The sequence below is a fragment of the Cajanus cajan genome, chromosome 6, assembly GCF_000230855.2.
Source record: "Cajanus cajan strain Asha chromosome 6, NIPB_CcT2T_4, whole genome shotgun sequence".
Taxonomy (NCBI): domain Eukaryota; kingdom Viridiplantae; phylum Streptophyta; class Magnoliopsida; order Fabales; family Fabaceae; genus Cajanus; species Cajanus cajan.
The window spans coordinates 36,105,558-36,177,646 of record NC_138522.1 but is presented as its reverse complement, the minus strand read 5'-3'; the positions used below and the strand labels follow the sequence as shown (position 1 = coordinate 36,177,646).

At 30.2% G+C, this 72,089-nt stretch overlaps 6 protein-coding genes across 7 annotated transcripts in view; 4 read left to right on the top strand and 2 right to left on the bottom strand.

Annotated features, from left to right (window-relative positions):
* Nucleotides 1–1,635, top strand: part of LOC109797122 (2-oxoglutarate-dependent dioxygenase 19) — a 1,756-nt gene extending 121 nt beyond the window's left edge. Inside the window, exons 1-4 of the mRNA XM_020357042.3 lie at nucleotides 1–216; nucleotides 300–535; nucleotides 788–1,115; nucleotides 1,202–1,635. The exon at nucleotides 1–216 is cut by the window's left edge and continues 121 nt beyond it. Of these exons, the coding sequence (XP_020212631.1) occupies nucleotides 1–216; nucleotides 300–535; nucleotides 788–1,115; nucleotides 1,202–1,453 (1,032 nt within the window). The 3' untranslated portion in view covers nucleotides 1,454–1,635. The remainder of the gene's footprint in view (nucleotides 217–299; nucleotides 536–787; nucleotides 1,116–1,201) is intronic.
* Nucleotides 1,636–3,776: 2,141 nt separating this feature from the next.
* Nucleotides 3,777–8,203, top strand: LOC145959041 (protein FAR1-RELATED SEQUENCE 5-like). 2 transcript variants are annotated; one of them, XM_083076973.1, is made up of 4 exons: nucleotides 3,777–4,384; nucleotides 4,830–7,085; nucleotides 7,172–7,246; nucleotides 7,346–8,203. In XM_083076973.1, the coding sequence occupies exons 2-4, from the start codon at nucleotides 4,830–4,832 to the stop codon at nucleotides 7,403–7,405; spliced, it is 2,391 nt and encodes a 796-aa protein (XP_082933099.1). In that variant the 5' UTR covers nucleotides 3,777–4,384; the 3' UTR covers nucleotides 7,406–8,203. The 2 variants fall into 2 exon arrangements, with proteins under 2 accessions (XP_082933099.1, XP_082933098.1); XM_083076972.1 differs by having other exon boundaries at nucleotides 3,779–7,085; nucleotides 7,346–8,202.
* An 8,388-nt stretch (nucleotides 8,204–16,591) lies between these two features.
* On the top strand, nucleotides 16,592–17,424 carry LOC145958675 (ribonuclease H-like). The gene is made up of 2 exons (XM_083076184.1): nucleotides 16,592–16,856; nucleotides 16,979–17,424. The coding sequence occupies exons 1-2, from the start codon at nucleotides 16,592–16,594 to the stop codon at nucleotides 17,422–17,424; spliced, it is 711 nt and encodes a 236-aa protein (XP_082932310.1).
* A 32,279-nt stretch (nucleotides 17,425–49,703) lies between these two features.
* LOC145958674 (serine/threonine-protein phosphatase 7 long form homolog) lies at nucleotides 49,704–51,580 on the top strand. The gene is made up of 5 exons (XM_083076183.1): nucleotides 49,704–50,112; nucleotides 50,211–50,637; nucleotides 50,721–50,805; nucleotides 50,895–51,293; nucleotides 51,383–51,580. Exons 1-5 carry the CDS (start codon nucleotides 49,704–49,706, stop codon nucleotides 51,578–51,580), a joined length of 1,518 nt encoding a protein of 505 aa, XP_082932309.1.
* Nucleotides 51,581–52,344: 764 nt separating this feature from the next.
* On the bottom strand, nucleotides 52,345–56,210 carry LOC145958673 (uncharacterized). The gene is made up of 8 exons (XM_083076182.1): nucleotides 56,159–56,210; nucleotides 55,027–55,117; nucleotides 54,794–54,927; nucleotides 54,545–54,646; nucleotides 54,034–54,375; nucleotides 53,728–53,961; nucleotides 53,288–53,524; nucleotides 52,345–53,195 (listed from the first exon to the last, which is right to left on the bottom strand). The coding sequence occupies exons 1-8, from the start codon at nucleotides 56,208–56,210 to the stop codon at nucleotides 52,345–52,347; spliced, it is 2,043 nt and encodes a 680-aa protein (XP_082932308.1).
* A 4,379-nt stretch (nucleotides 56,211–60,589) lies between these two features.
* Nucleotides 60,590–61,182, bottom strand: LOC114916911 (uncharacterized). Its single transcript, XM_083076181.1, has 2 exons — nucleotides 61,122–61,182; nucleotides 60,590–61,044 (listed from the first exon to the last, which is right to left on the bottom strand). Exons 1-2 carry the CDS (start codon nucleotides 61,180–61,182, stop codon nucleotides 60,590–60,592), a joined length of 516 nt encoding a protein of 171 aa, XP_082932307.1.
* Between the last annotated feature and the right edge of the window lie 10,907 nt (nucleotides 61,183–72,089).

The window sequence follows — 72,089 nt, the reverse complement described above, 5'->3', positions numbered from 1 at the left end:
CAAGTTTCAAGCATCAAAGTTTTTGCAGAATCCAACGGCGCTTCTCTCATCCCTTCCACCTACCACTCTATCACAGACCTCCATCATGATGACGCCACACACGACCTTGCGCCTTCCATCCCAGTCATCGACTTCTCTCTCCTCACTTCACACCACCACCACGTCAAAGCCTTGCACCAACTTGGCATGGCATGTGCAAACTGGGGTTTCTTCATGGTAACTCACTTTCTCTTTCTTCACTTCTTCCATAACTACCAACCAACTTCACTTTCAACTGTCGCTACTCACTTGCTTCTCAGCTCACAAATCATGGAATTCCCGAGAACCTGATGGAAGAGTTGATGAACAAGTCTCACGAGTTTCATGATTTGCCGATGGAGGAAAAGAAGGAGTTTGCTGACAATGATCCTTTATCCCCCATCAGGCATGGCACCAGCTTTTGTCCTCAAGCAGAAAATGTTCATTATTGGAGAGATTATCTCAAGACCCTCACATTTCCTCAATTCAACTTCCCCCACAAACCACCAGGTTATAGGTTAGTAAGTAACTTCAATCAATAATCAACTAACTCAACATTTATTCACATTTTCGGACAAAACTTACATTCAGTATTTGTATTGTTTTTCTATCAGAATTAAAGTTTCACTTTAGTACTATACATTTCCATTTAATGCAACCCTTAATATAAGGTAAAATTACAATTCTGAAAGAAAAATAATACTAATAGCTAACTTACTGTATTTAAGTTTTGTCGTTGCTTCTTGGCCTTACTCAGTCGCTACTGCAGGGAGGTTGCATATGATTATAGCCATAAAATCAGGGCTGTGGCAAGGAAGTTGCTTGAAGGAATATCTGAGAGTTTGGGATTAGAATCCAATTCCATAATTGAGTCCACTGGTTTTGACTCTGGCCTTCAGCTCTTCGTTGTGAACCTGTATCCACCGTGTCCACAGCCACACCTTGCTCTGGGGATGCCTTCACATTCTGATCTAGGCTTATTGACCCTCTTGATGCAGAATGGAATTGGAGGGCTTCAGGTTAAGCATGATGGAAAATGGGTCAACATCAATCCCCTTCCCAACTGCCTAATTGTCTTGCTTGGAGATCAGCTTGAGGTCACTCTCACTTTCGCTCTTTGAATCGTTGCATTGTATTTGGACTTTGGAATTTCAGGTGTAATTAACCTTGGCTTTTGATGTAGGTTTTGAGTAATGGGAAGTACCCGAGTGTGTTGCACCGAGCAATCCTCAACAATGCAGACACTAGGATTAGTGTTGTGTTGTCGAATGGACCTGCGCTAGATAAGGAAATTGGACCTGTGGTGGAGCTTTTGGATAAAGAAAAACCATTGTTCAAAAGTATGAAATACCGGGACTATTTTCAAGTTAAGCAGAAGACACGATTATCTGATAAATGTAGCTTGGACGAGATTCGCCTTCATGCTCAACAATGAAACTCGTATCTATCCGGGTTTGGTTTGCTCCTTTGAACTACACGGGATGGAAACTACCGCAGTTTAATGATATGAATATGGTTTATGTTAATTAATGGTATGCATGTGTTGTGTGATGATAATGTTCATGGATTTGGTTTGTGTTCTTTAATATGAGGTACGATTACATTACGTGCTGCTAATTGATAGTGTTACTTAATTGAAAGTGGAAAAAGATAAGCGATTCAAAAAATTTCTTAGCATATTAATTTAAGAACTGGCATGTAAGGGATTTAGCTAAGTGGAAATAAATTACTACACAAGAAAATTTCTTGCATTACTGTTGTTGTTTCGATGGCATTGAGCGGTATAATGCTTTGGGTGAAAATTGTTAATTAAAACAAACTTCATAATTATAGACATGACCTTTATTTGTTAATCTGTCACAACCATATTTATTTTTATTAAATCTATCTGGAAACAGCTTTATTTCCCTTTTTTCCCTCTCTTGTTTTTCTCTCGAGTGTTATGACATTTTATACAAGATGCAATAGAATGTAAAACAAAAGTGATGAATAAAACGTACTGACTATAACTGTTTCATTTAACGTGAATTGATCGAAAACAAAGTTTTTATTTTTTATTTTTTAAACACGTCTAAGAAAACTCGGTTTAGCTTGATATACTTACACATACGAACAGGTGCGAGGTCTTATTAGTGTTTACTCAGAGCGCGGAGGAATATGGCAGAGAAGGCAATGATACTATTAAGAATTCTAACACTTAAGTGAATTAAAATTCAAAGTTACAGTATAATGGAATTATTATTTCCTTTTTTTTGTTTTTCAAACTAGAAGTCTATCCTTAATTGAATTCTTTGGGGCTGCTTCTCTTTTTTCTAAAAATTGAAAGGCTACCAAATAAAGATTGAAATTAGGATTTTTAGGATGCTACATGGTCTAGGTGGTTAAGGTGGCTGAAGAAAATTTTAGATTTAGTGTCAAAGTTCTGAAATCATAAAAGAAGAAACTAAGTATATATAGGAATTTAGTCAATGAAGGCTTACTATAAAATAGTCAAGTTCAAAAAGGCTCATGTTGTAAATGGTATCAAGACCAGGGTTTTTTTGGCACTTTAATCTAACATGTACTATTTGGTACCTAAACCTGACACGTTGTTGGCTTCAAGGATAACCACTATCCACATGGTGGTTGCTGACAATAATGTATGATTAAATGAGTATGTACTTGATTTTATTAGGTTGTGTGGTGGTTGGTCCTTTTGCGATCTACCATATCATCGATACATGCACGGTAGTTGGTCCTTTTGCGATCTACCATATCATTGATACATGTACTTTTGTTTGACAAAATATTGAATTATGTATACATGTACTCCTGATCATTGGCTTTTACGCTAAATTATCACGAACACTTTTAAAGGAGACTTGATATGATTGACTACAACATTCGAAAGGAAGGAGTGTTGACTGTAGACATCTCTTTTGTCTTAAGTATCATGTCTGCTACAACTATTTCAGAGGCTGTGGCCTTTAGGCAAATGTGACTGCAAGAAATGGAATGAACGATCTCACGATGGATTTTCACTTGAATTTTCTACCATGAAAATCTCTACCTTCAAAACTTAATACCTATTTTATTATTTAAAATTTTCTCTCTCGTTTTTAATTAAAAACTAAGATTTCATTGGACAAAAATGTCACTCAGAGAGTCAAAGCTCGCCAGAAATGCATCACGTGCTATGCAATTTAATGGTTGGATGCAAAGGTTGGTATATTGGTCGTGGAATATTCTTCATACAAGGAATGCATTACATGCTGCTGCTATGCAACCTAATGATGGAATGTAAATGACTGAATGCTTACGCTACACAGGCTCCGAGATGTCATTAACAAAGCTTAGCAAATTGTTTTCCTATGTGACACTGACATCAAGGAGCATTTGCTTTCTACAACACCTTACTACACAAAAGGTTGAATTCTCCTCGTAGTGTTTTAACTACTGACTCTCCACTCTCATCTAAAGTCTTCAAACCTTATTTCGTTCATAATTGTTTCCATGTATAGCCAACTACTTAATACTGGAAACGAATAAAGACGTTCGTGTCATTAAGCATGAGGATTCCAATGTTGCTAATGTCGTAAAGTCATTTTTTCATGGTCTTTCCCTAACAAATAATAATGTTTATAAAAGCAAAATTTTGCATTCAGAAAGTAAAATGTGGTCAAATTATCAAGGTGGCTTATTTAATTCAGAAGGTGCTTTTCTTTCAAGACCACTTTATTATACGGAGATTACTTGTGTGCCCTTTCGGAATAGAGGGTTTTGGTGCCCTCTGTACGGACAGCCAATCAGGTAATGCCACGTGGCCACTTACTCCATGTCACCCAGGGTGTTGAAACTTTGACCTGAAATCGGGTAATTGGATCTGATCCGCCCCTGCACCATGATCCAACAAACCAACCCGAATAGAGGGTCCCTCTTTTGTCCAATTTGTAAATGCATGCCCCCTCATTTTGTTTGCATTGAATCGTGGCTCCATCTACTTCTCTTTAATCGAAGCTTGTCTCCTTTCGTGTTTCGTTGCCTCCATCTTCTTCTCTTAAGGCAAGGTTGTTTCCCTTCCTATCGTCGTGTTTGGTTGGATCAGGTGTTGTATCTCCGTTTCCATGTTGTTTTCCTTTCGTGTTTCCTTGGATCCGCTCTTGTATGTTCATTTCCATCTTCTTCTCCTCATGCATGTTGTTCTCTATTGTGTGTTTTTCTTTGTGTTTGTTTCCATTTGAAAACCTTGTAGGTTGTTGTTGTGATGAAAGGTTGTGTCGATTTCCATTTGAAATCGATTTGAGTTCAAAAAAATCACAGCTGATTTTCCAGTTTTGTGTGTGGTTCCGGAGGATACGCACCCGTAATCTGAAGTGAACAGTTAGTGGTAAGTTAAATTTTGCTCGATTAAGTCGTAATAAGTTTGCAATTGTGGTCGGATTGTATTTAATTCGCTAGTCATCTACTGTTGGTTTGACGAATGACAACGATTCGCCAATAATATAATGTGGTAAGTTATATTTTCATTATTTTGGCGTATTATAACCTTCTTTAGGTTCTGTTACTACTTGTAACCTTCATGCAGTGTAGGATTTTCAGTATTCAATGTTGAGAAATTTAAGTTTGAAAAGAAAAATCGAGTTGAACTAAATAGTTTGTGTTGCATTGAATTTGGACTATTATTGACTGTGTTTTTGGATAATGTGTATTTTGGTGAAATATATGATCAGATATGGATAATTTATATAATATAAGTGTTAGTGAAACAAATATGTTACGTGAATAATGTTTAATTTTTTTCCATTAGTTGATTAAGTAATTTTGTAATGCAGATGTCTAACCTTAATGACGAAGGGTTTGTTAATTTAGATGATCAGAAGGAAATGAATGTTTCTAATAACAATGCATCAGATGAAGAAAGTAGTCGAAGTGATGTCGGTTTTGGTAATGAGGAAGATGATGCGCATATTGATAGTAATCATAATGAATACAAAAGTTTTATGGATTTGACTGTAGACGACATATTGGGTTTGGAATTTGGTAGTGAACATGATGCATATAAATTTTACTTTGCATATGGTAAATTTCATGGTTTTGGGATTAGGAAGGATGACATTGGTCATGATGCAAATGGCAAAATAGTAATGCGTCAATTTTTATGCAATAAAGGGGGCTTAAGAGACAAAAAACATCTTATGAGAGATGATAGAAAAAAGGGGCATAGGCCTCTTAGTCGTACTAATTGTAAAGCCAAACTTCGTGTACGGCTTGATCCAAATACAAGTAAATGGAAAGTTGTGTCATTTGAGGAAGTTCACAACCATGAGATGTGCCACTCAAATTATGTGCCATTCATTAGGACTTATCGCGGATTGTCAAGTAGTGATAAGGGTCAAGTTAATTGTTTGCATGAACATGGGGTTAGAGCATGCCATATAATGGGATACATGATGGACCAAAAGGGAGGTCATTTAGGCATTGGGTTTAATAAGAAAGACCTTTTTAACCACATTGAGCGATATAGACATTCTAAAATCCAAGATGGGGATGTTTTGGCTGCCTTAAGTTATCTTCAAGGCAAGGCTGATAATGATCCAATGTTTTATGCTAAATATATGTTAGGAGACAATGGAAAAATGGAACATTTGTTTTGGGCTGATGGTACTAGTAGGTGTGATTATCAATGTTTTGGCGATGTTGTTGCATTTGATAGTACCTATAAGAAGAACAAATACAACAAGCCTTTGGTAATATTTTCTGGAAAAAATCATCATGGGCAAACTGTTATTTTTGGTGCTAGTTTGATTTCTGATGAAACCACCGATACTTATAAGTGGGTGTTAGAAGCTTTTTTGGAAGCTATGTCTCTTCAGCAGCCTAAGGGGGTAGTGACAGATGGTGATGGGGCTATGAGGGAGGCAATTAGGCAAGTATTTCCTATGGCAACACATAGACTTTGTGCATGGCATCTACAAAAGAATGCTTGTCAGAATGTGAAGAATTGCAAATTTTTAGCTGATTTTAAAAAGGCAATGTATGGAAAGTTTACCCCTGAAAAGTTTGAAACATTTTGGAAGGAAATGGTTAGCAAAAACCAGCTTGAAGGCAACAACTGGATTTTGCAAACGTATGAAAAAAGGTGTATGTGGGCAAATGCTTATCTACGAGATAAATTTTTTGCTGGTATTAAAACGACGTCTTTGTGTGAAGGAGTAAATAATTGTATTAAAACTTATGTGAGGAGGAAAAACAGCATGGTTGAGTTGTTGCATAATTTGGAACAATCTCTAAGAGATTACAGGTACAATGAATTGATTGCTGACTTTAATTCATTTTATACAGAACCTGTTTTGACAACTTCGTTTCAAAAAATTGAGAAACAGGCTGCAAAGTTATACACACAACATGTTTTCAAGTTGGTAAAAGCTGAGATACTTGATGCTGGGGCAATGAATGTAGTTGAGAGGACTGAAAATGGTAACAAGGTAGTATTTAAGGTGGAGAAATACTCTGAACAACATCGTATACATGAAGTTGTGTTTGATACTGAAGAATGTAAATTTTTTTGTGATTGTATGTTATTTGAATCTTGTGGAATTCCTTGTGGGCATATTATATGCTCAATGCGGCTAGATCATATCACCTTGTTTCCTACAACATTAATATGCAAGCGTTGGATGAAGGATGCGAAGAGTTCAATTATTTCGTCATATGATGCAGGGAATAATGATAGTGAGATGAGTAATGTGGCACGTCTTAGTGTTTTGGCTTCATCTTGTAATAGACTTTGTGAAATGGCAGCCAAAAAACATGAAACTTTCAATTTCATCAGGGAAGAGATTTTGAAGTTACTTGGAAAAATAGAAAAGAAGGGTGTTATTGGATTGGATAATGAAACATGTGATCCTAATGTTGTGAAGACTAAAGGAGCCCCACAGAAAAAGAAGTTGACCAAGAAAAGGAAATGCTCAAATTGCCATAAATGTGGGCATATAAAATCTAAATGTCCTTTGCTTGATTGTATAGAAGATAATTTGATTAGTATTGACGAATGGTTTGATTCAGGGGATGATGGGGTGCAAGACAATGTAATTTTTATAATTCAATATTTGCGTAAATTATTTGTAGTTGAATAATTTTTTATATAATTATTTTTAATACATGTTAATTGCAGGTGCAAGAAGACATTCGTCGTAATGAGTTTGACATGAATGATAGTACAGATGCAGAACAAAGTTCCCAAAATTATGTAATAAGAAACATGATGTGTCTATGGGTTTGGTTTAAGTTTTAGTTGATATTTTTTGAAGTAGAGATTTTGACTTTATTTTAATTAAATGATTTACAGATACGTAGAAGACAAATTAGAGTTGGGGGAGGTGATAAGGGTCAGCAACAAAGATCCTGAAAAATGGAGATAGTAAAGGATATTGTCCCGATGGTTGTGTATGTTACAATTATTAAATAGAATAAATTAAATTTTGGTATCAACATTATTGTTATTTATGATTTTATTTATTTTGTTTATTTTTTAAATGTGATGAGACAGGGAATTGGCGTTGGGAAGTGGCTGGTAAAGTGTGCAATGGATGAAAAGTAAAAAAAATTAAGAACTATGTTAGGGTTATTCTTTTTAGAGTAAGTTTTATTTGTTTGTGTTGGGGAAAAATATCATGAATACAAAAAAAAAAAAAAATTGAATGACATTTGTGATTGAAGGAAAAGGCAAGTGGGAATATTGGTACAACTTCTATGGATGATTTTAATGAAGTTGGAGTAACGGCAACTGGTCTTCCTTTCAGTTCTAGTCATGTAGGTGGTAGGCATGATTTGGTTTTTCGTGTGATACATAGGGATTGTGGTCCTAGTGATATGGGTGAAGGTCCCCAGTTAGATTTGAAAATATGTTGTACTCATATTATGTGTGTGGAAGATTGTTTAGTTGTATGAATTAACATTATTTTAGTAAATATTATCAAATATTTTATTGGAAACATTGATGTGAATGTGAACAGTTCTATCAATTACAAACAGTGATTAATTGTTAACAAAGTTATTAGCAAAATAACTTTGTTAACTAAAAATAGAAGTAAATGACATATTTAATGTATAAAACTTATTTATGTAATTTTATAGTTTAAATGTTGAAGCGAATAAGATGATGACTAGGGCTAAATTTAAAGTAAGTTACAAGTGGATAGAATAAATATTTGTTAACATAATTCTTATACCTTTATAGTAGATGCATAATTTTGAAGATAAAGATTTTTGTAACATTAGAAAATTATAATAAGACTGAAAATGTTATTGGAATGTCAAGTTATTAAATTACACAAAAATGATATATTTAAATGTTTTAACTATATTTGTATGATAACAATGTATAGAAAATATAAATGGTATATAATTTTGTTAGACAAAAAATATATATATAACATGATAATAAATAACGTAACCGTGAAAGTAAATTAATGTAAATTTAGTATAGGTTAAAATATAAATGACAAAGGAAATACGAATAAAAATGGTATTTTATAATAAAAAAATTTAGTGAAAAAAATTGTATTTTAAAATAAGTAAAATAAAATATAAATGAAGATAATAAATACGGTACTTTGGGAAAAAGAATTTTATTATATTGCCGTTAAAAAAAATATTTCACAGTATAATAAAAAAATTCATTTATTTGTTAATAATGAGCCATGTTTACTTAAAAAGTTAGGGTTTCAATACCTTACGAAGTTAAAAAATATTTAACAAAAACATTGATGATAAATAAAAGTTGGGAACTGCCATGGTACCCACGATAATTGAAGGATTTTGGTACCTCAAATTATGTGAACAAATAAATTTAAAAGAAATAAATTCAAAATAACATAAATTTTGGATTAAAAATTTATACAAGATGAATCAATCAAAAAGATTAATTCAAAAAAAATAATAAAAGGTCATTTTTTATAACAAATTAAATTTAAAAGTAATACAATTAAAAAATTAAAATAAATACTATAATAATATTTTAAAAATATTAAAATAAGAAAGACAAATAATAAATAATACAATTGAAAAATTAATTTATACCATAAATTCAAAAAGTTAACACTAAAGAAAAACTAAAATGTATTAACAAAATATTAATATTAAACTATTTAATTATAATATATGCCATATTAAAATAAAAATTTAAAAATATAAAAATAATATAAACATATAAAAAAATTTATAAGGATAAATTATTATAAATATTAAATAAAAATAAAAATAAAATAAGTAATTACAATAAAAAAATTTAAAAGGCTGTATCATTACTCCACAATGTAGAATTTTCCATAAAAGTTTACGGTTTAGGTAAACATAAGGCATAAAATTAATAGGTAAAAGTATAAAATATGAAGAGGAATTTTGTACGTGAAATATATATGTGGTCTATATTGTGTTAAACCCTAAAGTATAAAATTAATATAAAAAAATATTGAATTCAGATAATATAAGATATAGTCCATTATGAAATTGTACGACATTCGACCTAGGTATGGAGTACATGGTACTCCACAAATGATTAAAACATACAGATAAGATAATGACACATACTTGAATCCTAGGTATGGAGTACATGGTAATCCACAAATGATAAAAACATACAGATAAGATAATGACACATACTTGAATCGCATGCATTGCGTTGATTGAGCCTGCAAGCCAATATCACATTCTACAACATTCTACCTAGGTATGGATTACATGGTAATCCAGTAAACATAAAATCATATGCATACAGATAGCATACAGATAACATATTGGCATCATATAGATGAATGAATAAGCAAAAAAAAACCAAATTATATATATTTATAAACAAATATTAACAAACCAGTGATTGTTCGAAAAATAAAACAAAGAACAACATTAAAAAGTTCGATAAAATACAGAAATGGAAGGGACGCAGATCAAGCCCGAGTGACAGAAACCTCCAAAACGCCTCCCCCTTCCTTCGTCCAAAAGTGAACCTTATCATTCACATTAAATTTGCAAACACGCTGGAAGTCATACCATCCTTTTGAAAAGAGGCCTTGGTATGGATACCATAGTATATGCCATATAGCCTGAGTCCCGTTTGGGAGAAATACATTCACCCATTGTGGACGATTTCTGAAATATTTGAATACCATGTTAGCCGGTATTGCCTACAAAAATAAACGAAAACAAATATGTCAAACCTATACGAGATACAAAAAATAATTCCGGACAAAACAAGAGCAAAGGAAAACAAAAATATGTTAAAGAACAACCAATATTACCAGTGGCTTCCCGGGGGACCTCCTTGCAGCCGTAATAGTAGATGACCATAACAACTGCCTGTCATTCTGTTCCATTTGTTGACCAGCAACCAACATTGTTGACCGATGAGGGGGCAAATTTGGGGGTGTAATTGGAGTAAAACATGCGCAAACAGTAAAAACAAAGTTGCTATCACCCAAATACTGAAAAAAAATCAACTTGGCTTTGTCTAGGGCGTAGCTTTGGACGATTGTTTTTATCCCCTCACCAAATAAAGCAACTTCCTTGTTTCCCTGAAGGCAGACGTTAACCTTAATTTGATACGTATTGCCGAATTGGTCTTCGGCAGTGACGTGGCTAGACAATTCATTTCCCCATTTCTTGAAAAAGAAATTAGGAATTTTCAATGTTTCCTGAAAAAATAAGCCATGAAAACCCTAAATTAGTGGAACTGTTTCGTCGTCTAGTAATGAATAAGACAAATAAAGAAGAAGGAAATTTTTTACCGAATCAGTGCATAGTGCGAGCTGGAAGTTTGCGTCTTGATAGCCTTGCTTTAGTGGGACTCTGAGAGTCAGATTAGGATTTTAGGGTTGGGGTTGCGCATATAGCACAAGAGCAAAACAAAAGAGACTGGATTAGGGTTTTGAATATGTAAAAACAACAGTTGTGTAAATTAGGAAAAGAAAAAGTAAATAAAAAAATTAGCCAAATAAACAAACGAAGCGAGAATGATAATACCTACGAACGTTCGTTGTCCATGTTCGAACATGGAACAACAGCATGGTTGCAGCACAGGATAAGAGAGTTAGATTAGGATTTTAGGGTTGGGGTTGCGCATATAGCAGAAGAGAAGAGCAAAAGAAACTAGGTTAGGGTTTTGAATATGTACGAAGAACAGTTATCAAAATTAGGAAAACAAAAAGTAAAAAAAAAATAGCCAAATAAAGAAACTAACTGAGAATCATACCTACGAACGTTGGTTGGGCATGTGCGAACATGGAACAACTCCATGGTTGCAGCACCGCAGAAGAGAGTCAGATTAGGAATTTTGGGTTGGGGATGCGCAAATAGCAGAAGAGAATTCCAAAAGACACGGTTAGGGTTAGGGTTATCAATATGTAGGAAGAAGAGTTATGTAAATTACAAAAACAAAAAGTTAAAAAAATTATGCATCTGAATTTTGAAGCGACGCCATGTATTCACAAGGATGGGAAGAGAGAGTGGGTTCAAAGTTGTCATTATTGCGCATTGGAAAAGAAAGTCGGACCAACTCCCCCCATTATGACTGATCATGTCATCCGTGCAGATGTCATTATACTATTGATGTGTTTAGGGTTTTGCGTCCAGATTTTACGTGTGCAACGTTATCATTGTTGCTTGGGAGTTGGGATTCTTGGGAGTCACTTTTGGTACTATAAGGATACATTGAACACACCTCTTTTGACTGTTTACATACGTTTAAGTTTAATTTTGTTAACTACACCAACTTCAAATTGAATAATTAATAAATTACTATTCATAAGTACACCATATTGAATATGTATAATTTTGAATATAAAATTAATATATTGATTATTAAGTTACATTAATAAATTTAGAATGAAATAAAGTTTATTTAAATATAATTTAACATTTTTTTTACATATAAGTATAATATTGAATTATGAAATTTAATATAAATTTGTAAAAATAGAAATATTAATTCCATATTATTGTTTGATAAAATTTAATTTAATAATAAAACATACACATACATTATGGGCTTTTTGACCAAAGTGGGGTCGTTGATCAAGTTATTTACGTAAATGAGGCTGTTTTGAATTTATTTACGCCTTTGGGGCTGTTTACAACGGTGTCGCTATGGCCTATAGCGACACCCATGCCACGTGGTTTTTTTTTTTTGGCGTAGGGATGGCTGGAATGAGCCACAACAGTGTCGCTATGGGCAGGACCAACACAGTTTGTGAGCCAACAAAGATGGTGTAGCCCATAGCGACACCATTTAAGAAAAAAAATGAAAAAAACTAAAATAATTTAAATGTAACCTTAAAATAATCAACTGAGTATACTTATTATATATTTATAAAAATATAAAATATTTATTTAAAAACGTAATTTTAAAAAATAAATTTAATTATTTATGTAAGTGGTGTTGTGGACACAGAGTCGCTGTGGCCCACAGCGCCAGTAATTAATTTTTTTTTTTTTAGTTATTAACTTATTTTGTTTGGAAATTTGTTTAATTTATATTTAGCACTTAAATATTAATTTTTAATTATAAAGTTTATTTTTCTGTAATTTATATTGTTTTTGTATATATATTTTTGTACTTTAAATAATTTAAAATAGGCGTTGTAGCCTACAACGACTCTTAATGTCGCTGTGGCCCACAGTGCCACTAATGAAATTTTTTTTTTAATTTATTAACTTATTTTGTTTAAAAATTTCTTTATTTTATATTAGCAGTTAAATATTATTTTGTATTTATAAACTTATTTTTTCTCTAATTTCTTTTCTTTATATATATTTTTTTATTTTAAATTATTAGATATTTATAAAATAATAAACTGAGTTATATTTATTATATATTTATAAAAAGTGAGTTATATTAATAATTTTTTTATATGTAAAATAATAAACTGAGTTATATATTTATAAAATAATAAATTGAGTTATATTAATAATTTTTTTATATGTAAATTTTAAAAAAACTGGGCAAAAAATAAGTGAAGGGAAAAAATGTAGAAAACACAAAAAAAAATGAATTACAAAATAAATTAAAAAAAAACTAGTAGAATAAATCTGGAGAAAAAATGACCCAATAACAAAAAAAAAAACAAAAATTTTAAAAAAAAAGTGAGGTAAAAAAAACAAAAAAACTAAAAAAAAAAAAGCCTGGTCGCTATGGGCCATAGCGACACTGTGTCGCTATGGCCCACAGCGACACTAGCCTTCTTTTTTTTTTTTTTTTTTCAAAATTTTCGTTTTTTTTGGTTATTGGATTTTTTTTTCTCCAGATTTATTGTACTAGTTTTTTTTCTAAAAATTATTTTGTAACTCATTTTTTTGTATTTTTTATTATCTCCATTTATATAAATACATTCTGTCCCTAGAAGTATTTTTTTTCATTTTTTATTATGCACTATATACAATTTTTAAATAAAATATATCTGTTAAAAATTATTATATACTCAACATTCTAGTAAATTATTTTACAAATATTTACTTAATTCCAATAAATTATTAACTTAATTTCTTTTTCCAAATTTTAATTTATATTATCAATTTCATATAAATATATATTTATAAATTTATTATTTCTATAATTTCTTTATTTTATACATATTTTTTTTTTCTTTTTTATCTATTTAAATATTTATAAAAGTGGCGCTATAGCGACACAGTGTCGCTATAGGCCATAGCGCCACTAATTTTTTTTTTAAAATTATTAACTTAATTTAATTTTTACATTTGAATTTATTTTTTTTAAGCCGTTTGGTGGCGCTATGGGCTATAGCGACTTTATTTAAGCTGTTTAGTGGCGCTATGGACTATAGCGACTTTATCTATATGGCTTTCATGGTCTCCCTGAAGTGAAAAAAAATGCCACGTGTCACCGGTGTCGCTATGGGCTATAGCGACACCGTTATAAACAGCCCCAAAGGCGTAAATAAATTCAAAACAACCCCATTTACGTAAATAACTTGGTCAACGACCCCACTTTGGTCAAAAAGCCATACATTATGTGATGAATAATAAAATATGAATTTTATATATGTTGTTTATGTTAATAATAATTAACGTTCATTTTAGTAAATGTAAAAAAAATATGTTTTTTACGTCCGCTGACAATAAATTTTTGTTATTACGAATAAATTTTCATAATTTTAGGTGCTTTTTTTATAAGGGAATTTATTGTATATGTTTACATTTAATGACTTTTAATTGGTATATTATTGGAATTTAAAGTTATTAAATTTAGCAAAAATTATAAATTTAAATGTTTTAACTATATTTGTATGATACCATTAAGAAAAATATAATATATGTTAACTTAAATAAACAATCAATTTTATATTTTTAAAATATTATATATGTATATATATATATATATATATATATATATAAATATTGAAATTATGATTTTATACAAATTTTAACAGGAATTATTAAAATTACACAATTAATCAATTATCATATATTAGGGAATAAGACTGTTCAAAAACATATGCAGGATTTAGGGTTTAGGGGTTAGACTTGAATTTGAATCCTCTCTTGCAATATTCTGTCTTCAACATTTCTCCTACAACATTAATAGCCATTAGAGCTTTGTTTCGATTTGAAGATGGAAAAGGGGGAGTGCAAAAGGAGGAATTTGAAGGGAAAGTTAGTGGAAAGTGAGTTTGTTTGGATTAAGGGAAAGTGAGTGGAAAGTGTAACGAAAGTTTGTGAAAGTTTGTTAGTGAATTGAATTATGTCATACATATAAATGAATTTTTTAATTGATAATTGTGTAACATTACTATATTGCCCTTAGGTTAAAATCAACTTTATAATTATTATAATTAAAACATAAATATATAAATTTTAACTAAAAAAATAAATCTAAAATATTAATTTAAAAATAATATAATTTAAATATTTTCTTTATGATAGATAAAAATGAAAAATTTAATAGATGAATATAAAATTACACTTTTACTCTTGCATTAAAAATGAGTATAATAAATAATGATAAGAATAATAATAAATATTAGAAAAATGATAAGATTCATGATACTAATTATAATAAATAATAATAGTATTAATAAAAATGAAAATAATAATAAATAATAATAAATAATAATGAAAATCACGGGAAAGAAACAACAATTTTGTTCGCCTTTCGTTGCTCGTGAACAGTAAATGGATGGAAACAGACACTACCTACATATATCTAATAACTTAAATTTATTCTTATAATTAATATAACTTTATAAATGATTAAATTTGAGCCATTAGATATATCTAATGACTATATTAATGTTGCAGGAGAGATGCTAGAGAGGGAATATTGCAGGAGAGGATCCAAATTTGTTAGACATGTAGTTGCCATCCTGACCTATAACATTCAACAATGAGAATTAACTAACTTTGACGAATCTCCACATACTTATAATATAAAAAAAAATTATGGAATAATTTTACAAACTGGCCTAAAATGTTTCACATACTTTCAAAATCCAAATAATTTAAAAAAAAATTAAAAAATATAAGTTTACAACTATAATTGATGAAGAAGAAAAAAATCCAAATAAAATAAAATTTCAAAATGTAAATCCTTTCACCCGACATGTCAGTATGAAATCTTCCTCACCTAAAAACGAACAGAGAAACATATCGTTAGAAAATAACACATTCATAAAAAAATCACAATAGGAAATCTCAATATTCATTAACGAAACATAATTAATATCATGAACGCTACAATCATTGAATTCCAATATCGTATCAGAAATTACATATGCCCAATGTCACAGATGCATATCGTGTTGGTCACCCTACTGGAGACGAGGAGGATACACAACTAATACATCGTATGTAGAGCTGTCAAAGTGGGGTGGGACCCGTGGGCCAACCCGGCCCACCTTAAAAACGGGCCGGGTTGGGCAAAAAAAAATTGAATTTTTATAATAGGTGGATATATGTCAACCCGGCCCACTTTGACCTGGCCCACCCGGGCTAAACCCGTCGTGGCCCGGGGGGCCCACCAAGCCACCAATTTTTTTACAATAAAAATTTAAGTTAAATTTGTAATGAATTTTGTATGATGGTATATTGGAAATTTTTATTTTAGACTTTTATCATGATTTGTATTTAATTTTGTATGATGAATTAAGACTTATCTATACTAATATATAAATGGAATACTTCTTTTAGTAACCACCTTGGTCTCCACTTTTTGTTGACCATTATACCCTTTCATTTTAAAAATTAAAAAAATATTATTTTTGTTGACCATTATTTTTTTATTATTTCTTAAATAATTTTTATGAAACAAAATTAATATTTAATAAAACTATAATTATTTTAAAATATTATTTATATTATATATATATATAACTATGTACATTATTTTATTTATTAATTTTATTAATAATAATAAATAAATACTTATAAAAATATAAAAAGTTTAATTTCAAACATACAATATGCCTACAGGTCGAGGTCTGTATATATTAATTAAAAAAATGTAATTTTAGAAAAAAATTCCCCCATATGACTACGCAATATATGGGACAAGGATACAATGTTGGCCATCATTTTCGCCTAAATGGGTGACAAGAGTACTATCCAAAAGTTTTACGTAGTTTTCCAAGGACGCAACCCAGGCATTTACTCTTCATGGGCGGAATGTGACGCTCAAGTAAGCGGGTTTAAGGGAAACAGACATAGATCATATGCAAGTTACGAAGAAGCACTGTCGGAGTGGATAAGGTACTGTACTAACCATACCACCGGCGAAGAATCCAGTGGTAATCAACCTTTTCGTCCGAAGATGGAAGATCCAGTCGGCATGGCGTCATCACAATGGCATGGTGAGAGAAAATTTTTGATGGTCATTCAAAATAACCATTTTTGTCATCTATATTGTCGCATATTTTTTTTAATTTTTTTTTTGGCTCATTACTTCGATTTATTAACTTGTAACGTCAAATAGGGTGTCACCAGGGCGATGTTGCAATAGATATCGGTTCTGATGTGTTTGTTGTGCAACAATGCATGGAGCAACTTTTATCCCACATATGTAGCCTACTTCACTACAGTCAGCCAGTATACACTATGTATGATGTGAAGACTATACATGGAATTCAATGTACTAGATACTGTGGAACCCTTGAGCATGGAGACCTTGGGACTCATGTTTGTCTTGGAAAATTTGCAGAGAAGGGGTACGATGCTCGGGAAGATGTTGCAGCATGTTTGCTTCGTCGTCTGCTTGCAACAACTGGAAAATGCATTCGGGACTATAACTATTACAATGTGAAGAATCTTGAAACGCAATTGCAAAAATTGGTGGACGAAAAATTAGAACTACAGATGGAGTTAGCCATCTTAACCGAAAAAGTTCGACTTCTTTCAAGTCAAAAGCTAGCACATGAATGAGGGTTGCTCACATGCACATCTACTGGGACAAGTTTTTTTTGTTATTTGCATTTCTCTTTTTTTTTTTTTATTAAGTCGTGTTAAGTGTTTAGTTCATGTTACCTATCTTGGTGTGTTTCTCGAACTTTATTAATATTATGATGTCACTAATATTATGTTAACTGAATATCATTTGTATATATCATTTAATTAAATTATATAAATTTATATTCAATATTTAAATTAAATAATATATAAATATACTAACACTTTTTTATCCGTCACTTAATTATTTATATTTACATTAACTTGTAACCATAAAATACCCATTCAATTAGAAAATAACTTTATATATTTTTTTTATATGATATATAATAATAATAAAAAATAATGTTAGATAATTTACACCTTTCAATTCAAAATAAAAGACCATTTACGGTCACTTAAAAACCACGTAAAATCCAATATTTAATGATTTTATTTATATATTATTAATTACATAATATATGTATATCTGTTAATTTATAATATATATTAATTTATATCATATATGAATTTATTATATATATAACCGTTGTTACAAATATATAGTATATAATTTGGTAAATAATAAAAACTACAAATACAATCATTTACTACAAGGAAAAAAAAATCGAATAATGTATATTAATATTTTTTTATGCATCAAATAAAATATAAACTATAAAATATTATATATATATATATATATTTAGATAATATTTTTATATATAATCAATGTATAATAAATCAACACACATACATTTTATAATAACATTTTATTATTATTATTACATTGTTATAATTAACACAAACCAAAATGTTTGACAAACATATATTTACTGACTAATGAAGTACTCAGTAAGCCATAATAAATGAACCCAAATCTCCTGCAAAGATTACGAAATCTTTGAAATAAAAATATGTCACTCAATGCCTGCAACGATGGAAGTATATTCGGCTCTATGCATATTAATGTGACATTCAATAGATTACACCTGTGGTTTGGGGTTCCCGAGTACACAACATGTGACCATCATTGCTTTTTTAGTTTGCCAAATGTTTCAAACTGATGAGAAAAACATATAGAATACTACTAAGGTACAACAACAACCTCATAAACCACCAACAAAACGAATGCAACACGGGGGAAAGGAGGGTATATTGGGAAACCAAACAAAATCCTGCAAAAAAAATAAAAAACTACTCATACATAATTATTTTTAAATGTCACTCAAACTTACATACATTAAGTTAATTGAAATTTTATTTTATTAATATTATTCTAAACTTAAATTTTTTTATTTATTGATAATTAATTATTAATTAACAATTTATAAATGAACCTTATTTAATAATTATCATTATAACAAAATTATCATAGTTACTAATTTTTGACTTACAAATATGTTGTAGTTTTATTACTATGTGTAGCAACAAAGTTAACATTATCCTCACCTAACATGTAGTACAGTAATAGACATGTCAAAATTTAGTAATCTTTCTCAGAATTCTGAGAGTGACGGACCTTGCATGGAAGTATAAGCCACGGATGTCCTTTACTAACTTTGGAATAGTGTATTATTATTTCTCCATTCTCACTTCTCATATTCCCTATCCCTAAGCCACATATGTGCCCAACTGTCATTCGAATTGGGTATTCATACCAAGTCACATTTCATGTCAATCAAATTTAATTTTGCTTTATGCATACCACACAAACTTATACTGGAAGCTTTCGTCAAATCTCCTGAGCCTCATCAAAACCCACATCCACTTCACCATTGTCACATGTTAGTCACCCACATTCAATGCGCATAGATTGTCCCGCAACCATAATGTATACTGAATTTGTTTTTTATTTATTCTTGCTATGATTTCATTTTTTTTCAATTTAAAAATTAATTATAAAATTTTAAATGTTTATTTATTACGGTCAGCATACATGCATTATAAACCATTCTTACCAAAAAAACCGACCTCTCCTAATTTCCACCTCCTTGTGATACCAACCACAAAACCCAAATGGTGTCCCAATACAAAAAAAAAAAACTCAGAGGAAGCCAACCGTAACACAAAATCCAACCATTTGCACGCGTAGCAAAAAATTGCCTAAAATGAAGGAACTTATCGAGATTTCCTCTAGGTAAAATAGTATTTCAACTCATAACAAATAATTTTCGTTATCCACTTTAATTTTGTTATACCTTTCAGTTGTGTATTGTAGTTTACATAACTACCATATATTTTGTTTTTCTTAAATGATTCCCTACAACTGTTATGAATACCTAATATTACATTTAATACTGCTCATGCACATGCACATGCATTATCTTTTTCAATCATTGTGGCCTTATTTAAAGTAATAATCCAAATTTTCGTTTTTGTCATTTATTAACAGCTTTGTAGAGAGCATTCCAAATTTGGACTTTCCTGATAAAGAGACCAACTCACACAAATCTGGTGCAGACATCTCAAAATGCAACAACCAAGACAAGTCATCTATGCAGGTTTCGAATATTATTTAATTTTTTTTACGAAGTCGAATCAACAAATAACTTTTTGCCTTACAAGTAAAACTTTGTGTATCAGGATGGTATAGCAGAAAAAGTATGTAGGCTAGCGTCATGTATGGAGTTAGTTATTAATGGATTGAAAAACCTTACTAGCATTGTTGCTCCCCAAAGTCCCTTACTGATGCAAAAATGTCATCAAACACCGTACGCACGTGAGACTGTTACACATGAACCACATGTTTCTTTCACCAAAGTACGCCAAACATCAGGCGCGTCTTCCTCAACAAAAAAGTTAAAAAAAATGAAAAGTAGTCAGAAAAAGGAATTTATCAAAACCGATAGCCTGAAAAAAAGGTTATTCTCAAACACGATTACTGGTAAGAATTTTAGACTCTTCGTAGATATGGAACCCTTGCACAGTGGTAGGTTTGATGGAGTCAAAGCAACCATTGAAATACCAAAGGTAATATCATAATTTGTATTACTTTATCTTATATATTTTTTTAATATTTATAATAATAACCATTGTTCTCCTTTGCATAACTAAATTTATAGTGGATACCGATGACATTTCGACCACCACCCGATATGGTTTTGGATGATGTTCAAGCCGCTGTTGCAGCTTATGTTTTTGGGACAAACAAACATAATGAACTAAATGGGTATTTTTCTTAGTGTTACCAAACTTTTCATTTCCTTTCTTGACATTTTAACAAAAATTTTTTGGCCAATTTTCCAGGAAAGAAATCATTGTAACAACAATTTGGAACACAGTTGGGGATAGGGAAACTCTGAAAACCCTTCTACCAAGGGGTCTACTTGATCAAGAGGCACTTTTTTGTTTCACCCATGTTGTTTACCATATAATAACTGATTTTCTCTTTTTATTATTTATTTTTAATGATATCATGTAGGTCCTTAACTTGCTAGTATGCATGCTCACACATAATCAACGAGCCATTTCTGTAGATGCTTCATTTTGGTACTTCCCAACAACCTTTGCGGTAAAAACCTTTTGAAACAACTATTATTTTCTCCATATCTCAATGAACACTACTAGCATTCAATAACTTCAAACCTTTTTTTTTATTTTTGATATTTTCATAGCAATATGTGATGGCTTCGACTACACCACCAGACACTCTAATGCATTATTATCAAAAGGACTTCACGGGGAAGATGGACAACATTTTGAAGGTGAACTCGTGTATTTAATAATGTTTATTTCAAGCTAACCACCTTTTTCACTTGCTAACAATGTACTGATGAATATGTTGTTTTAAATTTAGATATTTGTTCCACTAAATGATATGAATTCGCACTGGTTTCTATTGGTCGTTGATGTAAAGGAGGCAAAACTACTCATGTTGGATTCCAAACCAGACCCACAAAGATTTGGTGCTAGAAAAAGACTAGTTAAAAAAGTGGTACTTTATGATGTCTAAAACAAACAATATGATTTTTTTTATATGAAATTGTTATCTCCAACTAACTAATACTTTATTTTTAAAATTTTTACCTTGCAGGCATTGTATCTTGAAGAAATCTTGTTGCATGATTCTTTTTACCAATACACGTTTACAAAAAAGCCACAAATTTCTGATTTTCCTGTGATTGTGCCACATAACATTGGCTAACAAGATGCTCATTCGTAACCCACATTTAATTGTTTAATATTTATTACATCATTTCTTTTTTTTTTTTACCATTAAACAACAAAATGTAAACATTCAATTTCTTTTATTTTATAGAAATGATTGTGGCGTTTGGGTTGCCAAATGGATGATGGATTCTGGTTGGTCTGATGATTACAAAATCAAAGTAATTATCTTCTTACTAACCTATTATTTTTAAAATTCAACCCATGTACAATAATGCTTATATTAATTGGTTTACATTTGTGTATTAGGTGAACAACAAAACAAGAATGCAATTGGCATTGTCTTTGGTTCTCCACTCTTACAACACCAACAAAGATGAGGTTATCAAACTAGCTGCCACAAATTGGAAAAATTTGCAGCAAAATAGAAATACACTTGTTATTTCCTAACTTTTGTATCAACTCTTTATGTTGTCCCCTTTTTTTTTTTTTGATTGGTTTTGTAATGTTCTTCATTTGGGCCAACCATTGCACCCTACCTACACAATGTTGTTATATTTTGTTTTTCTTTTGTAAAACCAATTTTTTGTTGCACTTGTCTGGGGACCTTATGTGTGTAACTTATGGACAACCTTATGAACCTACAACCATGTACGTTGTTATTAATTTCGTTTAAATCAATTTCAACTAGTCATTTCTGTTTACGAAATAATTTGTGTATTATTGTAGCCATGTAAGTCGAAACTAATTTCCTTCAAGGTACGTTCTATGGTCAACATATGTATTATATGGTTGATCAGCGAAGCAACATATAAAAATGTGATTGTAAGACTTCCATGAGTCTTGGCTCAAACATGGATTAATATCATTACATATATTTAAAAAATTAACGGTCTTCATTAATTTTTAAATATTTTAATAAATCTGTATACAACATCACGAAATGTATACTTCAACTAGTCTATTATTGTATACAACATCAGAAGAATTTAGCCTCAATCAGGATTTGAATCCAACAATTTTAAGTTTTCTTGAAAACTGTGAAGTACAAAACTATTACATACAATCAATAAATAAACGTCCAACTGTTTTTATACATATAATTTATACTCCACTTAAATCCACTTAAAACAAAGCACTCATTAAAATTAAATAAAATGGCTGCAAATTAAAATTAACGGTTGTAATCTACCGGACGTGGGAGCCAAGGAGCCAAGGGAGGTGCAGTTATTGGGAAGAGACGTCGGTATGGGGATGCGACTTGTAGTATAGATATAACTCTTCGTATGTCATTTTTCGTATAAATATGACCAAATGGGTTTGTTAGTCATCATTGCTTTACTGCACAACAAAAATTGTACGGTCATTATTTATAGTAGAATCACCCTGAAAAATGGCACTTCCAATCGAGTTAATAGTTGAAAGTTTTGTTCGGGCATGCGTCAAATCCGTGTGCAGAGCCAAAGTCGTGTGTAAACTTTGGTTTTCTTTGTTTGCCCAATCTGACTTCGCAAAAAGGAACTACAAAGAATCCAAAATCGTGAAAAAGGTTATGTTCTTTTCATGTTTCCTCAAAGAAGTACTATCCGTAGACGCAAGCAAGCCTCTTCTTGCTGCAGACGCAAGTTGCATTCTTCCGTACCCAATGACCTACTCCAATGCGTACATGAAAATTATTGGTACATGCAGGGGCATGATACTTATTTGGCTTCCTACATACTTCTTCATTTGGAATCCCTCAACCGGGTTTACTCGTTCTTTTTTTCCATGTCCACGTACTATAATGAAAATCTGTGGTGATTATTTTGGTCTGAACTACTACGGATTTGGTTATGACCGATCTGAAGACAATTATGTTGTGGTTCAAATTTATCTTAGTAAATGTGATCCATCTCATCGCGCAGTCGTGTATTATGTGAATGGTGCTTCATGAAGGGATTTCCAAGATGACTCCCTTTTGACAATTACCTATTCTTGTATTTCTGTTCATCAGGGAAGTATGGGACTCTATTTTGGCGATTGTCTTCACTGGATTGCTTCCAACTGGGAAAGGAATGTTGATGTTATTTTGGCTTATAATTTAATTGAGTCAAAATTTTATCAACTAAATATTCCTACTGAAGTTAAGTTAGAGGACTATAGTCTTTGTTGTTTGAGAATTATAAGAGATTGTTTGGCATTTTGTACTGTCCTGCGCGATGAAAGCTGGGACTACATGGTCGAGATATGGGAAATGAAAGAATATGGTGTCGACACGTCTTGGACTAAGTTGACATCTATGCAAGTCGGTAATGAGTTTCCAGGATTTATGTTGCCAGCATGTTCTTCAGATGATTCAATTTTATTTGTCAACAATGAAACGAGACTTTTCGGCACATGGAATGCAATAGATGAGACCTTACAATATAGGAATTTTGGCCATGTGACGCAATATGAGCACGAAATGATAGTGTGTGAAGAGACATTGCTTTCAACCTAAGTTTAATGTAATTTTATTATTTTTATGCTCTTGTTACATTATTTTATGTATTTTAATGTTTAGGATGATGTATTCATTTATTAAACATATTATGAATTGCAATTTCTTTACTATATATTATATTATATCAATTTAATATTTTATATTATACATTTGATATTATATATTTTTTCAGTGCAATTTCAACGAACAACTTCATTAAAAAAATGGCTTATTCAATACTTTAAAAGTGCTGATATCATATAAAGCAATTTTTTTAAAATTAATTACATAACAAAATGCCTTATTCATCAAATCAAGTAATCAACATAATCAACTCATTAATGAATGACCTTATAAAATAAATTTAACAACATCAAAAATACATCACTTTGGCTACAATAAATAACAAATAAACCACATCCATAACAAATACTGATAATATGTTTAAAATTATAAATAATGAAAAACAACATACAAAATATATACATAGATTTTAGTCATCCGTCACATAGATACAACTATATCATAAGAAAACATCTACATTAAGATGAACACATTCAGTATTTAGGAACAAATGATTACGGTTAATATGCTTACAATAACCCTTAAAACCTACTTACTTGTTCAATTTAAAAATAAAAATTCCCCCCTGATCACATTTTAAATGAATGAACAATAAATGTCCAAAATGTGTCAAAGTAATTGCCTGATCAACTACCTGAAAATTAAAAAATATCAAGTATTAGTATTGTTCATAGGTTTATTTCATAATGGTTAATGAAACGAATTTGACTATATTGCACCTTATCCGCGATGTTCTTCAACAGATAGGTATATCTTGCTTTCTCCTTTAACTTTATCAAAAATCAACAAGTCCCCATCAACTAAGTCGTTATTTCTTGCAAACTCATACCACCCACTCCCAAATAAAGTCTGATATTTGTAGTTTAAGAGTGACCACCTTAATTGTCTACCACTTGGAAGTACAATATCAACGTGTCTTTGACTATTCTCTTCTCCAAGAAACTCATTTCTCCTAATATCAACGGGAATGGGCTAATTTTTTTTTATTCAATAAAATGAAAATAATTAAGTATGTAATAAATTTATTAATTATTAATGCTTCATCAAATTAACAACGAAAGTCAAACTTACCAAAGCTCCTTTCAGATAAGTATCTGTCACTATGGTTTCCCAACCAACAATTTTGCCTTCACTATTTAGTCTATCATGGAGTTTGTCTTCGTCTATTGGAAAAGGAGGCAATGGAATGAAATAACTTATGAAATGGTTGTAGTCGATGTAATCAAAATGAGCATTGCATGTTCCATGAGTACAAAAGTTATCTATAACTTCTGCGATTCCGTTGATAAAAAAAGTAGTCATCTTTCCATTTGTAACCGTTCGCTCAACGTCGGTTGCTATGATTCTGCTATTGTTGTCTTCAACAAAGACTTTGTCATTAATTTCATGACCCCATTTTTGCATGAAAAACATGGGGACTTTAATCTTCGTCTTCAATGCAACCAAAAAATAACAACCAAATAAATATTAGTATATTTTGCAATACGAACAAATGATAACAAAATGAGATAGTAATAGTTTAAAATGAAAAACCTCTCCTTTTCGAAGTAAAACTTCAAATGATTCTTTGATGTTGTCTATGTTAGCCATGAGAGAAAGCAGTAATGAACACAGAAACGAAAACTAACTCCCACAAACGAAAATGGCTTTAAGAAAAAGCAAAATGGCTTTAACGTTGAATTTATTACCTGTGCACAATTACCAGTTTTTGTTTTCGTAACTCAAGGATAATATTCTGCAAAATCATAAATATTTGATTCTGGTGTCAGAATTTTGTGATTTACAATAATGATGCATCGTCCCAATAATGTAAACGTCAAATCTGACTTTGCCAAGCAAAAAAACAAGAAGCAAGAATTTGTAGCTTTTACAAGGCATCTAACACCGACCCAAAATCTGCCTTAATAATGATAGTATCCCTAATAATGATAGTATCCCTGCACGAGAATCGTATAGGTGACGTTACATGACAGGTCGTGTATCCTCACATGCCTGGTACATGGGTTCAGTTGTTACATCACAGGTCGTGTATCTTCACATGCCTGCTACATGTGTTGAGTTGGTCCAAATACTTTACCAAATGCAACCACTTCCAACATTTAACTTCGTTTCCAAAAAAAAATTATTACCGTGATGACCCCTCATACATTTATATGTGTGTGTGTGATTAATTAGTAGATTAAATGAGCTACATAGATGGATAGATACTTAATTAATAACTAAATTAAATAATTAAAATGAAAAATACAATGATTAATGACTACATACATGGATAGATAGTTAATTAACAACTAAATAAAATAATTAAAATAAAAAATACAATGATTAATCTGTACATAGATGGATACATACTTAATTAACAACTAAATTAAATAATTTAAATAAAAAATACAATGATTAATCACTACATAGATGGATAGATACTTAATTAAGAACTAAATAAAATAAATAAAACAAAAAATACAATGATTAACCACTACATAGGTACATGGTTAATTAGTAGATTAAATGAGGTACATACATAGGTAGATAATAAACCATTAAATCAATTAAATTTGCAAGTTGGTATGAATCATCTTTAATTGGACAAATTTCAATATTTTATGTTTAATATATACGTGTGTACGTAGTATTCAAAAATGTTATGCATTATACTTATTTTTTATTGCATTGGTTGAATAAAGTTATTGGTACTAACTTTCTTACGTTTAAATATTCAAATTAAATGTTATATATACATATGTTGTTTAAAATTTATTAATATATGTTATTCTATTACAAAATCGAAGTTCAACGTCAGCATGGTTTATTAATCATTTAATTTACAGAATTAAACCCCTGTTTACATCCAGTGATTTACTATTTACGAAGAAGGAAAGACGAAGAAAATGGGTGTTTGTTTCCGGTAATTTGCAACGATGGAAAGGCGAAGAAAAGGGGGAAGAAGCGTTGTTGCCATCCTCGCACAAAAGCGAAAAAAACGAGAAGAAAGCCACGTAAGATTTGTAAAAACCCATAAATACCCTGCCCAAAACCTGAAAAGACATTAAAAATTGAAAAAAAAATATACTACCATCATAATCGATTATGCATGGTGCATAATCGATTATGGGCTGACATAATCGATTATACTGAGCCAAAATCGATTATATCAATGCATAATCGATTATATATGAGCATAATCGATTATGCGCTGCATAATCAATTATGTACATACATAATCGATTATGTACATACATAATCGATTATGCAATAAATTAAACTCAATATCATTGTCATATGAAATAAATTCACAGTCAAAAGTATGAAAGAAAGACAAATTATAAAGTAGTGCTCGTTTGGATGACCACAAATTTTGGTAACCGACATTCGAGGATCTTCATAAGGAAAAAGGACTCAGTGATTACAACTTAACATCTAAATCTAACGTTTTCTTTTTCATATATTAATTTTCCATTTCAATTAACTTCTATTTATTAAATCTGAAATACTATTTTACATAAGAATGTTTTTTAAAATTGTTTTTTGAGAAACAATTTTAACATTTTTCTTAACCTTTTATCTAATTAATTTCATCTTTGTTTTTGAATTAATTAAATTTTAATATTTTTAAAATAAATTATCAATAGATAAAAATAATTGTGTTATAATATAAATTATTGATCTTAAATTACCATAAGAAAAAATTATTAAATAATATATACAATCTACCAAATTGTTTTTTTAATAAATTTTAATTAATAAAAAAGTGTATTTAAAAGATTGTAACTAAAAGTGTATTATTAGTATTTCTTTTATTATTTTTATATTATATTTTAGTGTATATATAACACATCCTAAATGAATTAATTTATATTATTGAAGGTATGCATTTGCATTGTAGTGGCCTAGTAGGTTAACATATTATAAGTTTACATATTTAAATAAGAAAATATTAAATTTCGAACGGGCCGTTCTAGGTAGCAAATTTTGGGACAGGAAATGAGTCCAGAACGGGTCGTTCCACTTTTGAAACGGGCCGTTCTGGCCACATTAACTACTTAATAAATAATTATTATTTAATACTCTTTTTCATATATATATATATATATAAAATATTAATATTTAATATATAATACCTTAAATTAAATATAATTATTTAATATTAATATTTAATTTATATATATATATATATTAAATATTTAATATTTAATATATATATATATATATATTTTTTTTTATTTAAGATTTAATTTATATATATATAAATTAAATATAAGTTAAATATGAAAATTAAATATTAATATTTCTATCTTCTCACTTTTATATATATTAAAGTTTGTTTATCTATTTTTAAGGTTTATTGTACATATTTTTTATATTAAAAAAATTTCTATTATTTAAATATTGATATCAAAAAGTGAAAATATAAAAAAAATAAAATAATATGTGTTTATAAAATTAAAATAATAACACTTTTATTTTTATTAATATTAATATTATTTATTATAATTAGTATCATTATTATTTATTATGATTCTTATTATTTTTTTAATATTTATTATTATTCTTATCATTATTTTTTTTTAAATTATACCTATTAATATAATTTTATTGTAATTATTATTATTTACAATAAATAATATTATACTCATTTTCAATCCAAGGGTAAAAGTGTAAATTATATATTCAGTTATTAAATTTGTAATTTTTATCTATCATTAAATTTAAAGTAAATATTTAAATTAAATTTTTTTAAATTAATATTTTATAATTTTTTTAATTAAAATTTATATATTTATCTTTTAATTATAATAATTATAAACTTTATTTTAACTGACTTACTAGTAAATACAACCAAAAAACATATTAATCGTATATTGTCCAATTATTAAGAGCATGTTTGGTTTATCGTTGAATTTCGTTAAACGGAGCAAACACACATTCCAAAGCACCAAACTGAGAAGTAACATATTCTCAGAATCTTTGTTTTATTGTTAAAAAGTCACAAACGGCCGTTAAACGTGAATGATCCAAATTATTGCTTTGTCATTTGGTGCTTTGGAAAGCGTGTTTTTACGTTTTCGTTAAAAACAACGATTTTTGATGGTAAACCAAACACACACTAACCGTTTAACATCACACACTTAAATGAATATTTTTATTTGAAAGGAAAAATATCAAACAAACTTTATTTTATGACATTGTTAAATAAAAAAAAATAAACACTTATTTTTAATTAAATTAATAAATTATTTCATTAAAATTATTTAATTAATATCATTTAAATATATCAGTAATTCTCACTCATTCGAACAAAATTTTGTATCCTCAGTTCCTCACTTAAGACGTCGCAAGTTGCTTCATTTCTTCTTCAATTCAATAAACCCATGGCAGTATCAGTGTATCACTATCAATGCCGTATATCATAATTGCTGTGCTACCTTCATTCGTACTGTGCTGGCATGACTACTGCCACTTTTCTTGCACAGATTCATCATTTCCAATGACTACATTAAATATAATTAAATTTTTATATATTATATATTATCGTCATAAAAAAGGTGAACCCCTTTATTGCATTCTTCGGAGAGTAATCATTACTCACCGCTTGTAAAATATAAGACTGACGGTTTATTTGCATCAGAGACAAATAAATGTAAAATTGTTCCCTTTCATCTTCTTCATCTAAAAAGTAAAACTCTCTCATCTTCTTCTCTCTCATCTACATACATGGCTGATGATAACACTGTTCCTCCAAATAAAAATCCTTTGTAAGTTTCATTTATGTTGTTATTGCCTGTGTTTAGGGATTTCCAGCTGTTGGAGATATTTGTCTTTCAACTTTTTATTGTAAATTTTTTTTTTGTCATCTTCTTCCCTCTTATTTACATACATGGCCGATCATAGCGTCGTTTTTCCAAACAAAAATTGTTTTTAAGTTTCATTTATATTGTTATTGCATGTGTTTAGGGTTTTCCAATAGTTGGTGATATTTGTCTTTCAACTTGTTTTTGTAAATTTTTTTTCTCATCTTCTTTCCTCTGATTTACATTCATGGCCGATCATAGCGTCGTTTTTCGAAACAAAAATCATGTGTAGTTTTCATTTGTGTTTTTATTGCATGTGTTTAGGGTTGTACTTGCCGATATTTGTCTTTCATCTTTTACTTCAATTTTTTTTGTCATGTTCTTCCCTCTAATTTACATAAATGGCCTTTTCATAGCGTCATTTTTGCAAACAAAAATCGTCTATAAGTTTAATTTATGTTTTTATTGCATGAGTTTAGCCTTTTACAGTAATTCTTCATATTTCTTATTTTTTCCAGATTTCAATTTTTTTTTTAAAATAAAGTTTCATTCTATGCATTAAGTTATTTTATTGCTTTTGAGATTCACAATTTATCTTATTTCAACATGATTAACCCAAATGAAAATGTTCATTATTATTACTGTCTTCCACTGATTGCATGTATGCAGAATGCATAGGATTTAATTTTTAATTTGATGATAAATGCTATTTTCTTTATTGTTAGGCCATTGGTAACACACTTCAGTTCTTTTCTGAGTCCAAAAAAGGTATTTAATGTTATTATAATTTTTTTTTTATATATTTATAAACAAATTTTTGCATTATATATGTCATTGTTAATTTATTTATATATTTTTGTTTGCAGGGAAAAATATTTTGGAAGTATGTATTTTATAAACAATGGAAAGGGAAGTTAAGTGTATGCGAAACTGTTGATCCAAAAGGAAACACTTTCACTGTTGGTTTAAAAAATATTGGTCCCACAGTCGGATTTTTTGAAGAAGGAGTAAAGGAAATACTCCAATTTTATGGTATAAAAAAAAACATACAATTGATTTTTGGTATAAAGGTAATAGTAGATTTGATATGCGAATTTTTAATATGGCTGGTGAAGAAATTATTTATCCCCACAATCCAAACATTGAAAATATAAGGTGAGAATTAATTTACAATATTTATTAACTTGTTTATTGTGATACTTTTAATTAATTGAATGTTCAAATTTTTTGTTATCAGTAACAAGTACATAATACAACAAGCCAATGAGGATGAAGCAAGAGATCTGGAACTAATAATTCCACCACCACCACAACCTAATGACGAACCGGAACATAACCTGCCAATATATCCACCATGGTATTTGACTCTAACAAAGGCAGCAGCTACAGGGAAACAACCATTGGTGAGTTAATAAATTAGTTTAAAAAAAATTATTATTGAACTTTCAATATTTTTACTGAATAATTAATATAAGTAACATATGATTATTAATATAATATACTTTACTAATTATTATTCAACTGTTTGCTGGCAGAATTTTATTGTTAAATACGTCGTTGCTTGGAACATAAATGATTATGCATATTGTTTTTTATTTGATGTCAATCAAAAAATACAATATGAATCATATATAAGCAGAAGATCGTCCCGCCATGCTAAAGAGTGTTATTTGAGTTCTGCATGGATGCAATTTATGAAGGCTGGAAAATTCAAAGCGGGTGACGTCCTCAAGTTGGAAAAAGTTTTTCACTCTGAATATCTACTGATAAACGTTTTGAAAATTTAGTTGTTGTTGTTGTGGGGTATCGATTAAGATAATTTTTTTGTTAAACATTCGTAACTTTTATAATTAATTTTCATGAAATTTATCTGATCTGCATTCTTTTAATTCCAATTACCATAAATAAAAATATATATTATTTTGTAACCTAATTAACAAATTACCTTAATTTAATTTAATATATTACAAAATTTGTCAACTGACATTATTTTTTTACTTATTAATTAAATGTTCCATTATTCATATTTTTAAAAATATTTATTTATAGAATTTTGAAATGATTATTGTCCTCTTTTGAAAAACAAAAATTGTACATGTTTGTAATTGAATTCCCAAACCCTATCAAATTATTGTGTTAATAATAAATAATTATATAATTAAATTTTTAATACTAATTTTTTATATGGTGTCATTATTAATTACTGCATACATCTGAAATCATCATTGCTTATTGGAATGATTTAATTGCAGGCATAACCCTCATGAAATGTCTTTCAGTACATAGGTACATGGTTAATTAATAGATTAAATGAGGTACATAGATAGGTACATAATTAACCACTAAATCAATTAAATAATATATATACACACACATATATATAGTTAACTAGTACATTCAACAAACAAGATACAAAAAAATTGTTTTGTAACTTCCTAATATTCATTCCAATGTCAAAAACTGAAACAACGTTTAGAAACTTGTCATTTGTAATTTAGAAATTCTAGTCAAATTTTGTTTAAAATTTACATAACAACTATTATTAAGTATTACTTCAAACTTTTTTTTTGTAAAAGTTGAAACTTGTAACTTATTTTACAAATTAACTGACTTACTAGTAATCTTTTGTTTAAAATTGACATTGATGGTATATTAAAAAACCTTTTGTTTTAAATGTCAATAAAAAGTATTATTAAATATTAGTTGTAAGTTTTATTTTTTAAACTTGTAACTTGTATTTTACAAATTAACTGACTTACTAGTAACTACAACCAAAAAACATATTAATCGTATATTGCCCAATTATTAAGAGTTTAAGATCACACACTTAAATGAATATATTTATTTCAAAGGAAAAATATCAAACAAATTTTATTTTATGACATTGTTAAATAAAAGAAAATAAACACTTAATTTTAATTAAATTAATATATTATTTCATTAAAATTATTCAATTAATATCATTTAAAAATGAGTATTTTAATATTCTGACTCATTGGAACAAAATTTTGTATCCTCACTGTATTAGTAATCATGGATATTGGATAGGCTTAAGACGTGGCAAGTTGCTTGATTTCTTCTTCAAATCAATAAACACATGACAGTATGACTATCAATGCCGTATATCATAATTGTTGTGCTACCTTCATGCGTACTGTGCTGGCATGACTACTGCCACTTTTCTTGGACAGATTCATCATTTCCAATAACTACATTAAATATAACTAAATTTTTATATATTATATATTATCGCCATAAAAAATTAACGGTATGTGGCTAAATTAAATATTCAAAACGTATGGTGCTAAAATGCTATCTATCCGTCCATATTCAGAAGTTGTTCTATGGGAAGTCTTTTGTTAGTTCAACCATTAGCCAACCTAAACAAATATTGTCAGACAAAATTTTTCCTAAAACCGAAAATTCAATGTTTATTTTGTTCCTCCAAATCTAATTAGTTTACTATTCAAACATGTCTTGTCTTTTATATTAATCAATCTATCATGTATTTAATATGATGTAAATCAAATTTACTATCCTTATCATAAAATCACAAAATTCTGGTTTGGATTAGATTCAGATTTTTTAAAATTAACATAATTTAGGTTCAAAACCAATTGACATTTTTCTAATAGTTAAATATTTAATTGGGCAATCAAACATCCGAAACATCAAATTTTGTAAACATGAATCATCACAAAATCAAAACTACGACCATTATAACAAATGCATAATATAATATAATATATAAAAACGTCAAATATATAAAAATTGAACTTAGTCAGTTTGAAACCCTAAGCATAATGTTTATAATATATGATAACAAAGCAGATTGACTTTGTTAATCAAGTGTAGTTCATAACAGCAAAATATTATAAATAAATCCTAAAACATAAATATTAAAATTACCATAATCAATTCTGAATCTTCATAACATGGGCCAAATTGCGTCTATCATGAGGAAATGAAAATTGAAGTTCATCTTCTGTAACAAACTTATTTTTGTAACAAAAAAAACTTCCAATCTTTCCCAAGTTTTACAGATTTCCTTCCCTCAGAAGGAATGATGACAGAACATTTCACCATCTCCACAAGACCACAAATATTTAATGTTTTCCATCTTCTGTTACGCAAATGATCTCCAAAATCAACCGGCAAGCTCTGTCAGAAAAAAAAATAATTTTGTACTTTCCCTATTCATAAAAAAAAGGTTATATTTTTAAAAAGACAAAAATTAAAATATACTGACCAATTGTCTTCCAGTTGCTTTGTTCTCAGTCAGCACTACTTTGAACACTTTTTTCGTATAGGTTGGTGGCCGACTTTCAGATGGAGTTACCGGTTTAAGTTTACGAGATGAACGCGAAGGGTTTGCAGCTTCATCTATGGATTTTAGGTTCGATGGCTTTCTCCATACAGTAATGTCAAACAACCTCAACCCTACGTAGCGAAACATGATGGAATGATCTCCGGTCATCCCATAAAAATTTCGCAAGAAACCCCAACCATCTGTCAGTAGGGCTTCTTCCCGGATGACTTCACATTTCAGTTCGTGCTTGTTTTCCTTTTCATCAATTAGTGTCCAGATACCACCCAATTCATCCTTAAAATCGTTCCAGAAGTCTTCCTCTACTTTTCCAAAAGGCTAACGAAGAAAACTAAAAATTGTCAACCAAATAACTTTAAAAACGTAAACAGAATCTTAAAATTACCTTTTTTTTCCGATGAAACGTCACGAACCACCCTAAAGTCTTCATCTCCTTAATCGATGTTTGTCTTCTTGCCGCCATTGCTCTCCAACACAAAACAGAGATTTCACGAAACCTTCTGTTTGACGGTTTGGCTTTAGGAATTTTGAAACAATGAGACCTTTTAACTTCTAATTACTAATACCCAACAGTCACCCAAGCGGAACCAAGCCACTAAATAATTGGATTACGAGGTCTTGTAGGCCCATATTACATTTATCCTTTTGGGCTTTAGGATTAGTAATTGGATCATCATTGATGGAGGAGGCCCATGGGCTAAGGGCCCAACTACTAGGGCTATGGCAAGGATGATACATGAAGAGTGGGCCCAAGCCCAAGGGAAGCCCACCATTTTATTTTGTTGGGCCTTGTATCAAGCCCATTAGATTAGGGTTAGTATAGGATTGGGCCTTAGTGCCTTGTATTTCTTTTGGGCCTTGTATTTTCGGCCTTGTAGTGTAGGAGTTTCATTTAGAGGTCATGTGAGTTTAGGGTTATTTAGGTTCCATGTGAATTTATATTAGCATCTAATTAGAAGCACATTTGGTGTGCATTTCGGCCATGTGCAACACATGCACATGGTGTGATCCGAAATGCAACTCAAATGGCCTCCTAATTACATGCCAAATGAGTGCACATGGAGGGGGTGGCCGGTTGGCACCAAAATTTGAATTTTAGAATTCAAATTTTGGCGCCTAGAGTTAAGTTAACCATACCATGGTTTTACTTAACTCTAGGTGAACCCAACTTAAACCCTTAACCTAATTTCACCTATAAATCTTCCTATGGCCGAGTCTTGTAGTACTTTTGGAATTAATTGAATGAGATTTCTGCATTTGAAACCTCTCCCTCCGAAAGTCCTTTGGTCACCTATCTCTACCCTCCTTGAGTGCTTCTCTTTGTAGAGCTAGGTCACCTTTCTTCCTTGGCATTTAGCTAGAAGCAAGCTTCGGCCACCTTGAGTCTCCTTGGAGCTCCAATCCTTGACGCCTCTTCCAAGGATCCGTGGAGATTTGAAGTTCTTCCTATGTGCATCCAAGTGGAAGCACATCAAGTGGTATCAAGAGCATCCGGTTTTGTCTTCAAGAGATAAGTTTTGATCCTTATCTTTTAAAATTTTTGATCTGTGGTTTCTTCATCTCATGTTCATCTTGTTCATTTTTGTGTTTATGTCATTTGAGAGTTGCTTCCTTCCTAGATCTAATTTGAGCCTTAAAATTTGATGGATCTAGTTTCTTGTTGCTTGAATGATTCATATATGCGCCTATGTTATATGCTTCCATGAATCATGCTCTCTCCTTGTGCTTAATTAGGAATTTTCTGCCTATTAGCTTTTTGATTTGTTTGAGTCTTCTTGAATTTTATTTGGTCATTGAAAATTGTTTGAGTCTTAATTTTTGTTTTGAATCCATGTTTAGTAAGGTTGTGTAGTTCTTTATATGTTCATCATTCCTAGCATTGCTTGTTGATCCTTTTGAATTTTTTCTTTTGAAAGTTGAATCAATTTTTTCTGGATTTGGCCGAGATCCATAAGTGTTTGTATAAGCTCATCAAATTTTGTTTTGAATTGAGTTCATGAACTACTATTAGATCATTAGTAGTTTTCTTAGAATTTAGGTTTTCCAAATTTTGAAAATGTCTTAAATAATTTGTGTAGCCGTGAGTGTTTGATCTTAATTTTATGGTGTGTGCTGAAAATTTGTGTTACTAATTCAAATTTGAATTTGAATCTTGGAGCCTAAAACCGTGAGCATGTGCCATTCCAAAATACAAGCATGAAAAGCATGTTCCATTTATCTTGAATTTGAATTTTATTTGGCTTGTCATTTGGCAATTCAAATTTGAAATCCGGTTTTTAGAGTTCCATAAGGTGACCGAGACTTATATGATTTCTAAGTATTGAAAGAAAAAGGCAACTCCTAAGTTTGTAAAAAAAAAAATATATTAGAAGAAAGATCAAAAGAAATTCAAAACAAAAGTGCATTAAAAAAAATAGCTAAACCTAATTTGAAAAGCAAAAGCCAATTAAGGAGTTTGAAATCTAAATTGTTGTTTCTCGGTTGTATATGTCTTTTGGCATCATAACATTTTCAGCTCACCTATTTCTTTTGAGTGTTTTTGGTTTTGTGCATCTATTCTAGAACTATTCCTAGGTCAACTCCTTCTTGTTCTAGTCAACTACTTGTTTGTGTCATATAGTCTTGTCATCTCTTAATCTACTCTTGTTCTTTGTTTATCATCACTATCCTTTGCTATTCCTAAATTTGATTTAATCAAAGTGTGGCCTAAGTTTGACCTAGCCTATCTTCCTAGAAGCTAGTTCTACAAGGGTCATCAAAAGAAGCCTAAGGAAAGGAGGAGAAAGGAAGCTAGAGAACTCTCGGTTTTGACTACATAAACACAAACCATAAACACCTTATTGGCTGGATTGGTGTGGCTGCTGGACTGGATTAAACCGTGAAGATTGAAGGAGATTCAATTTGAATTGTATTTGCATTTTAAAAAAAAAATATAAGTATTAGTGACGGATTTTAGTGACCGATTTTTCCTTACCTATTTGAAAATTTGTTACAAATTTGGTCTCTAATTCATCACTAATTCTTTGTGGCTGTTTTTTTAATTCTTCATTCCAGCCACTTGTTCTTTGTTGTTCATACTTTGTAATTGGCCATTTCAAGGAGTGTCTTGGGAGTGTCTTTGGTACACAACCATCTCTCCTTAGTTTTTCAATTTTCGTTAGTGCATTGGTGGGAGTGGTCCTTGATTGATCTTTGGTATCTCTCAAGCTCTCACCCTAGGACACGTTAGAAAGTTTAATTTCATGCTTAATCTTTTTTTTACTTGCTTTCACGCCTAGTATTTCATAGTTCACAAAAACATCAAAAACAATTTTCATTAAAAAAGAATTTGGTAGAGATTAACTACAAAGGGGATTAGTAATTTTTACTTGAAGAGGCTTGGTTTTTAAGTGGCTCCTAGTAGCTCACCTCCCTCCAAAGTTCAATTTGTATACATAATCCTCTAAGTACTTAGTCTTAACCTTGCACAAAAACAATTGCTTTTCAAAGTTCATTCATAAAAAATAATCTTTCACCTATAATGGAAGAATTTTCTACTCCTCATAGTGATACTAATTCAAGTGACAACAAAAGTTTTACTAAATTGTCACGTGAATTAAGATCACTAAAGATATGGAAAGAGCAAGAATTACAACAAAAACTTGAAAAAGAAGCTCAATTTTCTCTAAATGGAGGAGGAAATTCGTTTATTAAAGGAGAAAGATAAAAGGAAACATCATTATGGTCAACATAGTTCCTACGTTCATAGTTCCACACTAGGAGAATCAATGCATGATAGCCTAGCTTTAGGAGATCATTATCAACCACCTCCTAGGAGAATTCATAGGACCTCCAAAACAACGAAATCTAGGGTAGATCTCCCTTATTTTCATGGAAAAGATGATGTGGAGGGTTACCTAGACTGGGAAATGAAAGTAGAACAAATTTTCACTTGCCACCAAGTGAGTGAAGAAAGAAAAGTTTCTCTAGCCACTTTGAGTTTCCAAGGTCATGCCATGTATTGGTGGACCTCTCTTGTGAGAGATAGGCGTCTCCATAATGAACCTCCAATTCAATATTGGAATGAATTAAGGAGTGCTTTGAGGAGGAGACATATACCCTCTTACTACACTAGGGAGCTTATCAACAAGCTCCAAAGACTCCATCAAAAAAATATGACTGTGGAGGAATATAGACAAACGATGGAGTTGTATATCATGAGGGCTGGCATTAGAGAAGAGGAAAATATTACCATTGCTAGGTTTTTGAGTGGATTATCCTATGAAATAAGAGATAAGGTTGAGCTTCTCCCTTATAGGGATTTGGATGATTTGGTTCAACTTTGCATAAAGGTTGAACAACAAAATTTACGCAAAGGTTTTCAAACAAGCTCATACTCATCTTCTTTTTCTAAGGATAACTACAAGAGGGAGGGTAAGAAAAATGATTTTGAAAAAAAGACTACTTTTACCCCCAAAAATCTAGACAAAGGTAAAGAAAAAGATAAAAAAAATAATAAACACTTCACACACTAGCACAAAGTCTAGTGACATAAAATGCTTTAAGTGTCTTGGGAGAGGCCACATTGCTTCTCAATGCCCTAACAAAAAAGTGATGATTTTAAGGGGCCAAGACATTTATAGTAGCCATGATGAAGCTACTACTTCTTCATCTTCAAGTGAGGATGAAGAAGAAGCAAGTGAAGAAGAGTCATGTGAGGTTACTTATCCTTATAATGGGGAACTTCTTATGATGAGAAGGGTCCTCAATAACCAACCTAGTGATACACAATCCCAAAGAGAGAACATCTTTCATACAAGATGTAACATTTCAAACAAGGCTTGTTCTCTCATAGTGGATAGTGGATCTTGGTGCAATTGTTGTAGCACTAGGATGGTTGAGAAGTTGGGATTGACTACCACACCCCACCCAAAACCTTATCAACTTCATTGGCTTAATGATGATGGGGATATGGTGGTCAACCAACAAGTGGAAGTAGAGTTTTCTATAGGGAACTATCAAGATAAAGTTAAATGTGATGTAGTTCCTATGAAGGCTTGTCATATTTTATTGGGTAGGCCATGGCAATTTGATAAACAAACTCATCATGATGGCCTAACTAATAAAATAACTTTCACACATAAGGGTAAAAAGTTTGTGCTTCATCCTTTATCACCTTCACAAGTGATAGAAGATCAAGTACAAATGAAGGCCAAACGTGAGCAAGAAAAAGGAAAACAAAAAAAAGTTGAAAAAAAAAAACTTCTAAAAATTGATGACAAAGAGGATTCTAGAGAGATTAATGTTCCCTCTCTAGAGATAGTTCAAGAAGATAGTTTTCAATCAAAACCTTTACACAAAACTTCTCTCTTTATTGAACCATCTTCTCATATCCTCATGTGTAGAGGAACATTAACTTGCACTGCCACATCTCCTTTGGAAACTTCTCTACCTTTTGAGGTAAAAACTCTTTTAGAAGAATTTGATGAAATATTCCCTAAGGAAGGCCCAATTGGACTTCCTCCTTTTAGGGGAATAGAGCATCAAATAGATCTTGTGCCTGGGGCTAGTCTTCCAAATAGACCAGCCTATAGGACTAATCCACAAGAAACCAAAGAGATAGAGAAGCAAGTACAAGAGTTGTTGGAAAAGGGTTGGATTCAAAAGAGTCTAAGCCCTTGTGCTGTACCAATCATCTTGGTGCCAAAAAAAGATGGAAAATGGAGGATGTGTTGTGACTGTAGAGCCATCAACAACATCACCATAAAATATAGGCACCCAATTCCTAGGCTCGATGACATGCTTGATGAATTGCATGGGTCATCCATATTTTCCAAGGTAGATCTTAAGAGTGGATATCACCAAATTAGAATCAAGGAAGGTGATGAATGGAAAACCGCTTTTAAGACTAAGTTTGGACTATATGAATGGTTAGTAATGCCTTTTGGGCTTACTAATGCACCTAGCACATTCATGAGGTTAATGAATCATGCCCTTAGGGATTGCATTGGTAGATTTGTAGTAGTCTATTTTGATGATATTTTAATCTATAGCAAAAGTCTAAGTGATCATTTGGATCACCTAAGGCAAGTCTTTCTTGTCCTTAGAGACAATCACTTGTTTGCCAATGTAGACAAGTACACTTTTTGTGTGGATAATGTTATTTTCTTAGGATTTGTGGTCAGCAAAAATGGGGTTCATGTGGACCCCGAGAAAATCAAAGTCATCCAAGAATGGCCTATTCCTACTAATGTTAGTGAAGTTAGGAGCTTCCATGGTTTGGCAAGCTTTTATAGACGTTTTGTTCCTAACTTCTCTACATTAGCTTCACCTCTCAACGAGTTGGTGAAGAAGGATGTGGCTTTTGAATGGAAGGAAAAACATAACTTAGCTTTCCAAGAACTTAAGCTTAAACTTACTCAAGCACCTGTTCTAGCTTTGCCTGATTTTTCAAAAACTTTTGAGATAGAATGTGATGCTTCAGGTCTTGGCATAGGGGCTGTATTGTTACAAGGTGGTCACCCCATAGCTTATTTCAGTGAAAAACTTCATGGGGCTGCCTTGAACTACCCCACCTATGACAAGGAGTTATATGCTTTAGTTCGTGCCCTTCAAACTTGGGAACATTATCTTGTAACCAAGGAATTTGTCATACATAGTGATCATGAATCACTTAAATATTTGAAGGGTCAACATAAATTAAATAAGAGGCATGCAAAATGGGTTGAGTATTTAGAACAATTTCCTTATGTCATCAAATATAAAAAGGGCTCTACAAATGTAGTAGCTGATGCTTTATCAAGAAGACATGTTCTATTGAACACTCTAGGTTCTCAAATACTAGGGTTTGATGACATCAAGGAGTTGTATGAGAAAGACCTTGATTTTGCTAACTTTTATTCTGTATGTATTCAAAAACCTTACCAAGGTTACTATATTTCTGAGGGGTTTCTTTTTAAAGAAAACAAACTTTGTATACCCCAAGGATCTATTAGAAAACTTTTGGTTAAGGAGAGCCATGAGGGTGGGCTCATGGGGCATTTTGGAATTGAGAAGACTCTTTCACTTTTGAGAGAGAAATTCTTTTGGCCTCATATGAAGAGAGATGTCCAAAGGTTTTGTAGTAGTTGCATTGCTTGTTTACAAGCAAAGTCTACCACTAAACCTCATGGGCTATATACCCCCTTGCCTATATCCTCTTCTCCTTGGGTAGATATCTCCATGGATTTTATCATTGGATTACCTCGAACCCAAAGAGGAAAGGATTCCATATTTGTGGTAGTGGACCGTTTTAGCAAAATGGCACACTTTATTCCATGCCACAAAGTGGATGATGCAAGTCACATTGCTAAATTATTCTTTCAAGAAATTGTGAGACTACATGGGTTACCTAAGACTATAGTTTCAGATAGAGATGTTAAGTTCCTAAGCCACTTTTGGAAAACTCTTTGGGCAAGGTTAGGAACTAAACTTCTATTTTCTACCACGTGTCATCCCCAAACTGATGGGCAAACCGAGGTAGTTAATAGGTCTCTAGGGACTATGTTGAGGGCAATCCTCAAGGGCAATAAAAAGTCATGGGATGACTACCTCCCTCATGTGGAGTTTGCCTATAATAGAGTGGTTCACAAGACCACTAACATGTCTCCTTTTGAGATTGTATATGGCTTTAATCCTCTTACTCCTTTGGATTTATTACCTCTCCCTGATGTGGCTTCTTTTATTCATAAAGAAGGTGCATCTAGGGCTGAGTTTGTTAAGAAATTACATGAGAGGGTTAGAGATCACATTCAATCCCAAACAGAAAAATACCAAAAATATAATAATAAGGGTAGGAAGGAAGTTATCTTTAAGGACGGTGACTGGGTTTGGCTCCACCTTAGGAAGGATAGGTTTCCTTCTAAAAGAAAGTCCAAGCTTAGTCCTCGAGGAGATGGACCCTTCCAAATCCTTAAGAAAATAAATAACAATGCCTATATCCTAGATCTCCCTTCTGAATATGGTGTTAGTTCTAGTTTTAATGTTTCTGATCTCTCTTTATTTACAGGACTAGCTACCCATGAGGAGGATGCATTGGATTTGAGGACAAATCCTCTTCAAGAGGGAGGGGATGATGGAGGAGGCCCATGGGCTAAGGGCCCAACTACTAGGGCTATGGCAAGGATGATACATGAAGAGTGGGCCCAAGCCCAAGGGAAGCCCACCATTTTATTTTGTTGGGCCTTGTATCAAGCCCATTAGATTAGGGTTAGTATAGGATTGAGCCTTAGTGCCTTGTATTTCTTTTGGGCCTTGTATTTCGGCCTTGTAGTGTAGGAGTTTCATTTAGAGGTCATGTGAGTTTAGGGTTATTTAGGTTCCATGTGAATTTACATTAGCATCTAATTAGAAGCACATTTGGTGTGCATTTCGGCCATGTGCAACACATGCACATGGTGTGATCCGAAATGCAACTCAAATGGCCTCCTAATTACATGCCAAATGAGTGCACATGGAGGGGGTGGCCGGTTGGCACCAAAATTTGAATTTTAGAATTCAAATTTTGGCGCCTATAGTTAAGTTAACCATATCATGGTTTTACTTAACTCTAGGTGAACCCAACTTAAACCCTTAACCTAATTTCACCTATAAATCTTCCTATGGCCGAGTCTTGTAGTACTTTTGGAATTAATTGAATGAGATTTCTGCATTTGAAACCTCTCCCTCCGAAAGTCCTTTGGTCACCTATCTCTACCCTCCTTGAGTGCTTCTCTTTGTAGAGCTAGGTCACCTTTCTTCCTTGGCATTTAGCTAGAAGCAAGCTTCGGCCACCTTGAGTCTCCTTGGAGCTCCAATCCTTGACGCCTCTTCCAAGGATCCGTGGAGATTTGAAGTTCTTCCTATGTGCATCCAAGTGGAAGCACATCAATCATATATATATATATAAACACCACCTTAGTAATTTTTGTACTCGAATTTGGTTACTTAAAATTTGGCCCATGTAAAATTAATAAATGGGCAACGTTTACATTGCAATTTCCTTAGATTAAAAAACTTAAATATATTTTTACTTTTTTTAACATACCTATATTATAAATAATAAATACTAAATTACTTCATGCTAGAACTACTTGACTTCGATATTAAAAAAAAATTCCTAAACTATATGTACATTAACTATTTTACATTTTACTACTTTCTTAAAATTCCTGAACCTAAGCTAATTACTTTGATCCTACTGTCGTTAATTTCATCACAAACCAATTTTAACTAGTCATAAATGGTTAGAAGATGAATTATGTATTATCGTAAGCTTCTTCAATTCAAAAATTGCATTCATGTTACATTACTAAATTAAATTAATTGAAATAACCCAATTCACTTTTAAAAAAATGTGAAACTAACAATCAAAAATTAAATATTCCTCATTTCATTCTAAATGTCACTCTTGCATTATTCACATTCTCATATGAACCTAATAACCTTCCAACAAACCATCATATTTTCCTACGTATTTCCAAACTAATTTTTCATGCACTTCGATTTCAAAATAACATAAACGTACATTTCATTTAATACTAAATCAAACTTCAAAATAACATAAACGTACATTATATTTAATAGTAAATTAAACTAATCACAATATTTAACAATTGTTCTTCATATCATTATAATTCCAGCCAAGACAAACACTATGATCCAAACCACAATAAATTTGTTCCTCATTTTAATCTCATTTTTTTTCACCATCTTCAAAACATCCATCACCATTTCTTCCACAACTTCTACCTTCTTATTTGTAACATTTAACTCCTCTCTCAACTTGTCAAATTTAACCTATAACTCAGATATATCACAAATATGCCCAGACACTATTGTTTGTAATTCTTCCACTTGATCCATTTCGTTGCACCATTCAAAAAACCGACAATGACTATTTGTCCCGTTATATCTTCCACAACCATAAAATTTTCTCCCTGGATTCTTACGAGTTTTTGAGTATTGTATCCTACTTTGAATACCACAATAACATAAAGGCATTTCCCTTGGTAATGTGGATAACGTAGTCCTGCTTGTATGTGAAGATGCGGAATTCTCCATTTCTGATATCTAACAAATATAAATACCATGGACAAACATTATCATAACCAATAATGCTTACCACAAATATTGTCAAACCACATTAATAAAACAATAATTACAACGACACAATCACAACACTATCAAATTGGAAAAATAAATTACAATCTAATTTTTTACCACCTCGATCAACAATCCATAATAATGCCTTCACAACGAAATACAACAACACCTACATAACTTATTAATACTTACTAAATCTGCAAAAAAATAATAACCCTAACAAAATCACATAACAATATGAATCCTAACAACTCACCAAATAAACCAAACAATATTCATGCATACGCTTAATCGTGAAACCAACACTACATGACCAGTCAATTAAAGAGAATTCGAGCACAACTCAAAAGTTATTACAACTTAATCGCACAAAATGGAACTTACCACTAACTGTTCATTTCAGAATCGGGGTGCCTATCCCCCGGAACCACACCCAAAACTCCAAAATCAGCTGAGGAGAAGAACCTGCAAGGATTTCAAATGCAAAGAGAGACGACTTTTCATGAGGAGAAGAACCTGGAAGGATTTCAAAAGGAAGCAAACCCACGGTAACGGAGACAACATTTCATGAACACAACAACATCCATGCCAACAAAATGGAAACACAGACACAACAAGAACATGGAAAAGGGAAAGGATACAATTTCGCCGCTTAAGAGAACAAGATGGAAGCAAAGACAAAGTAACACACACAACATTTGACCAACAGAACAACATCCATGAGGAGAACAACAAGGAAACGGAGATACAACACCTGATCCAACGAAACACGGGGATGGGAAGGGAAACAACCTTGGCTTAAAGAGAAGAACATGGAGCCAACAAAACACAAAAGGAAACAGAAACCTTCGATTAAAGAGAAGTAGATGGAGCCACGTTTCAATGCAAACAAAATGAGGTGGCATGCATTTACAAATTGGACAAAAGAGGGACCCTCTATTCGGGTTGGTTTGTTGGATCATGGTGCAGGGGCGGATCAGATCCAATTACCCGATTTCAGGTCAAAGTTTCAACACCCTGGGTGACATGGAGTAAGTGGCCACGTGGCATTACCTGATTGGCTGTCCGTACAGAGGGCACCAAAACCCTCTATTCCGAAAGGGCACGCAAGTAACCTCCTTATTATACTACCTAATACCAATATCAAGCACCGACTCACAAATAGCCATGGCCTCTGCTGCTGCCATTTCATCTTCAGAACCAGAACCAAAGGTTCATGCATCCGATATCTCAAGCATCAAAGTCTTGGCAGAATCAAAGGGAGCCTCTCTCATCCCTTCCACCTACCACTCTATCACACAACTCCATGATGATGTTGCAGATGAGCTTGCAGCTTCAATCCCACTCATTGACTTTTCTCTCCTTACTTCAAACCACCCTCAAATCCACACCAAAACCATGCACCAACTTGGCAAGGCCTGTGCAGAGTGGGGTTTCTTCATGATAAGTATCTTTCTCTTTCAAAATCTCTTTCTCGAGTTCTTCCTTACAAAACTACTAATGAAATTCACTGTCAACTGTCACTTACTACTCAGCTCACAAATCATGGAATTCCCGAGAAGCTGATTGAGGAGGTGATGAACAAGTCTCGTGAGTTTCATGATTTGCCAACGGAGGAAAAAGAGGACTTTGGTGATAATGGTCCTTTTACACCTATCAGGTACGGCACCAGTTACTATCCTCAGGCAGAGAAGGTTCATTATTGGAGAGATTATCTCAAGGTTATCACGTTTCCTGAATTCAACTTCCCTCACAAACCACCAGGTTACAGGTACATAACTAACATCAATCAACTCAACATTTTATGCACTGTTTCTTGGCCTTACACAGTTGCTACTATAGGGAGGTTGCATATGATTATAGCCAAAAAATCAGAGGTGTGGCAAGGAAGTTGCTTGAAGGAATATCAGAAAGCTTGGGACTAGAATCCAATTCCATAAATGAGTCTACTAGTTTTGACTCTGGCTTCCAACTTTTCCTTGCAAATCTGTACCCACCATGTCCATAGCCACACCTTGCTCTTGGGATGCTTCCACACTCTGATCATTGCTTCCTGACCCTTCTCACACAGAATGGAATTGAAGGGCTTCAGGTTAAGCACGATGGCAAATGGGTGAACGTCAATCCCCTTACCAACAGCCTAATTGTCTTGCTTGGAGATCAACTTGAGGTCACTCACTCCCCTCTACTTATTCTCTTCAAGAATGTAAAACTTTAACCTAACATAAAAGTTATGTTTCTTTGTCTTTGTCAATCATGCTTTTAAGAGTAAAAATGAGGATAAAACTTAGATACAATATTATAGTCATGTTCTTCGATCAGAATTAAAATTTTATCTTGATAAATGTGTTAATGTATATATTAATCAACACATATATTATTGAGATGAAACTCTAATTCTGATCCAAGAAGAACACTAACTATGACACTTTATCTAACCTTAGTCCTAAAAACAATTCTAATTCAAAACAGTCAATTGCGATTCTTTTCTTCAAAGTCACGTTGACTAACCTAAGATTTGTTTTGAATTTCTCCCGTCATTCTTCCAATCATGCCACTATTAGTATTTGTTGGATTGAAGGTTGAAGTTTAACTTTGATCTGTGGCTTTTTGATCAAAGTAGGGTCGTTGACCAAGTTATTTACCTAAATGGGGCTGTTTTGAATTTATTTACGCCTTTGGGGCTGTTTACAACGGTGTCGCTATGGGCCATAGCGACACCTATGCCACGTGGCCTTTTTTACACTTCAGGAAAGCCATGAAAGCCATATTAATAGTGTCGCTACAGCCTATAGCGCCACAAAACAGCTTCAATAAAGTCGTTGTAGCCTAAAGCGCCACATATATAAAAAAACAATTATTTTTAATAATTAAAATGTGATAAAAAACAAATTATTTAATAATTTAAAAAAAATAGAAATATAGTGGCGCTGTAGGCCACAACGCCAGTTAATAAAAAATTAATTTTAATAATTAAAATGTGATAAAAAAAAAGTTATAATTAAAAAAAAAGGAAACAGAACCTACAGCCTAAAGCGCCACATATATAAAAAAACAATTATTTTTAATAATTAAAATGTCATAAAAAACAAATTATTTAATAATTTTTTTAAAAAAATAGAAAACTAGTGGCGTTGTAGGCCACAGCGCCAGTTTATAAAAAATTAATTTTAATAATTAAAATGTGATAAAAAAAAAGAAGTTATAATTTAAAAAAAAAAAAAAAAGAAACAGAATGTACAGCGCCAGTTTTAAAAAAAAATATTTATAATAATTAAAATGTGATAAAAAAGAATTTATTTAATAATTTAAAAAAAAAAAGAAATATAGTGACGCTGTAGGCCACAACGTCACATATTTTAAAAATTAAAAACGTAAATAGAAAATTAAAAATGTATAAAATAAAGAAAAATCAGAAATAGCTAAATATATATATATATATTTTTATGATATGCGTAAATAAAATAAAATTTGATAAAAAAAACAACTTTTTGAATAATTTAAAAAAAAAATGTGACGTTGTGCCCTACAGCGACACAGGGGCGCTGTAGGCCACAGCGACACATATTTTAAAAATTAAAAAACGTAAATAGAAAATTAAAAATGTATAAAATAAAGAAAAATCATAAATAGCTAAATATATAAATATATATTTTTATGAAATGCGTAAATAAATTAAAAGTTGATAAAAAACTACTTTTTGAATAATTTAAAAAAAAAATATGGCGTTGTGGCCTACAGCGACACTGCGGCGCTGTAGGCCACAGCGACACAGGTGGTGGTTGAGAAATTTATTACAGTGGCCATGTATCAAATTACCGCTGATTTAACCAGTAGTAATTTGACACGTGGCTTTATACAGTAAAAAAAAAAAAAAAAACTGCCTATATAAGGGTTTTTACCCTCGATGGTCCCCCCTCTCAATTTGCTTTCCAAACGAGTCTCCCAGGTAAATTTTTTTTTTATTTATCTGTTTAATTTATTTAAAAATTATTTACTTATTTTTAAATTTTGTTTAACGTTTAGATATTTTTATTTTTATTTCAGGGTAATTTTTATTTTGTGAATTTCTCTAGAGTTCCAGATTTATTGAAGCTTTCAGGTATTTTAATGTTTATTATTTTCTTTAATTTAGAATTTATTTAAATTAATTAATTTTTATAGTTACTGTAATTTAGTTAGAATTATTTATATTTTTTTTGTGTAATTATTTGAAAGTCGCTGTAGGCTACGTCATTTGACATAGTTACTGTAATTTAGTTAGAATTTTTTATATTTATTTTGTGTAATTATTTTCTGTTTAATAACGTGTTATTTAAATTTAATTAAAAAAATTTATTTGAATATTAAATAGAATTAAATTATTTCTGTGTAAGTTATATTTATTTTAAAAATAAAGATATTTTAATTTTGAATTGATTTATTTGAATTCTGTTTAATTTATATTTTTGTAGAAAAGAATTTAATTTAAAATAAAAATTAATTAAATTTAATAACGTGTTATTAAATTTTAATTAAAAAAATTATTTAAATTTTAAATTGAATTAAATTATTTCTATGTAAATTATATTTATTTTAAATATAAATATATTTAAATTCTGAATTGATTTATTTGAATTCTGTTTAATTTATATTTTTTCAGAAAAGAATTTAATTTAAAATAAAAATTAATTTAAGTTAATAACGTGTTATTTAAATTTAAATAAAAAATATTTATTTAAATTGTAAATTAAATTAAATTATTTCTGTGTAAGTTATATTTATTTTAAAAATAAAGATATTTAAATTTTGAATTGATTTATTTGTGTGTAACTTATATTTATTAAAAAAAATGATATTTAAAATTTGAATTCATTTATTCTAATTCTGTTTAAATTATATTTATTATGAAAATAAATTAAAATATTTCTGTGTAAGTTATATTTATTTAAAAAATAATGTTATTTAAAATTGAATTAAATTATTTCTGTGTAAGTTATATATTTAAATTGTATTTAATAAAAAATTATTTAAATTTTAAATTGAATTAAATTATTTCTGTGTAAGTTATATTTATTTAAAAAATAATGTTATTTAAAATTTCAATTCATTTATTTTAATTCTGTTTAAATTATATTTATTTAGAAAATAAATTAATTTAAATTATAAATTCATATAATTTAATAACGTCTAATTTAAAATTAATTTAATTAAAAATTATTTAAAATTTAAATTGATATTTAAAATTTGAATTCATTTATTTTAATTTCGTGTTATTAAAATATAATTTAATTAAAAATTATTTAAATTTTAAATTGAATTAAATGTTTTTTATGTAATTTATATTTATTTTAAAAATAGATATATAATTTTTGAATTTATATATATAATGGATGAAATAATGTGGTGTTAAATTTTGTTATAGATGGCATCATCTTCTACATCTATGCGTGTGAGTTGTGGACCCGTTGAGGATGATTTATTGTCATTGCAATCCATACATGTTTCACAACATGTTTGGAATAGAGAAGAAGATAGGAGATTATTAGCACGACGTGCTGCTCCAACACGTAACGGAATTGACGGAATTCCACATCAAATAGTTCCGTTAATAGACCAGGCTGGATTTGGATGGATTGCTCGGTTGAGTTATATCAAAATGAGTCCTGGTTTATTAACTGCTCTGGTAGAACGATGGAGACCAGAAACACACACATTTCATATGCCATTTGGAGAATGCACAATTACTCTCCAAGATGTTGGTATGATTGTTGGTCTTCCAGTTGACGGTGAAGCACTGTTAAGTCGAGGCAGTGGTAATATGTTCGAATTAGGTACTAAAATAATTATACTTTAAGTTGTATTTTTTTGTTTAAGTAATTGTGTTTTATAATATTAAAAATCGGTAAATAATTTGTTTTATTTTTTGCAGCTCATGATCTTTTAGGTGTTGTTCCACCTGAGTCACAAATTAAAGGACATCGGGTGAAATTATCTTGGTTGGCAACATATTTTAATGACATTGTAGATGATCTACAGGAGGTACATCAGTTGCTTCCTTATGCTCGAGCCTGGATACTACGCTTTATAGGAGGGCTTCTGTTTCCTGATAGATCTTCCAGCTATGTCTCATTGAGGTGGTTGGCGTTCTTAGGTGACTTTCAGACCATTAAGACGTATGCATGGGGTGCTACTATGCTTGGATATTTGTATCGCAATTTATGCACCTCTACAGATTACAAAACGCCAAGTTGTGGTGGATTTACACTTTTATTGCAGTTATGGGCATGGGAACGATTCCCAACCATTCTGTCTTCTCCATTTCCACCTATTCCTCCTGCTTGCCCTGTTGGTTTAAGGTATGATGAAATTCAAAATATTAACATTGTTAAAATTATTGAATAAATGTTACAGAAATTAATTGTTTACATTTTGATTTCAGGTGGTCCAACACAGCCACTAAAATAAGCATGAGCGATGATATTAAATTTTATCGCAAATTCTTTGATCGGTTGACCAGAAAATCTGTAAGTAAATAAAATTGAAGGGTTAACGGTTTTCATTATGTAAGTTATTAGCATTTTAATATAAACTAATTACAATTTTTTATTTACAGATTATTTGGCAACCATATCCGCCTTTGGAACAGATGCCCGAGGACTGTACACAGGGGGTTCGTATTTGGGGTTCTGTAATCCCGTTACTTTCTCTGTGTATTTGTGAATGGCATCAGCTTGATAGGGTCATGAGGCAATTTGGTTACCAACAACCAGTTCCAAATCCTCCAATGACTCCTGCTCATGTGCATGCGTTGACCCTGCGGGGAAAGACTGATGACGATTGGACTACAATATTAAGTCCAGCACTTGAGCACTGGGCCAATCGATATGCATACCACTTTGCACCTACTTCTCCACAGGTTGGACTATTAGGTCCAAATTCTGAATACATGAGGTGGTATCGCAGAAAGGGGAAATTGTACATTGATCCTGATGAAGTTAAAGACTCGATTGTGGTATGTACATATTACAACTCATATTTTAATATAATATTTTGTTAAATTATAAAGTGGTAAACTAATTTTTTTATGTCTTGTATATGTAGGGAGACGTAACTGAATGCTTGGAATACTTGACATCTCCTCATGGCAGCCCAGAGTTTTCTATGGAAGCAGTCACAGAGCAGACTAATCGATTATTATCGATATCTGATGACTATAGGGCTAGATTCGTTGAGCCAGCTGAGGAAGCACCCCTTCCCCCTGGTTCATATGACGTGGGGACTTTCAATGTTCCTGCATAGTCAAGGGAGGCTGGAGGGTTACCTAGACGAAGAACGCCAGTTGAGGCGATGGATCAGATGTACCCTACAGTGCCAGACAGAGCAGCAGGGTTATATTATATTCCTTCTCAGGAGCCCACTTATCCATCACAGTCCCAATACACATATTGGTACACTCCACCTCGCCCTCCAGGTTTTGAGACATCAGTTCCGATGACTACTACACATATCTGTGAGTCACTTGGTTTAGACTCATCACCGGAACCAACTATGTCATCAGAAATGATGGATCATATTTTTGGGCATTCCCCTTTAATGACTCCACAGCCAAGTATGCCACAGGATGCCACACAATCGAGTCAGGAAGCACCTTTTCATATTCCGTATGATCATGATTATATCAGTCGTACTTATACATCAGGTCTACTCATATTTTATTATTTTGTTATTCTTTTCTTCTTATAATTATATCAATATTAATAATTTGTGTCAAATATGACGTTGCAGGTGTTGATTTGCGTCCACAATTTTCTGCAGAGGCTAGTCATCACCCATCACCGCCAGAACAAAGATGTGTTCGAAGAAATCCTCAAAGGGCTGCAAGGGAAAGACGACGACGGTGTATTCTAACTCCTGCTACTGATAGAGGGCATCATCATCAGGAAGATGAGGAAGACGATGATGAGTAGATTTTGTATAATTATCAATAGACAATAGTAATTACATTATGTTATACAATGACCATCATGAATACACATTACTAATTACAATATGTTTAACAAATTCTAAACATCTTCAAAACTTATCGACTGATTATTAGACTTAGATGGACAATTGCGCCTGTTGTGACCCTCTTGTTTGCATATGCTACATTTTGGTCGTCGTTGTGAGCTCTCAACCCAATCCATTTCGTTTCTAATTCTTGTGGATTTCGGTCTCCCTTTCCCGCGCACTGATGTTGGATCTGGGACAAGTATCCAATCCTCATTACTCGGAGGGATTAAGTCTTCATTTCCGATTGGTTCCCACGGACCAGAGTAGGCTTTTAAAACATAATCACTGGTATAAACAGGATCTATAAACTGGTAGTAATCAATGCTAACAACACCACATGCAGCTATAACATGAGAACAAGGATAATGAAATGCTATAAACTTTCCGCATTGACAGTATCGTTCCTTTAAATTCACTACCCATTTCTTCCCTCCTGTTTGTGTTATTGGATCAAATGCCTCTTGAACCTCAAATTTTGAAGATTCAATGTCGTATCTACAAACTTGGTGGGAACAAGCCTCTTCTTGATTTTTTTGTAAAGCTTCAACCAACTTTGAAACGAAGACCTTCCCAGATGAAACATCGGCTAAAGCACGACTACCACGATTACTAAAATACTCAGCGCACCTGGTATACGTCGACCGAACTAATGCAGTGATAGGGAGATTTCTACAATCCTTTAACACCTTGTTAACACATTCAGACAAATTTGTTGTCATGTGACCATATCTTCGACCATCTGCATCATATGCCATACTCCATTTGTCTTTTGATATAGCTCCTATCCACCTTTGAACATCAGGGTTAGATTCACAAAACTTTTGCAAATTGCGATCAAAAATGTGCTTACACGGTGTATACCCTGCATACAAATTATAAATAATGCACAAATTATAAATAATGCACAATAAAATATTTACAAATGATTAAAAATTTTAAAATAACAATACGTACCTAACTTCACAAGCTTTTGTTTAAGTTTCACATCCTTGAATCGAGTATTAAAATTACTTGCAATGTGCCTAATGCAGTACTTGTGATATGCATTTGGCGGTCTCCAACCAATTGCCTCATTGTCAATGGCTGATTTAATGCTACGATGTCGATCAGATATTAAACATATCCCTTCTTTGTTTGTAACATGTAACCGCAAATGAGACAAGAACCACGACCACGCAAGTAATGTTTCTCCTTCAACACAGCAAATGCAAGAGGAAGAACGTTGTTATTACCATCTTAAGTTGTAGCAATGAGCAATGTACCTCGATACTTGCCATATAGATGAGTGCCATCAACTTGTATCAACGGTTTACAAAAATTAAAGGCATCACAACACGGCTTGAATGTCTAGAATAATCTGTGAAATTGACGGTAACCACGATGACAACGATTACCAACAAAAAACTCATCATGACACAGATCATAAAATGACACTGGAGCAATTTCTTTCATGTATTGCAGCCATCGAGGTAAATAAGCATACGATTCTTCCCAATCTCCAAAAATGTTAACAATTGCTTTTTGTTTCGCCATCCAAGCCTTTCTATAAGATATTTTAAACCCAGTTTGAGATGTTATTCTCTCTTGGATAAGGCTAATCTTGATTGATGGATCTTGGTTAACCATTCCTACATATTAAATATTAGTAAACACTAACAGAAATTATTATTAATATAAACGATAAACTTTGCAGAACTTACCTTGTATGAATGTTGCAATTAACTCAGAATCTAACTTAGCATGATCTTGGGACAAAGACATGTTCAAACACGTATGGCGTCCACCCCACTGAGTCACTGTCCACTTATCAGATCTCTTTGACTCAATAGCTCTCATGTACCATCCACATCCATCATGTGCATTTGGACATCTAACAACCCACTTAGTCTTTTTCGACTCAACCACATAAAAACTTTGATGCATTCTCATTGCATTTTGCTTGACTGCATTTTTAACTGCATCTTTATTCTCAAACTCCAACCCCACATATAAATCTTGCCCAATTGACCAAGTACTACCGACATCCATCCCTGGGATATCTTCTTCATCGGGATGATTCCAATTGATGTTAGTGTAGTGGGGTAAATTACCCCAAAATTGACTTCCACCTATTTTAATAATAATGAATTTATTAATTTCCATAAAATCAATTTCAACAATTTATTTTAAACAAATAACAAATTATTGACAAATTTAATTTTCCGATGTTACCTTCAGTAGGTGGATACATTGAAATTGGTTCAACCATTGGACTATTAACAAGAACATCCGGCTGCACCTCATCATCAGATGGTTCACAATTATCAATTTCATCTTCATTCGATTCATCAATGCTTTCATATGATGATGAAACATGATAGTCTTCATCTTCATCGTCATCTTCATCTTCATCTCTTGTGATCAAAGGTGATCGTTGAATTGACAAATTTTCTAATGAAAAAGTAGAAGATTCTTGCATACCTATTTCAGCATATAATTCCATTATTGGCATCACATTCTGGCTCTGAAATGCTTCTATCATGCATTGTACATCATCATCGTCACTCAATTCCAATGAAGAATATATGTTGTTATCACCTTGTGAAACTAAAAATCTGTAACTTACAGATAATATCACTTGATTTGAGTTAAGATTAAATTTGTTGTGAATCCTTCTCTTTAATATATCCAAAGTGATACCTCGTTTAATATACATTCCTTTTTTTGGTCCATCAAATGTTACACCTTCAGCACCCTCATACATCTTTCCAGTGTAAATATAAGCAATCATTTGATCCATAATATCTGCAACAACAAAAAATTAATTAGTGCAAATACCTACAATTTATATCTTAAAAAAAACAAAATTATACTCACCGAATCAGAAACAAACATAACTAGCTCAGAGATTTAAATCAACCAAAACGTAACTAATAAGTATATGATTTCAACTGTGAAAAAAACGTAGCTAGGGGGGTATATATAGTGATATTGTCGCTGTGGCCCACAGCGACACTAGGAGTCGTTGTAGGCCACAACGCCTATTTAGAATTATTTAAAAGGACAAAAATATATATACAAAAACAATATAAATTACAGAAAAATAAACTTTATAATTACAAATTAATATTTAAGTGCTAAATATAAATTAAACAAATTTCCAAACAAAATAAGTTAATAACTAAAAAAAAAATTACTGGCGCTGTGGGCCACAGCGACACTAACAATCGCTATAGGCCACAGCGCCTATTTAAAATTATTTAAAAGGACAAAAATATATATACAAAAACAATATAAATTACAGAAAAATAAACTTTATAATTACAAATTAATATTTAAGTGCTAAATATAAATTAAACAAATTTCCAAACAAAATAAGTTAATAACTAAAAAAAAAAAAATTACTGGCGCTGTGGGCCACAGCGACACTAACAGTCGCTGTAAGCCACAGCGCCTAATTAGAATTATTTAAAAGGACAAAAATATATATACAAAAACAATATAAATTACAGAAAAATAAACTTTTTAATTACAAATTAATATTTAAGTGCTAAATATAAATTAAACAAATTTCCAAACAAAATAAGTTAATAACTAAAAAAAAAAAATTTAATTAGTGGCGCTGTGGGCCACAGCGACTCTGTGTCGCTATAGGCCACAGCGCCACTTATATAAATAATTAAATCTATTTTTTAAAATTACGTTTTGAAATAAATTTTTTTTTATAAATATATAATAAGTATACTCAGTTGATTATTTTAAGGTTACATTTAAATTATTTCAGTTTTTTTTGTTTTTTTTTCTTAAATGGTGTCGCTATGGGCTACACCATCTTTGTTGGCTCACAAACTGTGTTGGTCCAGCCCATAGCGACACTGTTGTGGCTCATTCCAGCCATTCCTCCGCCAAAAAAAAAAAAGCCACGTGACATTGGTGTCGCTATGGGCCATAGCGACACCGTTGTAAACAGTCCCAAAGGCGTAAATAAATTCAAAACAGCCCATTTAGGTAAATAACTTGGTCAACGACCCTACTTTGGTCAAAAAGTCTTGATCTGTTGCAACCCTTTGTTTCTATGGTATTATAGGTTGAGTAATGGGAGGTACGAGAGTGTGCTACACCGAGCGACTCTCAACAACAAGGAAACTAGGATGAGTCTTGTGGTGGCAAATGGACCTGCATTAGATAAGGAAATTGGACCTGCACCGGAGCTGTTGGAGAAAGAAAAGCCATTGTTTAGAAGGTTCAAGTACCAAGACTACTTCCAAGTTCAGCAGAAGACACGTTTTGCTGATAAAAGTGGCTTGGACGAGATTCGACTTAGAGCTCAACAAGGATAGATAACTATATATATTCAAGTCTGATCCTTTGGAAAAGATTAGCATATAATTAATATTAATACTTAATAACTTGTGTGTTACTACTTACTGATATGATAATATTGATGCATTTGGTATGTGATCACTATGTGAAAATGTTATTGTTTGTTGCAAGTAAATTAGGAACATCATTTGTGGCAGAATTGAGGGCTGTACATAACAAGTAGAAGCTAGCAACTGGCATGGGGATTTTTTAACTAAGTGGATATTAGTTTTGGGTTAGAATGATTCGTTTCTTACATCTCAATTTGCTAAATAAAATAATTTGATTAAAGATTGAAAGAAATCATATGCCAGCTACCACTCGTATCCTCTTGTCAACTGTTTAAGTAAATCATGCCAATTATATTGTTAATTATTTTACTGTACTATGACCATATTATAAAAAAAATACATTGACATGACCGCAAGAAGAACTGGTTTGGAGCCAAATCGATCGATGGTACAGAATTTAGCTGCAGAAAAGATCCAGTTGCACAGGTGGGAAGGTATATGTAGCCATGCGAGAGTGGCTACATGATCACACCATATTTTAAAGAGATATTATTATGGCTTAACTACTTTATTTATATTTCTGGTATAATAATCGTTGATTTTCATCTCTCAAGTTCTAATTGCACTAAATAGGTTCTTCAAATTTTCTCAAATTTAAAATCATATTTAAGTTATTAATTTGCTGTAAGTAGAAAGACGTTTCTTTTGTTATTTATTGCTGTCAAAAAAAAAAATTTATCCACAAACATCATAACATGATAATTAATTCAATACAATTGGAGCACCTTTTGAGTCACATAATTCAAATATTCTGTGTCTTTAGTAGGTATATTATATATATTTGCTGTCATATCATTCTAAATTTTTAACACAAACTAATTCTTTAAATATTAGACGAAATCATGATAAATGGATATAACTGTAAATATGAAACTTAAACCCAAACAACGCAATTAAATCATAGAAGATCAAAAGTGTACAAACGCAATAGCAGGAGATCGAACTAAAATATAATTAAGCATATGTGAATATTAGGAATTTGAATAAATTGCAAAAAATACAAATTAATAAATTTAAATATATGGGCGTTATTGTTCAACTTTCATATCAAATACAAGAATACAATCTTTAACGAAAATTAATCATTATTTTTAATAATATATATTTCATATTAATATTATAGTTATTCAAATAATATAAAAAAATAAGAACTAGACTTTCATTACATTCAGGGAGTATTTGGTACACAATTTTATTTTACTTTTAGGAAAATCTGACATCAAGAATTTTAGTTTCTTGTGTTTGATTTATTATTTAAAAAATAACTTTCTTAAAAAACATTATTTCTTAAGAAATCCTAAACCTTAAACATTGTTTCTCATAAATAGATTCTGCATAGATTTTCCACGAAATGATGTTCATAAGAGAGGTCAAAAGTTAACTTTTAAATTTTAATGGAGTAAAAATGTTATGTTATCTTTATTTATTTATTTAATACAATAAAAATTCATGATCCTCAAATAATATTTAAATATATGATAAAAAATATTTATGATCAACTAAATAGATTTTTATAATTCTTAAAAATTATTATTCCAAAATTTATAATTTCATAATTTGTAAATATAATTTTTTTCGCGTAACAAACATTTTTAAGAAAGCATAATTCAAGATATTTAATAATTAATAATTGGAGAGCCACAAGCATAACCATTTGCCAGATTATGCATGAATTCAGAAATCCACATCCCTATAATGGGCCCAAAGTCGGTCCAGAATACTTCTTAAAAAGGGCATTCTAAGTTTATTTTTCAGAAGTATTTATAGAAGAGTAAAATAATTAAAAAAAAATCTATAAGTTAATATATATATATATAACTACATAAGGAGGTTAGGTTTGGGGAAATGGGTTTCGTAGAAGAAAAAAAAAGGTGCTTGGTATTGTGAAAAATAAAGTTGCAGGTAATATACAAAATATTAATTTTTAGTAATATTTAAATAAAATAAAATTCATATATATTCACCGTAAGAGCGCTCTCATGATTGATTAATGGTCGTTATTTGTAAAACCTTAAAGATCTTGTTATAATATTACTTCCTCTTCTTAGTGAACAATGACTCGAACGGTTGTTTTATGGCTAAACGACCATTTTAGAGCATTTTTACAAATTACTTATTAAAATGAGGTTGTTTTGAAATATATTACATTTTTGAGGCTGTTTTCTACGGTGTCGCTATGGTCCATAGCAACACCAGTGAACACCATATTAGTAGAGTTGCTGTAGCTGCTGGAGTCTCAAAAAATCCGGCTAAAACTGAAATCGCTATAGCCTATAACACCACATTTATATAAATAATATAAAAAATATATTAATATAAATTTAAAAATATAAAAAAATTATGTGAAGAAAAAACGAATAAAAATAACGTAATATAAGAAAAATAAAAAATAAATTTTGTTAAAAAATAATAATTAAACTATAAAATAATAATTGAAAAAAATAAAAGTGGGGCGCTATGGCCCATAGCGCCACCTAGGCACTATGGTCCATAGCGTCGTTCTTCAAATAAATTATAATACTATTTTATAAATATAAAATTTAATAAATAAATTATAAAAAATTTCAGGTAAAATCCAAAAGAAATCACTTAATAAAAATATTTTAGAAAAATACAGAAATATTATCTGTAAATATTATCTGTAAGTTTCTCTTCTTTCTTTTTTACTTTTCATAATTTTATTTTATTAAATATTTTATATTTATTTTACATTTAGGTTAATATTAATTTTTACCTTTTAGTTAGGTATTTATTTATTTGGATTTCTGCTGCTCGTGAGTTTCTTCGTTTGAGGTAAATTTTATTTTTAGCTTATATTTTTTTTATAATATTTAAAAGTCGCTATATGGTATTTAACTTTGCATATTTTATTTAGTTAATAATTGTTATTTATTTTTTAATTCTGTATTTTGTTTCTGTTTAATCATATTTATTTTAAGTTGGTTATAACTGATAATTTATTTAGTTTTTTCTAATTATAATTAGTTTATTTGAATTAATAAATTTATTTTATATTTAAATTATTTATTTGGATTCTGTGTTATTTATGCAACATTAATTATCTGTTAAATTATTTTATTTATCTGTTATATTATTTAATTTTTAAATTTTATTTATTTTTAAATTAATTTATTTATCTGTTATATTAGTTATTTATATAAAATAAAAAATGTAAAAAAATATATGTAAATTAATTTTATAAATAATCCGAGTTAATTGCAAATTAATTTGTAGTGAAAAAATATTGTTTATAAAATAAATTATTTTTTTAAAAAAAGAATACAATTATTCGTAAAATAATTTTCTTAAATCTGCCATTTAATTTTATTTAATTAATCATATTTATTTTATAACTGATAATTTAATTAATTTTTTCTGATTATATTTGGTTTATTTGAATTAAGAAATTAATTTTATTAAATCTGCCAGCAAAATTTAATTAAATATAATATTTATTTTAAGTTATTTATAACTGTTTCAACTGTTATTTAAAATTATTTATTTTGATTCTGTGTAATTTTTTCTGATTATAATTAGTTTATTTGAATTAATAAATTTAATTTATATATAAATTATTTATTTGGATTCTGTGTTATTTATTTGAATTTTGATTATAATTAGTTATTTAAATTATCTGTTATATTATTTAATTTTGAAAATTAAAATATTTTTAAATTATTTTATTTATCTGTTTGTAGTGAAAAAATAATGTTTATAAAATAAATTATTGTAAAAAAAATAAATTAATTTTTTGGAAATTAAATTTATTAAATCTGCCAGTAAAATTTAATTAAATATAATATTTATTTTATATTTGTTACAACTGTTATTTTTTTTATTTTTTTCAGATTAATGTTTCTCCTTCCACCACAACAAATGCTAGAGGAAGAACATTGTTATTACCATCCTGTGTTGTGGCAATGAGCAATGTGCCTCGATACTTGCCATATAGATGAGTGTCATCAACTTGTATCAGGGGTTTACAATAATCAAATGCATCACAACACGGCTTGAATGTCCAAAATAACCTGTGAAACTGACGGTAACCACGATCACAACGATTACCAACGAAAAACTCATCATGACACAGATCATAAAAGGATCTTGGCGCAATTTCCTTCATGTATTTAAGCCACCGAGGTAAAAAAGCATAAGATTCTTCCCGATCACCAAATATTTTAATAATTGCTTTTTGTTTAGTCATCCAAGCCTTCCTATAAGATATCTTAAACCTAGTTTGAGATGTTATTCTCTCTTGGATAAGGCTAATCTTGATTGCTGGATCTTGGTTAACCATTCCTACATATTAAATATTCAAAATCAATGATATAAATTATTATTAATATAATATTATAAGTTGCAGTTGCAGAACTTACCTTGTATAAATGATGCAATTAGCTCAGAATCTAACTTATTATGATCTTGTGACAAAGACATGTTCAAACATGTATGACGTCCACCCATTGAGTCACTTTCCACTTGTCAGATTTCTTTGACTCAATAGCTCTCATGTATCATCCACATCCATCATGTGCATTTGGACATCTAACAACCCACTTTGTCTTTTTCGATTCAACCACATAAAAACTCTGATGCATTCTCATTGCATTTTGCTTTACTGCATTTTTTACTGCATCTTTATTCTCAAACTCCAATCCAACATATAAATCTTGGCTAATAGACCAATTATTAGCCACATCCATCCCTGTGATTTCTTCTTCATCTGGATGACTCCAATTGATATTAGTGTAGTGAGGTAAATTACCCCAAAATTGACTTTCACCTAATTTAATCATAGTAAATATTTTAAATTCAATAATGTAAATTTAAACTAAATTTTTTAAACGAATAACACAAATTATTGACAAATAAAATTTAAACCAAATTTATTAATACAGTAACATAAATTATTGACAAATTTAATTTTCAAATGTTACCTTCAGTAGATGGATACATTGAAATTGGTTCAACCATTGGACTTTGAACAATAGCATCTGACTCCACGTCACTATCAGATGCTTCACAATTATCTATTTCATCTTCATTTGATTCATCAATGCTTTCATATGACAATGAAACATGATAGTCTTCATCATCTTCGTCATCTTCATCTTCGTCTCTTGTCATCACCGGTGATCGTTCAATTGACAAATTTTCTAACGAAATTGTTGAAGATTCTGAGTTACCTATTTAGCATGTAATTCCATTATTGGCATCACATTCTGACCCATAAAATCTTCTATCATGCATTGTACATCATCATCGTCACTCAATTCCAATGAAGAATATTTGTTCTCATCATGCTGTGAAACAACAAATCTATAAGTTACAGATAATATAACTTGATTTGACTTAAAACGAAATTTGTTGTGAATCATTCTCTTTAATATATCCAAAGTTAAACCTCGTTTAATATACATCCTTTTTTTTGGTCCATCAAATGTTACACCTTCTGAACTTTCATACATCCTTCCAGTGTAAATATAAGCTATAATTTGATCCATAATATCTGCAGAAAAATTAAAATATTAGTACAAATACATAGAACTTATTTAAACTACAAAAATTTCAATCATAAATAAGAATCTAAAACTCAAATTAACAGGAGCAAAGAACCAACCAGACTGACTTAGTGGATAAATAACAAATACAGTAACAAAAATAACAATTGCAATTGAGATATCGATGTGATTTACCATAACGGAGGGGGGATATATACTACAAGAGTCTCAATCACCTATAGCGACATCTACATAAATTATTTAATAAAATTTAAAAAAAATTGAAGTCGCTATGGGCCAAGGAACCTTTTTTTTTAAATTTTTTTAAATATTCCAATATTTGTTTATTTAATTTTTAAAATCAAATAATAACTTATTTATATTTTTTTACGTTTAGTTTTTATAATTAATTAAAATTATAATTAACATTTATAAAATAAAATAATTAACATAAATTATTTAATAAAATTTAAAAAAATTGAAGTCGCTATGGGCCATGGATCCTTTTTTTTAAATTTTTTTTTTATTTATTAAATTGAAATCGCTATGGGTCAAGGAGCCTTTTTTTTTAAATTTTTTTTAAATATTACAATATCTGTTTATTTAATTTTAAAAATCAAATAATAACTTATTTATATTTTTTTTTACAGTTTCTATAATTAATTAAAATTATAAATAACATTTATAAAATAAAATAAATAATAAATATATTATTTTTTTAAATTTTAAAAAAATTGAAGTCGCTATGGGCCATGGAGCCTTTTTTTTTTAAATTTTTTTAATTTTTTAAATTGAAGTCGCTATGGGCCAAGGAGGCTTTTTTTTAAAAATTTTTAAATATTACAATATTTGTTTATTTAATTTTAAAAATCAAATAATAACTTATTTATATTTTTTTTACATTTAGTATTTGTAATTAATTAAAATTATAAATAACATTTATAAAATAAAATAAATAACACATAAATAACGTATATTATTTTCTGAAATTTTAAAAAAATTTAAGTCGCTATGGGCCGTGGAGCCTTTTTTTTTAAATTTTTTTAATTTTTTAAATTGAAGTCACTATGGGCCAATGAGCCTTTTTTTTAATATTTTTTAAATATTACAATATTTGTTTATTTAATTTTAAAAATCAAATAATAACTTATTTATATTTTTTTACGTTTAGTTTTTATAATTAATTAAAATTATAAATAACATTTATAAAATTAAATAAATAACAAATAAATAACTTATATTATTTTCTGAAATTTAAAATTCAAGTCGCTATAAGCCATGGTGCCTTTATTTTTTAATTTTTAAATTTTTTAAATTGAATTCGCTATGGGCCATGGAGCCTTTTTTTAATTTTTTTTTTAATTTTACAATATTTGTTGTTTTAATTTTATAAATGAAATAATAACATATTTGTTTTTTTTTTGACGTTTTGTTTTTATAATTTTTTTATAACTTTTTTCATATTTTATTTATTAATTTTTAAAAACCAAAAATAATTTACTTTTTCATATTTTATTTATTACTTTTGTATTTTTAACTTATATTGCTTTTTTTTTTTTTACTGTGTCGCTATGGACCACGTGTTTTTTTTTAGTCTATTAAAGATGTTGAATGAGCCCATAGCGACTTTGTCGCAGGGAATCCGGCCCAACCCAGCCCTCAAAAAAAAATTCACGTGTCACTGGTGTCATTATGGGTCATAGCGATACCGTAGAAAACAACCCCAAAGATGTAATATATTTCAAAACAACCCCATTTTAGTAAATAATTTGTAAAACTGCACCAAATTGATCATTTAGCCTTATTTATTGTTTCCATCACTTTTTGTCATGTAATGCTGAATCTTCTTGAAAAATGTTTTTAAATCGCTTTCCATCCCTTCTCTTTCGTCTCACTTTTATATTTTATATTCGGCATTCTTAAGATTAGATAATGGTTAGGATAGGATTAGGCACAAACCAAAAGTTTAAAGAACATTTACATCTTCTTTATGTGTTTAACCATCATACACCGTCGGTATAAATATTTTCTATATCATGGATTAATAAAAAAAATATTGTTAGTATGGCTTTTTTTTATAAAAAAAATATAGTCGTAATGAAAAATGAATTTATATCCTCGTGCTTATAACTAAGCACAACTTCTCATTACCTAACCACTAAACTAATCCTAATGGTTTGTTAGTATGACTTTTAAAATAAATTTATAAAAATTAATAAATTTATCATAAATAATAATTTATCATTAAATGCTGTGTAAAATTATTTTACCCCGTTAATGAATAACTTTTTTTTTTCCTTCTCATTATTTATATGTTACCTAACACGATCCACTAAGTTAAGAGCTTCCGATGATCACCAAAGTCCTCTTTGAAAATTATTGCGTATCACTATCATTTTTCCTTTTCTCGTTTCATCGGTAACATGCAATTCTAAATGAGTGATAGTGACACGGAAAAATGACCCAAATTAAAATAATTATCGTATTTTATATATACTTCTATAAATTACTATGAATTTAATGATCACACACATTGTTAATAAAAAATTATCATTTATATGACTTTTAGTTTTAAGTTAATTACTGTAAATGTAAAAAAAATAATTATCATTTATATATAATAGATGATGATGTAAAAGTGTTCTACAGTACATCACTAGTAAATTCTTTTAATATTTTGCATTTTGTTTCTTTATATTTTTATTTAAACTTGTAATTAATTAGAATAAGATTTTGAGATTTTTTTTCTTTCCTTTTTGGTTTCGTTGTCTGTTTCCTTTTATGTTCACATGCATTCGTGTAAAGAGCTACACCTAGAGTGAATATTACTAATCACCAACCAAAAAGAATTAATAAGGTTCCAGTACACTTTTGAACTTATTTTTTAATCTACTATTTATTTTTTATAAAAATTATTAAAAATTACAAAAGTATGAATGAGATTCATTACATAAAAAGTGTGATTTGCAAAATTTTATAATTTTAATTTAATTTTAAAAAATATTAAATAACATTTCTAAAAATATGGGATTCAATTCATGTTGAAACCTTCAGTGAAAGATAGAGCTGACAATTATTTTGCATATAAATGTGAGAAATTTTAAATTCAAATAAAATTCAAATATGAATAGAAATTAAAATATAATTGATTGAAACCATATAAATTTAATAATTAAAAGAATAAAAATTGAAAATAGAGTATATCATTTTTATATTGAAAATAAATTTGAGTGATTAACAGTTTCAAAAATATAATTTTTAATTTTTATAAAAACATATATTTTATTGTAAAATATCTTACAGTTGATACAATAAATAAATGTATAGTTTTATTTGTAATTTTTATTTTTATTTTTTTATAAGACCATAGATATTTATTGAAGTAATCTTGTCCAAGTGTGATAAGAATCATAAGATCATTATTGAAAATAAAATCCTTCATTTGAGCATTTAATGTAACTATAAACTCAAATACTACAGTAAATAAGTTGAAACAAACTTGAAACATTTAATTCACGTAATCAATGGTATAAAAAAAAATACATTCAATAAAGAATGACAAAAGAATTAAAAGATATTTATAAGAAAATAATAGAAAAAAATATTCAGAAGAAATTAATAGAAAAATGACAAAAGAATTAAAAAATAATTTATAACTTTTTGACAATTAATAATACTTTAAAAAATATATAAATAAAATATTTATTAAATAACAATAACATTACTTGTTTTAAAGATGAAAGGAAAACAATAAAAAAAAAAATTTATTTTGGATCTACTCTATTAGGCCCAACCTAGTTATCACGTGAACGGTGTTAAAACAAATGAAAAATATTTTTCTCATCTATTTATAATACTTATATTTACTACTTACTTTTATATATATATATATATATATATATATATATATATATATATATATATATATATATATATATATTACTCAAGGGTGTACATAATAGATATACTTTGTGTACCAACTTAGATATAATTTGACCTAACTACATGAGATGAGAAAGGTCAAATAAGCTATATGATATTATCTTAGTTGGATTAAACTCGATATTACGACTTGATAAATCTATACAAGTATTAATATGGAGTAAAGGGTGAAATCTAATTTAGGATGTTGGCTTTAGACCCATCTTGAAAAATTTGAACCATATCTTATCTTTAATAAATGTCAATATACGATATTATCTTATCAAATTTCAAAATTCTCAAGGTCCATGAATCAAAAAATAATCAAGTATAAAAATCCTAATCCTAGGCCTAGAATAAGGATGAACAAATTTCACTTTTGAATGCACTAATTTTGTTGAGTGGTTAGATGAAGTTTAGGATGTTCTCCAAGGTCACGCTACCCATTTAACAATCTTAGGCCGTGCTCACCCCTGATATTACACTGTGCCAAGGTCACGTTATCCCTATCCTAGGGCCGTGTTCACCCTTGACATGTTAACCAAGGTCACGATACCCATTTAACAATCTCAGGCCGTGCTCACCCCTGATATAAAACGATGCCAAGGTCACGTTATCCCTATCCCAAGGCCGTGCTCACCCCTGACATGTTAACCAAGGTCACGATACCCACGTAACAATCCAGAGTCGTGCTCACCCCTGATATAACACTGTGCCAAGGTCACGTTACCCCTAGCCTAGGGCCGTGCTCACCCCTGACATGTTAACCAAGGTCACGATACTCACATAATAATCTCGGGCCGTGCTCACCCCTGGTCATAGGTGTGAAGAACCACAATCACATCTCATTCACATTCCACACAACATCTCATAATTCAATTCCATACGCACATCTCAAGCAATTCACATCTAAGTCATCAATTTTTATCAAGTAATATAGCAATAAGATTCATAAATTAATATAATAATCAATTTTAATACAATCTTAACATAAACGATAAAATTCTCAATTATTCCAAAACCTAACTCACAGACACTTTTCTACAGTTTCGTTCTTCCTCTCAGGTCATCATTCTTACAAATTAAATATGTATTTCTAATCCTCAAAACATACAGAATCTAATGGGATCATTAATTTCTCAAACAGAAATATTCTAATTTTTCCAAAACTTAGCTTACAGGCACTTTTCTATAATTTCATTCTCTCTCCCAGATCATCATTCTTACAAATTATTGGCATATTTATAATCCTCATCACATACAGAATCTAATGAGATCATTCATTCCTCAAACAGAAATCATTCAACTTTTCACAACCTAACTTACAGGCGCTTTTCTATAATTTCGTTTTCTCTCCCAGAGCATCATTTTTACCAATTAATCATATATCCATGTTCCTAAATACATACATAATCAAATAAGACCAATAATTCTTCAAACAGAAATAATTATAAAATTAGGGTTCTTCCTCTACCCAATTTCCTCATGTAACTCTACATATAATTAATTCCCTTTTCCCCCGTACCTGGATATGAAGAAGCTGAATCTAGATATGTAGAAGTTGAATCTACACTAGATCTGGTTGATCTCCCTTGCTGGGTTCCCCTCGGTCTGAAGCAGAAAGTAGAGGAAAGAAGAGAGAGAGCAGAAGAAAAGAAATCAGAAATGAGAGGTGTGCTTTTTGGGAGTGGCAAACAGCTCTATATATAGGCATTCTGCGTCGGAAAGGCCCGTTCCAAATCCGGAACGGCCCGTTCCGGACCCTTAACCCTGGCTAAAAATCATATCCAGAATGGCCCGTTCTAAAACCAGAACGGCCCGTTCTGGTGTGCATTAATTACACCCAACGGCCATAATTTTGGGAACGCCTCGTTCCAAGCCCGTTCCCATTTAGGGTTAATGGCATATTTAATAGTCCGGAACGACCCGTTCCATCTTGAGAACGGCCCGTTCTGGGCTATTACCTCACATACAATTTGGTAGTTTGGAACGGCCCGTTCCAAGCTACTAAATCACATACCTTTTGGTAGTTTGGAACGGCCGGTTCCAATTCCGGAACAGCCCGTTCCAAGCTACTGAATCACCCCTATCACCTTTATAAATTTACCAAAATACCCTCAATTAAAATAAATAAATAAAAAGTGAAATAAAAACTGGGGTGTTACAATTTGCATTGGGTGCTAATGTATGTGGCGTTAAACTAATTTAGACAAAGGCCCTCTGCCTAATTAGTGTCGGGCGTGAGTTTTCTCATACCAGATGCGAGAGCATAAGAGACTTTTTGCCTCAATGACATTAGGTGCGGGTAGTTTGGTGCTAAGCGTGAGTGAGATATGAAGCCCCTTCCTCAATGACATCAAGCATCCTATGAATGAAGCCCAAACTAGGCCTAATAAGCTTAAAACCCAAAAAGTCTTATACTGAGGCCCATAATACAAGACCAAACAATATAAACTCTTATACTACCAAAAATATGAGAAAGATGGTCATCCATGTAAAACCCAAGTAAAGAGAACCCTAGACCCACCAAAAATGCAGTAACAACAACATGTTACTTGGGCCGTTTCGAATTCAGAACGGTCTGTTCTGGTTTAACTATTCATATGTTATTTTTGAATCTGAAACGGGCCGTTCTGATTTCGGAACGGCCCGTTCTGATCTAGTCTTCACGTGTTTTTTTTTCATCTAGAACGGCTCGTTCTGATCCATTATTCATGTATTATTGTTTCATCTGGAACGGCCCATTCTGATTTCAAAACGGCCTGTTCCGAACGTCAATAGCAGTTGCGTTAGTGCATCGTAATACGTGTTTTTTTTTGGTAATTTAAAAAAAATAACTTCAATAAAAAATTCGGAAAGTTTAATCATGTGTGACAAGGTGTATAATATGCTATTAGATTAAATAGATCTTATAGTTAAAATTCATGGTGTACCATGCACCACTTGTAAAAGTGGTCTATAGAAATTCCACCTTCAATCCAATTTGACATGCTTCCAATCATAATATAATCGGAAAAAAATATAAATTGTGCGACAAATCATGTGACATGGACTTTGGAGAAGGACTATGTCTCCTACCCACCATGGAACTTCGCACATGATTACCCACTCAATTGCCTATTCGTGGCTAATCAATGGCCTTATTTTTTTTTAATCTGTCCTTTTGATTCACAATCTCTTTGTCAAAAGTTTTTTTCTTCGTGTTTTTGCGTGCATGTGTTTGTCAATACCCTCTTTATCAAATGGTTGCACGACAGCAAACAAAATTATTAATACTCGTTAAAAAGTCAAGTAATAATGGAGTATATCATTTGGTACAATATAATGTGTCAACCCTAATTTTTGTGGATTTCACAGCGTGAAGCTCGCCCTAATTAATATTATTGTAGTTTGCCCAAAAAAACACATAACAAAGCATATTATTCAGTCCATCGTGTTCTTAAGGTAAAAGATATGGCTTGCAACAAAGTCTCTAATGGAAGTAATAATTAAGTGTAATTGCGAATTCCTTTTAGGAAGTAATGGGATCGATATTTGCATATGGCTTATATACACACACTCAAGCTTATTGTCAATGATAGTTTATAAATAAAAAATAAAAAAATTTGACCTTTTCATGCACAAGGTGAAAAAGGAAGTGATTTGGACGTAAAAGAAATCAGTTAAGTTCTTTTATTTTTTCTACATGCATATTAGTTTTTATATAGATACTATTTTATATTTAGTGGTGAAGAGAAACAATGTTTCCTAAGGAGTAATAACCATTCATTATTGTAGCTCATCTTATCATCTCTTTTTGGTAATTAAGAGAGATACAATCCTTCAAAAACGTACATTCGTTCGTGAAAGAATATGATTTATCTTCATTACATATTTTTATGAAGACACATATCTTTTCATAAAACAACACAATCAACAAACTTCTTTAATACTTTCTCTGTATCATATATATATATATATATATATATATATATATATATATATATATATTAATACTCACATATATAATGTAATATATTAAAAAATCATTTTTTAATAAATAAAATTTGCAGTATACATGTTTACCTTTTGTATTTTTTATTTATTGTATATATTGATTAAAAAAATTAAAATAAAAATATTGAAAGATTTATGTTCTATTTAGAATTGTTATTATAAAATATAAAATAAATTATCATCTAAAAATATGTATTAGATATTAAAAACATGTTTATATCATAAATAAATTAAACTTGATTTTTATAAAATTTAACATATTTATTTTATATTTTTAATAGTGTTGAATTATTATAAAGTAAATTTTTAGGATTGTAGTTCTAAACAAAAATTTAAAAAATGTCTATGATAGATAAATAAATCATACTTAAAATATATATTTTTAAAAAAAATTAAATTTAAACCTATTAAATTATAATAAAATTTAATTTAATCTAATTTATTTTTATATTTACTTGTAATCATAAATATAAAAAATTATAAAAAATAATTATGATAATATATTTATACTTTTAAAAATTATATATATAAAATTTTTAATACTACAAATATATAAATAAGTATTATCTCCATTATCTAAAATTTCTGGATCCGTCAAAATATATATATATATATATATATAAATGTATCCTCTTACTATAGTTATTTTAAGTGTTAATCATATCAATTACACTTAGTTTTTCGTGTCAAACTTTTTTGGCCAATGCTAATCTGACGCAAAGGTTAAATTTTTTTTTTTTTTTGAAACTCCTTATCATCGCATCACATCACATATTAATTCAACATTTATTCTATATAAAATCAAATTTTGAAAACAACATATCAAAAAAATATTTTCTACACTAATGTTAGAATATCTTCTCCACTTAAAAAAAAAGTTCTAATTAACTGTGTTATTTTAATCAAGAGCTCGATTATATAGAATCCTAAAATACATACAAGAGTACATATTTCCACAATTAATATAATCAAATTAAATTCGCATAAAATATCCTTAATTATGAAATAATGCAATTTATATTAGTTATGTTAATGTTCTAAATCGTAATATAAATCCAATTAATATTTACTAATTATTGTTTCTAATACATTTATCGTATTATAAAAGGATTAGTATGACTTATTTATAATCTATGATCTATTTATACTAAATTTAAAATTGTCTAGATAATTTACGTTTATGTTTATGTTTGGTAGAGAAGACATAAAGTGAGAAATAAAATGAAAAAAAAAAGTGAAAAGAAATAAATAAGAAATAAAGTAAAAATTTAGTTGTTTGATTGAAAATAAATAATGAGAAATAAGATATATATATATATATATATATATATATATATATATATATATATATATATATAAATAAATAGTGAGAGGGAGGAGAGAAATAAATAAATAAAAAGATGAAATTCAACACCTTTTAATTTCTCTCTTCTATATTTCTTCTCAATTAAATAATCTCTCTCATTTTCACCATCTTATTTTCACTCTCTCCGTCTTATTTTTTTTTTCTTTACTAAACAAGGCAGCAGAGTGTGAATCCTCTTCCATACTAAGAATTTTTCATTAAGAGAAACCCATAGAGTGAGGTTAAGTGTTAAAAAAATTTAATCATTCATTCACTTTGTGTATATTTCTCTCTTATCAAAGCTTTTCAGTACTAGAAATGATACATACTCCGTAAAAGTTGAATGATACTCTTTTTTTTTTTTTTTTTTTCCTCTTACAGTATTGTTTTATTTTTATTTTTATTTTTTATTTTTTTTACTTCGCATTGGTTAAGTGTCATCGCTTAATATATTACTTTTACATTTGTTTTTATGATATTGACGTAAGCTATATATAAAAACGTGCGTATGTAACGGAAATCCAAATAATAGATACTCATTCTTAATGGGATAAATTCTGAAGATATTAAAATGATATATA

What these genes read in the sequence shown, in the direction of transcription:
- LOC145958673 (XM_083076182.1), bottom strand. Translation starts at nt 56,210, where the DNA reads ATGGCTGGAATGAGCCACAACAGTGTCGCTATGGGCTGGACCAACACA. An exon ending in GGAATTATATGCTGAAATAG is followed by an intron (nt 54,647 to 54,793) that starts GTATGCAAGAAT and finishes AATCGAATGAAG; the next exon opens with ATGAAATTGATAATTGTGAA. An exon ending in ACAAAAGCTTGTGAAGTTAG is followed by an intron (nt 53,196 to 53,287) that starts GTACGTATTGTT and finishes ATTTGTATGCAG; the next exon opens with GGTATACACCGTGTAAGCAC.
- LOC145958674 (XM_083076183.1), top strand. Translation starts at nt 49,704, where the DNA reads ATGGCATCATCTTCTACATCTATGCGTGTGAGTTGTGGACCCGTTGAG. An exon ending in GCTTGCCCTGTTGGTTTAAG is followed by an intron (nt 50,638 to 50,720) that starts GTATGATGAAAT and finishes TTTTGATTTCAG; the next exon opens with GTGGTCCAACACAGCCACTA. An exon ending in AAGTTAAAGACTCGATTGTG is followed by an intron (nt 51,294 to 51,382) that starts GTATGTACATAT and finishes TTGTATATGTAG; the next exon opens with GGAGACGTAACTGAATGCTT.
- LOC114916911 (XM_083076181.1), bottom strand. Translation starts at nt 61,182, where the DNA reads ATGTCTTTGTCACAAGATCATAATAAGTTAGATTCTGAGCTAATTGCA. An exon ending in AATTGCATCATTTATACAAG is followed by an intron (nt 61,045 to 61,121) that starts GTAAGTTCTGCA and finishes TTTAATATGTAG; the next exon opens with GAATGGTTAACCAAGATCCA.
- LOC145959041 (XM_083076972.1), top strand. Translation starts at nt 4,824, where the DNA reads ATGCAGATGTCTAACCTTAATGACGAAGGGTTTGTTAATTTAGATGAT. An exon ending in ATGATGGGGTGCAAGACAAT is followed by an intron (nt 7,086 to 7,171) that starts GTAATTTTTATA and finishes TGTTAATTGCAG; the next exon opens with GTGCAAGAAGACATTCGTCG. An exon ending in AACAAAGTTCCCAAAATTAT is followed by an intron (nt 7,247 to 7,345) that starts GTAATAAGAAAC and finishes AATGATTTACAG; the next exon opens with ATACGTAGAAGACAAATTAG.
- LOC145958675 (XM_083076184.1), top strand. Translation starts at nt 16,592, where the DNA reads ATGGGTGACAAGAGTACTATCCAAAAGTTTTACGTAGTTTTCCAAGGA. An exon ending in GGCGTCATCACAATGGCATG is followed by an intron (nt 16,857 to 16,978) that starts GTGAGAGAAAAT and finishes AACGTCAAATAG; the next exon opens with GGTGTCACCAGGGCGATGTT.